We start from the raw sequence: 72,089 nt of genomic DNA, 5'->3' as shown, positions 1-72,089 counted from the left end.
CTAGAGACAAAGCAGCTACTCGCCTTATATCATACAGACAACGTATGAGGTAGAATTATGACAGAAGGGTCATCCCTCGATTCTTCAAAGTAGGGAATTTAGTATGGAAACGCATCAAACCTGTGGGAGATGTCAGTAAATTGACTCCTCAGTGGGGAGGACCATACAAGGTTATACAGAAGCTTGCCTCAGGTTTTTATTATCTCCAAGATGCAGAGGGGAGAAATCTAGATAGACCTTGGAGCGCTAATCACTTGCAACCATACAAAACCTAACATGTATGCCTGTAATTTATACATGCGTTTCATCTGATTTAAAAGCAATGAAAAAAGTGAAGACATTAATTCTGTAAGCGAGCTATACCCACACTAATGGGGATAAATTGGTCTCAGTATTGAGCGTGCTTCCTCCGCTCTGTCATAGTCAATCGGGGACCTTGAGGAGTGACCGGTCAGACTTCCTTAGGGGGAATTGGAGACTTTAAACCTTTAAACAGTTCGAGCGTGCTTCCTCCGCTCTATCATAGTCGATCGGGGACCTTGAGGAGTGACCGATCGGACTTTCTTAGGGGGAACCGGAGACTTTAAACCTTTAAACAGTTCGAGCGTGCTTCCTCCGCTCTGTCATAGTCGATCGGGGACCTTGAGGAGTGACCGGTCGAGCTTCCTTAGGGGGAACCGGAGATTTTAAATCTTTAAACAGTTCGAGCGTGCTTCCTTCGCTCTGTTATAGTCGATCGAGGACCTTGAGGAGTGACTGGTCGGGCTTCCTTAGGGGGAACCGGAGACTTTAAACCTTTAAACAGTTTGAGCGTGCTTCTTCCGCTTTGTCATAGTCGATCGGGGACCTTGAGGAGTGATCGGTTAGGCTTCCTTAGGCAGAACCGGAGATTTTAAACCTTTAAACAGTTCGAGCGTGCTTCCTCCGCTCTGTCATAGTCGATCGGGAACCTTGAGAAGTGACCGGTCGGGCTTCCTTAGGGGGAACTGGAGACTTTAAACCTTTAAACAGTTCGAGTGTGCTTCCTCCGCTCTGTCATAGTCGATCGGGGACCTTGAGGAGTGACCGGTCAGGCTTCCTTAGGGGGAACCGGAGACTTTAAACCTTTAAACAGTTCGAGCGTGCTTTCTCCTCTCTGTCATAGTCGATCGGGGACCTTCAGAAGTGACCGGTTAGGCTTCCTTAGGGGAAATCGGAGACTTTAAACCTTTAAACAGTTCGAGCGTGTTTCCTCCTCTTTGTCATAGTCGATCGGAGACCTTGAAGAGTGACCGGTCGGGCTTCCTTAGGGGAAACCGGAGACTTTAAACCTTTAAACAGTTCGAGCGTGCTTCCTCTACTCTGTCATAGTCGATCGGGGACATTGAGGAGTGATCGGTTGGGCTTCCTTAGGGGGAACCGGAGACTATAAACCTTTAAACAGTTCGAGCGTTCTTCCTCTGCTCTGTCATAGTCGATCGGGGACCTTGAGGAGTGACCGGTCGGGCTTCCTTAGGGGGAACCAGAGACTTTAAACCTTTAAACAGTTCGAGCGTGCTTCCTCCACTCTATCATAGTCGATCGGGGACCTTGAGGAGTGACCGGTCGGGCTTCCTTAGGGGGAACCGGAGACTTTAAACCTTTAAACAGTTCGAGCGTGCTTCCTCCGCTCTGTCATAGTTGATCGAGGACCTTGAGGAGTGACCGGTCGGGCTTCCTTAGGGGGAATCAGAGACTTTAAACCTTTAAACAGTTCGAGCGTGCTTCCTCCACTCTGTTATAGTCGATCGGGGACCTTGAGGAGTGGCCGATCGGGCTTCCTTAGGGGGAACCAGAGACTTTAAACCTTTAAACAGTTCAAGCGTGCTTCCTCCGCTCTTTCACAGTCGATCGGGGACCCTGAGGAGTGACCGGTCAGGTTTCCTTAGGGGAAACCGGAGACTTTAAACCTTTAAACAGTTAAGTTAGTAAAAAAATATGCAAAAATAACTAGACAGATGATATGGTTTTAGACTATTTTTGATGTTTTGTCTAGATTATTGCTAACTTAATCCACCTAACCCTCCCCCTTTGACATTCATCAAAAAATAATCATAGACAAGTTAGGGAAAATTGACTAAGTAAAAGAAAGAAAATTTGACAAAAAAATATTCCAGGTTTACTTGGGAAAGTTTAAGTTAGTAAAAAGTTGGGAAAAAACTTTTCAAAAATGAATGTTGGAAAACTTTAAGTCAAGATTTTCAAAAATAAAGTTGATTTTTTTTTTATCAATTCTTTATAAATATACAGAATTTTAAAATGCTAGGGTTTTCAATAATAACATTTAAAGTTAAAAAAAACAAGGAATATTTTGGAAAAAAAAATAATTTTTCAAACACATTTGAAAACTTTTTTTAAATAGGAAATTTTGAAAAAGATATAAGGGAACATGGTATTATTTTTCAAAAACATTTGGAAAACTTTTTTGAAATAGGGAAAGACATAAGGGATATTTTCAAAAAATAAAATGGTAAAACTTAAGTAAGATTTAAATATTAAATTTTTAAGATACCTTTTCATAAACTTAAACTTGTTAAACTACCATTTATAGCTATCTTTAAAAAAAACTTAAAAGTTTTGAGGATGCTAGTAGTTTTAAAGATGGAAGCAGTTTTCAAATATAAGAAAATATTAATACTCCCCCTGAATCTGACATTATTTTAAAAATAAAACAACTAGAAAGTGTCCTTAACTGTCTAACCATTAGTTACTTACAGACTATCAGAAGTGTTGGATCGAAAGCGCTAGAGGGGGGTGAATAGCGCTCGTGGCTATTTCGTTCAATTCGTAAAACACTCGAGTAATAAACACAGCGGAATTAGAAACAAACACACAGAAAGAACACGAGGATTTACTTGGTTCGGAGCCTTGAGCGACTCCTACTCCAAGGCCCGCGATCGTTGATCGCTTTCGGTGGGCAACAACTATAATATCGTCAATAGTACAAGTATGAAATGAGTACAAAAAATCTAAGCAATACGAACAACAAAATTTACAGAAATCGGAGCGTCGGGTTATCGGAAACTTGTCGCAGCTTAGCTGGAGCCTCTCGTTAGCAGCACGTTGCAGATGGATTGCTTGGTACTTGATCATTCAAGCTGTTGCTTGAACACCTCTTTTATACACTGCTGGAGGCGTCTCCAAGCCTGTCCAAGGCGCCTCCAGGCCTCCCGAGTCAACCGCGTGGATCAGCACAGAACTGGTCGCAACTTATCTGTTGAAGGCGCCTCCAATCCACTTCAAGGCACCTCCAACCTCTAGTCCGAGGCGCCTCCAACTCCATCTGAGGTGCCTCCAAGTCTGTTGTGCAGCCAGCTTCTGCCTTGCACCCGAGGCGCCTCCAAGCTCCATGGAGGCGCCTCGGACACTGTTCAACCGAGGCCCAACCTTGTTCTTTTGTCCCTACAAGATATGTTAGACCCAAAACACAAGCATGTCCTGCAATACAAAAGTTAGCACATATAATATCATAAATATAAAGTTTGACAGTCATCGGACTGTCCGGGTCTGACTTTTGGATTTCCAACCAGAAACCCTAGGTCGACCCGACGCCTACTGTTCCCTCCACGGGGAACGCGTCCTCACCTACTCCACTCAGGAGATTTACCTATTGCCAGTACGATCCTCCAGATCGATTGGACTTTTGCTCGGCGATCGATGCTTCCGGACTTTCTGCTGGGCGTCCGCTTCCCGACCCGTCCAGTCTTCCATCTGGTTCGCGACACCAGGACTTTCCACCTAGGGTTACCACCCCCTAGGACTTTTTCCTGAAGCACTCGACCCGTCAAGACTTTCTGCATAGGGTTACCACCCCCTATGACCTAGGGTTACCGCTCCCTAGGGTTTTCCACCTGCCTAACCGCATCTAGGACTTTTGCCTAAGTATACTTAGGACTTTTCTGCAAACTTGTTCAACATATTAGAAACCAAAACACCTTAACTTTGAACCCTTTGACATAATCAAAACATAGGTTCGATCGTCGGATGCTTCCCGCACCAATAAGAATATGATAGTTTTCACTTGGCTAGTCAGATTAAATTAATTTATCTAGATAGTGTTTGACTAAGCTGAAAAACTTAACCTGATTACTGTTAGTTTGGTCTTTAACGCCCAGACTTGTATTGATACACTGATATAAGTATCTTAAGTCCAGGTAATCTACCTATGCATCTCACCCCTTTCTAAGTTTAGCAATACACAAACAACGTAGTCCTAGTGTGTTGGTGAGATTGTCAAGTTCTAGACCTATAGGAGCATGCTTTTTAAGGGTTTGATCTAGACTAAGGCTAAAAGTAATTTTGAAAATTCTAAAAATAAGGAAAGTTTTGAGAATAAAAAAAATAAAGAATTTTACCCTAGAATTTTAAATAATTGTTTGAAATCAATTTTGAAAGTAGGAGTCCTGGTCTATTAAGCACAATATGACAAGCCAATATCTGAAGTGAAGAATAAGTTAATATACAAGGATAACGGTCAAGGCAAAATACACGGAGATAATAGCAACCTAGTTTATTGTGATGATGAGGAGGATGGTCTGGAACCCAAAGAGCGTAACATCTCTATCAACTCAGCGTGATGAGTCTGGTCATCCTCTCGAGAGCTGGATATGTCCCGTCGAAGATCAGAGACATCCTTCCATATGTCTCGTCCAAGATCAGAAATCTCCTGCTGCATGCCCCACCGAAAATCAGAGACCTCCTGCCGAAGACTAGTCATAGCTGTCTCAAGGCCGGTAACTCGGTCGGCTAGAGTGAGAGGGGCGGGACTTGGTGCTCGAGCTGGAGGCGGTGTTGGAGCAGGAGGATCGCCAAAAAGCGTATCCATGAACTCATCCATTCGTACCTCCTCCCCCTCGGCATCTAGTTGTGGCTCAACGTCCGGGTCAAGCTGATGCTGGGCCCCCCTCCATCAGAAAAAGACACCCTTATCATCTATATGTACTACCTAAAGAAAAGTTCCTAGATCCTACCATGTCAAACTCAATCAGGGCTCTGACATCACCTCTGGTGACATCAATATCTAAGGAGGCAATGTATGCGGTCAAGATGTGGCAGTAGGGCATGTGAACCCGTCTGCTGGTGATGAGTCCAATTGACTAAATAATGACATGAAAAGTATGTAAACTAATATCTATATCTAATCTATGACATAAGACATATAGTAAGAATGAGTGAAAAGGATGCATCATCGCGACATCGCGAGTGGTCAACGGCAAAATGCAAGAGACTAAGACTCTGTAAAGGACATAGCCTTGAACTCTAAGGCAGACTGACCTAAATAGGGTAATTATGGGTACACGCTCTTCCTAAAAAAATATATGAGTAAATCGTATCAAGTGTGATGTGTGAGTAAGGATCACCAAATGGTGGATCCCTAGGGGGATAGCACTGAAAAGTGCATGCAAATGGACGTAAACCTAGAAAGGTACGGATGACAGCAGGGGATAGCATGATATCAATATCAGCTACCCTAGTGGTGTATATAAGACCATCTACTCTAACTAGGTTATTGTACAGTTCAGCACATAAGTTAACTGAACTGGTACAATAAACCAACGATGCAAGCTGTAGTAGTCAATGACTTCTACAGCAGGAATGCATGAATGCATAAAAAACTGTCTATCTAAACATCTAGTCCTTATAGACATATAGATAGTACTAGCAAACCTAATCATAAGTTTCTCAGTAGGAAACCTAGGGTCAGTACTAGCAGTAGAGGGCCTAGCACCAAGTTTAGAATGTTTCCTAATTTATCAAAGAAAACTAAACTAAGCATAAAATATTAAAACAATAAGTAAACAAAATTTAAGAAAGAAAAGAAAATTTATCGAGGCATTGTTGACGACCTCGGTTGTTCTGCTGCGGCGTAATAATCAGAGGAAGAAAAGAAAATTTAAAATTTGATTTCTTTTGCGTTAAAGCCTGGTGAAGGCCTTTGCAAAAGAGAAAGGGGAGGTGCAGCTATTGGGGGCGCCCCTACCGCCCCCTTATATAGGGCGATCCGGACGCTCGGACAGGGTCCGGGCGCTTAGAGCAGGGTGGCAAAGCGAGGTGCCTGGAACATGCTTTGAGCGCCCGAAATCGAATATCAGGGGTGCCCGCCCCTGGTTTCTGACCTTTTTTTTAAAATTATAATTATAATTTAAGTTAATTTAAAAAATAAATTTAATTTAAGTTAATTTAAAAAAAAAATTTAATTTAAGTTAATTTTAAAAATAAATTTAATTTAAGTTAATTTTAAGTTAAGTTTATTAATTTAAGTCTTAATTTAATTTTTAATTTTAAATTAATTTAATTTAGTTTTAATTTGATTTAGTTTTTAATTTAATTTTTAAGTTTAATTTTTAATTTAATTTATTTTTTAAGTTTAATTTTTAATTTAATTTTTATGTTTAATTTTTATTTTATTTTTTAATTTAATTTTTAAGTTTAATTTTTAAGTTTATTTTTTAAGTAATTTTAATTTAATTTTTATTTTAATTTAATTTAATTTTAATTTAAGTCCTTAGTAATCCCACATGATCTATGTTTTCAATTAGGGAATCCTATAATTTTTGTGAAATGAGTTAGGTTCAAGGTTTGGTTTAACTTTGTGTTAGATTCAAGTTTAGCTTTAGGCTCAACAAACAAACATTTTTTGAATAAATTTCTAGACTGTGGTGAGTCACCTAGACATCATTAGAGTAACTATACTTTTGAGGTTTTCCAATTAGTCCTATCACTGAACTTAGTACAAAATCTTGGTCTAACTGATTAGGATTTATAAGGGGTAGATTCAGTTAGTTCCACTAAGTGAAATACACCAGGTCAAAACCTTATCTTCCTAGACATGCATAAACAGAGATTCCCTAACCTACTATCATCCAAAATTTTACCAGTACTGTAGGTCAAATTAAACTTTGTCCCCTTTTAATCTAATCCTAATTACCCTATCAGGTAGGTTATTTTCGAAGATGCCAACTAGTTTGGAGCCTCCCCTGAATTATTGGTCTGGATTTCTTAAGTTTTGATTTTGAATTTATGTCGGTTACTTTTGTAATTATAGTAGACTTGATGATAATTTGGGTTTGAGTTGGTATTATAATTATTTCTATGGTTTGACTTTAGTTTAATTGATTTAATTTTATGTTTTGAATTTTGATTTGGGTTTATTTGATTTTACATAATATATTTTATCTTTGGGTATATAGTATTGGTTAATTCCTACTTGCATGGTTAGACACGCTTTTGAAACTCAAGCTTTAGTTTGTGTTTTGTTTTGAGTTATAAGTGGCATAAATGATTTATTTGTTGAGATGGACTTGTATCCAAGTCCAGATTTGTTGTATACACCTTTTTGATTTTTTAGAATTAAATCCATGTTTTTAGATCTAGTTGTAAAGTTTTCTAACAGCCCTTTAAGTTTATTAATTTTGATTTTTAATATTGAATTTTCCTCCTCAAGCTTTACAACTTGATTTGGATTTTCAATCTATTCCTTGAGTTGTTGGTTTTCCTAAAGGAGCATTTTATTTTGATTTTCATTTTCAGTGAATTTTCTATTTAAGCATACAATGACTTTAAAAAACTTTTTGCTTAAATTAAAGTATACCTCATCGGAACCTTCAGAAACGAGTACGAACTTGTGACTTGATTCGGGTTCGGACCCATCTTCTGATTTATCTTCCGATTCTGATTCGTGGGCCATTAACGCGAGGTAGCTTCGGTGCTTCTGATCTTCAGCGTCCGATTCATCTAATGATTCATCCCAAGTCGCCTTGAGTGCTTTCTTCTTGGTTGTTTTGTTCTTGTCATTCTTTAGCTTTGGGCACTCGTTCTTATAGTGACCCTTCTTGTTGCATTTGAAGCAGATCACATTCTTTGGTTCGGTAGTGGAGTTGATCTTCTGCAGGTCATGTCTGCTGAAGTTCTTCTTTCTCCTGGTGAACATTTTTCTTACCAAGTTCACCAGGTGTTCTTCGTCTTCTGAGTCTTGGTCAGACTCACCTTCAGGTTCAGGTTCAAGTTCAGGTTTGGTTCAGTTTGATTCCTTACTCAGTCACTGTATAGCCCAGGAAACACCCACTTTTAGCTTTGAACAAACACTTGCTGAGATTGAGATTGAGCTTGAGTCCATACTGCCTTAATATTTAACATTTTTCATTAATGTCGCCACATAGTTCAACCGCTCGGAGGGATTTAATAAGAATATCATCTACATAAATCTCCATGTTCCACCTGATCTACTTCCAGAATACTTTGTTCATAAGTTGTTGATAGGTAGCTCTTGCATTCTTTACTCTGAATGGCATAATATTATAATAGTAAGTTCCTTCAGCAGTAATGAAACTAGCCTTTTCTTAGTTTTCTTTGGCCAACGGGACCTGATGGTAGCCCTGATATGCATCCAAGATGTATATCAGTTTATAGCCGAAGCTTGAGTCCACCACTTAATTAATATGAGGTAGGGGATAATAATCTTTGGGGCATGCTTTGTTCAGATCCCTGAAATTCACGTAGAATCGCCATTTATTCTCGGGCATGGATACTAAAACCACATTGGCAAACCAATTTGAGAACTGTACTTCTAGAATACAGCCTACCTCTAGCAATTTATCCACCTTGTTGGTCCCTTGGAGGTCGGCAAGAGGGGGGATGAATTGCCCTGACATTGAAAATCAAACCTTTCTCGATCTTTGTACTAAGTTAGGCAAACACTTGTTTAACAACAGAAAGTAAATGCATAAAAGATAGAGACAAGAATATTACTAGGTTTGCAATCAAAGGATTACTAATTCTAGACAAATGAAGCTCAATAAAATCTTCTTTTGAGCGGAGTAGCCTCTTATAACGTTGATAGTGTTGGGATATACCTGATGCGGTATGTGCTAAAATATGTTTCGTAAACATGTGCAGTGGAAATAAAATAATAATAATTCCTAAATTATTACATCGCATGCACCACACGCATACAAAGATATAACATGCCAAATATGATCGCATAATTAATTTTTTTTTACGAAAAGTAAATTTACGCTAGGTGTACTTTACGGATGATCTGTAACGAGAAGGGTATCAATTGTAGCGACGTTGTCAAACCTCACCTCTATTCGTATCCACACCGAGCTCCTCAAGAGAACTCCTTGAGTACAAGCCTCTCCTTAAGTTACTAGCCACGAGCGAATAAGAGGGATTAAGAGGAAAAGGAAGAGGAAGAGAAGTACACAAGCAAGAGTTTTCTCCCTTGTGGTAGTCACAGCAACAAGGGGAAGGACTTCCCCTTGTTGGCGGTGGCAAAGAGAGAGGGGAGAGGAAAAGAGAAATTGGGTTAAGGTTTTCTAAAAATCTTACAAGCCAATTAATGATCTCATGTGTATAATTTTCTCTCAGTCATATCAATATATAACCCTCATTAATGAGTTGGATTAGAAAGCCCAAATCCAATCCATTAACCCTTAACAAAAAATTAGTCCATTAACCCCTTGGTTTGATTCACAACTAAACCAAGTTGGTTCATGACTAATTCATGATTAAACTAAATATGGTCCAACTCTTTCATAAGAGATGTGGCCCATTTGCGCTTCTATTGCGACAAATATTTCCATATTTATCTTATGTATGATCCAACCAAACATTTATCTCTTAATATAAGAATCCTATTCTTTAAGTTGTTTATGTCTTTTAGAGACTCATTAGTGTGTGTGACCCAATAGGTTCCTAGTTTATCTTGGTCATCCATAATTAACTACTTAATTATAGAACGATCATGAGTGGTACATACTAGTACATCATGATCCTCAATTAGTTGGAAAATCATAGTCGATCTTAAAATTAATTCTAAACCCTTCAGCAGCTACAATGAGTCGTGTCTCGTTCCTTTCACTCGTTTTATATCCACTTGGTTCAGGATATGGTTTATGTATCTTGTCCCCACTAGGCTCACTACGTCACACATAGTCTAAGTAATAGTTCCTCATTCTGCAGATTCAAATTACTCGTACATGTGTATAAGAGTCTCACACTCTTAACATGTGATACTTTGGTCAAAGACTTTGAGTAATAATCCTAATGAGTGGTCATAGGGTATACGTCTCCTCGCAAGGAGCAGTGAATCCTCGGTGGGCTATCCAAAAACCTTCGGGAACTTCAACTTATATCTAATCATCCCGGGTTCACACCTCAATGAGATGCTTGCTTAAGATGTCAAAGTATAAGTCTCCATTGCCAAGATGACTTGTATACCTCAAGTCGAAGGAAACTTTCACTCATGCTACAGTAAGAACTTTACAGTTATATCTATATATGTAGAGAACCATATGAAGTATTATAGTGAGTCACTCCAATGAACTAGTTACCATAACCAATATCCACGTTTAACTCTCGACATCCCAATATCTTTAGCCAGTGAGAAAATAGCTGCTTGGCCGAACTAAGGAGTATAACCCGTGCTAGTCTTATAAAATTGATGATGTCTGAATACATCAATTCAACGACTAGGGAAATTTCAATATATTCATAATTGCACATGTAGAGATAATCATTAGTTGTGATCCAATCATAAATTCTCTCATGCTATGAATTATATTATGGGCATTCAGTAAATGAGTTTAAGACAATCAAATATATAATATACACTCAAATAGTGAATCTATACTTATCAAATAAATAAAAAAAACCGTAAGGCTATGACCTTAAGACATCTCTCAAATTCTAACAGATAGCTCACAAAAGTAGTAGAACAGAAAGAGAATTCGTTTACAAGTGTTATTCTAACTACTGAGATCAGGGCTGTATTTATAGCCAGGTTTCGGGCGCTTGAGTGTGGATAAAATTTATCCACGACACAATGAATCACAACAACAAGATTTGGATAAAATTTCTCTAGCCAGGGTACCTGGAATAGCTCCGGGCGGTTGGATCCTTGTTGACTTTTATCCGCAGTGTTGTCGAGTCGAGGAGGCCTCGGGCTACCTTGGGGGGTCCTGGAGCCTGGATCATGTACAGACGCTCAGACCTTAGTCAAATTCGAGTTGACTTTTGTTTTTGGACTTCTGTTTCGGCTCCGCTCACTTGGGCGATTTTTGTCATCTAAAATTGGACTCATCCAAACCCATTTTCCGGCCTTCTTCTCGAGCAATCTTCCACTCCGGCTTCTCGTCCCTCAGAAATACTGCGCACTCCCTTCTCGTTCGCCAGCGTACTCTTTTGCAACACCTCATCCCTCTGACGCACCAAGCCCATCGACTCTCTCTTGTGTCTTCCTTCTCGCTAGCAGCGTCTTTCGCTCGACTTCCTGTGCTCCTAAGTTCCTGCACACTTAGATATAAGGTATCAAAAGATAACAGGATCTAACTTGACTTGGTTGATCACATCAAAACATCCATGGGGTACTTGCAATCTCCCCCATTTTGATGTGGATCAACCCAAGTTAAGTTAGGGTAAAACAAGATATTAAATTAAATGAATATGCAAGTTTAAAACATTAGATATGCAATATTTGAAAAAAAAAAAATTGTACCTCCCCCTTAAACTTAACTTCTAACTCTTCCCTTTGATCACATTAAAAAAAAAGAGTTTTTCTAAATTAAATTAAAATGAAAGTCTACGGAATACACGAATAGTGACTCACACAGAAAAAATATTTTGGAATTTATTCTAAAAAATTTGATTTTTGTGATTAAAAAGAAATTTAAACAACAATTTTTAAAAATTATTTTATTTGTTAAAAATTTTTAATTTTTTTTATAACTGTTAAACATACATATCCAAGCCAGTGATAAAATTTTCACGAGAAAATAAAATCAATTTAAGTAGTAATAAATTATTTGCTGCAAAAGATGAATTTTTCTTAAAAATATAAAAAAAATAGTTTTGAGGTTTAAAAAATCTTAAGAAATTTTCTGAGAATGTAATAGAGTAAGTGTTTTGGCAACAAAAATTAAATTTTTGAAAATTGAAAGTTAAAAAATTTTTAATATTAAAAATTAGTATTTGGATAAATAATTCATAAAAATTGAATATTGGTCAAAAAATTTTGAAAATATTTTGTTGGACAGAAAATATGATAAATTTTTACTGAAAAATAAATTTTATAAAAATAACTCTACAAAATATTTTTAAATTGAAAAATATAATATTTGTTAAAAAAATTTATAAAAAATAATACAATAGTAAAAAAAATCTAAAACTTTTTCTACATATAGGAAATGAAATATTCTTTTTTAGAAAAATTAATATCTAATTAGTTTTGAATAGAAAGTGCATAAAGACATTTATTTTAACATATTAGGCAATTAAAAGGCAAATATTAAATCTAATTAGAAATATGCACAATTTAAATTAAGCATGATTTTGAAACCCAATATAGGTTTCTTTCTACTAGATTGATCAAGTACTTTCTAGGAATATACCTTTTTATTATTTTTCTGATTTAACTCTTGTGGAATCTATAATATCAATTTAGTCTTTGATAATATCTAAAATTTGAGCATGCATAATTTTTTAAATTTTCTATTTGTTATTTTAAATTAGTATTTTCAATTTATCAAGATCCTCTATTAAATAAGATTTTGATAAAATTCTTTTTATTTGTAAATTCTCCTTTTTAAAATTTTAATTTATAGTTTTTAATTTACACATTAATTTAGACATTGATTTAATACCAAAATACAATTGATAAAGAGGTAAAAGACATACCTCACTTACCATGTCAGATCTGAAGTTTGATTCTCCCCTTGCTTCGTTGCATTCATCTGATATTGCTCCCCCTTTATTGATGTTGGCTTCTAAGGTGCTTTGTTCTTCGTGACTAGTCATTAGTGCTAGTCCGACTTATGCTTCTATTTTTGACTTGGATGATGAGCTTTCGTCCCAAGTGGAATTAAGATTCTTGTGCTTTTTTGCTTGTTCCTTGCCCTTTTCCTTTTTGAGCTCTAAGCAGTCCTCCTTTATATGCCATTCTTTTTAACACTGGTAGTATCGAACCTTTCTTTTATTTTTTGGATTTTTTCTGTTATGCATTTCTTTAAATTTATTAGATTTTAAAAACTTTTTAAACTTCTTTACCATATAAGCTTCCTGGTATGCTTCGAGATCTGAGTCTAACTCGGGTTTGTCCTTCTTGGTGGCTCTTAGTGTCAGGTTCTGACTTAACTCTTTTGTTGTACATACACATCTAATTTCATGTAATTCTAAAGTCAAAAAAAGTTCCTCTAGGGTACTTACTTCTAGATCCTTCGAGATGTAGTAGGCGTCTATTATCGAAGCCCATTTTGGAGTCTTAGAAAAAGCATTGAGTGCGTAGCATACCGAGTCCTGGTTGGTTACCATTTTACCGACGTTGACCAGTCCGGTGATCAACTGCTTGATCTTCACATGTAGTTGGGTTACCTTCTCACCTTTTTCCATACGAATGTTTGTTAGCTTGTTTCGAAGAATGTCTAGTCATGCGAGCTTAGCTTCAGATGTGCCTTCATGGAGTTCCAGGAATTTCTCCCAGAGATCTTTGGCCAAAGTGTAGCTTCCAATGTGATTGACTTCTTGAGATGGTAAGACATTTAGTAGGTAATATTCCGCTCTGCTGTTGGTAACGAAGTCACTTTGCTCCTTCTTTGTCCAAAGATGCTCCTCTTTCTCCTCGCCATGTTGATCCTTAGGAACTACACAGCCTTACTTGATTATTAAAAGTATTTCAAAATTAGTTTTTAGGAATACCTTCATTCAGTGTTTCCAACATGCGAACTCCCCTTGAAACTTTAGAGGGATGAGGATTGGTTCGGCCATTGATTTCTTTGCTTCGGTCGGCGGTTAGTCCTTTTGAAGTGACCTTGCTCTGATAGTAATTGTTGGTCCCTTGGAGGTAGGTAAAAGGGGGTGAATTACCCTAAAATTGAAAATCAAACCTTTCTCGATCTTCAGACTAAGTTAGGCAAACACTTATTTAATAACACAAAGTAAACACATAAAAGACAAAGGCAAGAATATTGACTAGGTTTACAATAAGAGGATTGTTAATCCTAGACAAATGAAGCTCACTAAAATCCCCTTCTGGGTGGAGTAGCCTTTTACAACATTGATAGCTCACAAAAGTAGTAGAACAGAAAGAGAATTTGTTTATAAGTGTTGTTGTGATTACTGAGATCAGAGCTATATTTATAACCAAATTTTAAGCACCTAGAAGGGCTCCGGGTGCCTGGGCATGGATAAAATTTTATCCATAACGCAATGGATCGCAACACCTCAATCTGGATAAAATTTCTCTGGTCCGAGCGCCTAGACCCTTGTTGACTTTTATCTACAGCGTCGTCGAGTCGAGGCGCCCTCGGGCTGCCCTGGGGGTCCGGGCTGCCCCGGGGGCCCGGGCGCCTGGACCATGTTCGAGCCCCCGGAGCCTAGTCAACTTTGAGTTAACTTTTGTGTTTGGGTTTCTACTTTAGCTCTGCTTGTTTAGGTGATTTCTGTCATCTAGAATTGGGTTCACTTGAACCCATCTTTCGGCCTTCTCCTCAAGTAATATTCTGCTCCCGCTTCTCGTCCCTCAGAAACGCCACGCTCTCTCTTCTCGTTCACCAACCTACTCTTTCGCAGCACCTCGTCTCTCGGACACACCGAACTCGTCGACTCTTTCCCGTACCATCCTTCTCTCTAGCTGCATCTTTCGCTTGACTTCCTGTGCTCATAAGTTCTTGCACACTTAGACACAAGGTATCAAATGACAACATGACCTAACTTGAATTTGTTGATCACATCAAAACCTCTGCGTGGTACTTACACACCTCTGCCCGAATGATTTTATTTTGTTCAGCTCTAAAATCTCGCTTTCTCTGCTTGACTGGTCGGGCGTCCGGGCAGACGTGAAGCACATATTCCATAACTACTGGTCATATGCCTATGATTTCCTTGGGCGTTTAAGTAAAGACATCATTATTACGCGTTAAGCACGTGACAATCTCTTCTTTAAGTTCTGGGGCTAGGTCAGATGTTATTTGAGTGGTGGCCTCTGGCCGACCCGATTGAATTTGCATTTCTTTCTTTTCTTCATAAATGAGTGTAGGGGGCGCTTCACGAATGACGTTAACCTGGATTTGTTGGCTCTTCTGAGTTATACTGGTCTCAGTCTTGATGATATCAATGTAGCACTTATATGCTACCAATTAATTTCCTTTGATTTCCCTAACCTGATCGTCTATGGAAAATTTAATTTTCTAACAAAAAATTGAAACAACCGCTCGAAACTCATTTAAGGTCGGTTAGCCTAAGATCACATTGTATGCTGAGGGCTCGTACACTAGAATGATAATCGACCAATGCGTCCTCATCAAGGGCTCCTCCTCTAAAGATATGGCTAGCTTTATTTGTTCGAGCAGATGAACCTCATTGCCTGTAAATCCGTATAGTGGCGTCATCATAGGTTAGAACTCACTCTTTTCTATTTGCATCTACTCGAATGTCTTCTTAAAGATAATGTTGACCGAGTTGCTTGTGTCAACAAAAGAATAGTGTATGCTATAAGTGATTATAACAACCTTAATTATTAAAGCATTGTCATAACTACTTCCACCCCTTTTATATCCTTAGGACCGAAACTGATTTCAGACCCTTTGTATGGATTTTTAATAGGTGAGCGTGCGACTTGCGGGCTCGGTTGGAGTCTCCGTTGGTAGGGCCTCTTGCTATCATACCAATATCACCCAAGCGACATTATTGCAATTTTCTTCTTGTAGTGTAGGGGAATGCTCCTACTCAACCCGGGCAGGGACTTGGGCCTGATACCTGATATGCATAGATCTTATGATTATTTATACATGTTTTGACGTACATTCACTTACTTTATTCACGTATATTCTATACATGTTCACCTCTCTTAGCATATATTCAGCATAAATACTCTTTTGTTCGGAGATCCGCTATTTGTTTGGTTTTGTGTTGACAGGGGCAACTTTTGGAGAAAAAAATAGTGATTGTCGATGCACCAGAACAAGGCAGAGAACATGGTCGTGCAACCTCGGACAGCCGTGTGGCCAAACAGAGGAAGAACAGTGCACGACCGTGCAACTCTTGCACGGTCGTGCGGCCAAACAGAGGCGGATCCGTGCATGGCCATGCAAACCTGCACGACCGTGCCCCCCACGACCGCATCCAAGTCATACACAGTCATGCGATCCTACACGACCGTATCCCAGGAGCAGTGCCCCAGATCCACACGGCCGTGCCAATTGGCACTGCCGTGCAGTGCGGCTAGAGACAAAAGAAGGCACAACCGTGCCATCGCGACATGGCCGTGCCACTCAACCTGCAGGGAGGATGCAGTTGGCCGTGCGGATCTCGCACGACCATGGCACGGGCCGTGTGGTGCCCATGCCCTAACTTATATAAGGGTCAAGAACCCTATTCTTGGGGGCATCTTTGGTTTTGGACTTCGTCCCTCTCCTTGGGAAAGGGCTCTCCCTTTCGGGGGAAACCCTAGAGTTTCATCCACCGCCATCCCTTGACGTTCTATCCATCTCCAGAGTAAGGAGGCATCCCCAAGATATTGGAAACCTCGACAAGCATCTCTTCTTCCCCTTCTTCTCACATCAAGGGTTATAAGTATGCTTTATTTTATGTTTTGGGGTTGTTCTTCCCTCACAATGGAGTAGACATCCTCTTCTAGGATTAGGAAGTATTTATAATATGATGGAGATGTAGAACTATGTAGATTCGCCATATTTCTATTCAATGACTTGCTAATGCCTTGTTCATGCTTGATGAATTATGTGTGTGACATATTTATATTTCTTTGCATGATTTGTTGATTGATGTGGAGGATTGTTAATCACACAAAGGGGATGTCCTAGAGTGTATTGACCAAGGTGCCCTAGTGACAGGGGTAACCCTTTCCGGGCGTCTAGGGTGTTCTCTTAAAAGGAGAAACAATCCCTTAGGAATTGCTGCTCTCGTAGAAAGAGTACTCTAGATCATATACCCGAGGGGCCCTAGTGACAAGGGTAACCCGTTCATGGACGTCTATGACATTCTCTTGAAAGGAGAGGCAATTCCTCCATAAGGAAGTAGGAAACCGTACCAAATCTCTATCCTTATTCTTATTGTTATTTACTAGACATGTATTCCTGTGATTTACCGAGGCGCCCTCGTGATAGGGGTTAACCGTTACAGGATTTCACAGGAATCGTCTCTATTCGATACTTAGGGATATTTACCAATTTAACTTCCTTCAAGAGCATGGACATAGAGGGTAGGAACTAAGCAATCAATGTAATATCTTCTAGTATTATAATAAAACCGAAATCCTAGAATCCATCTCCCAAAGCTCATTCCCTCCAAGATCAATTCTCTCTCTCCTCTCTCTCTTCGTCTCAACCTTCTTTCCCTCTCTTTAATCATACTCATTAGTTCACAAGCGTCAAAGCCAACTTTCGGCCATCTAGATAACTTACTTGGTGGCATCTCTAGTGCCTAATCAACAGTCCCTGTGGTTCGACAATCTTATATATTACCGACGATGAAACCGTATACTTGCGGTTCGTAACAATACCCTTATTATTGAGGAGTTCTCTCGCACCGCTCAGCTCGACGGTCCCTTTGAGGCGGTCCGTTCGGTAGGTGATAACGCCAACGGTTGGGAGACGACAAGCGTTGGGTGAGCATTGGCGAAATCCTTCGTTAGCCACCTGACGTTTCTCTTCATTATAGTGATAGCAGTTTTGAGCATTATACGTCTCTAGCTGATGGTAGGTCCAGAACTTTGGAGTCGGGGGGCTTGATGATGAGGCTGAGGTCCCACTCAGGGTCCTATGTGTGGAAGAGGTGAGGGTAGGACTTGGCGCTTGGGAGCCGAGACTGAAACGGGTGTGGTGACCTCATTCTTTAGAGTGGATTGGGTTTCCTCTACATTAATATACTTGGTTGCCCTCCTGAGCAGATGGTTGAAGTCCCTTGGGGGATTCTTAATCAAGGAGAGGAAGAAATCGCTATCTGTGAGTCCTTGAGATAAGACACTCACTAAATCTCTGGAGTGGTCGAAGGAACATCCTTGGGCCCCTGTTTGAACTTTTTGATATAGGCTCTTAGTGTCTTTTTAGACCCATGTTTGAGGGAGAATAGGTTCAGCATGATTTTGTGGTACTGACGACTACTGGAGAAGTGGAGAATGAAAGTCTTGTAGAAGTCCTTGAAGCAGCAAATGGACTCAGCAGGAAGTCGATTAAACCATCTCTATACCGAGCCAGAGAGTGTGGTAAGGAACACTTAGCACTTAACGCCATCCATATACTGGTGAAGGATAGATGCATTTTTAAATTTGAGGAGGTGGTCCTCAGAGTCGGTTACCCCTCCATATTCTCCAATCGTCAAGGGTTGGAAATGGTTCAACAACTTGTCCTCCAAGATTGTTTCTGAGAACAACATACTTATCTGTTCGAGAGAAACATTAGGAACCTGCGCCTGTCCCTTTTGTGGATCCCAGGTAGGTGCATCTCCAGAAGATGACACCTGAGGCCTCTTTGCTCGACCCACCTCATCGAACGACTTATGGAATAGTGCTCAGTGGTATGCAATCGGGGAAGGCGACACGGAAAAAGGCTGACTGGATGAGTAGGTGGTCGCACGAAGCCAGCCATTGGAGGAATTAGCTGGAACCCCGTTAGGCCTTCCACTCAGGTCCCTCGCTTAGTGTGAGGGCCCATCATTGACACAGTTGATCATGCGGTAAAGGACTCGTGACTGTTGCTTGTTGTTGCTATACTAACTTTTGCGCTAGGACAACTATCAACAACTCTAAATCCTCTTGCGACAAGATGACTGTAATAAGTCATTCAGTTTCTTCCATCTCCACGCCATAGATTCAGGTGAAGTTTTTACAGACGACGTCAAATTTGATCTTGTCTGAAATTGAGGGAGATGATACGTTGGGTAAGTGGCTTTGACATTGATTGGAAGAAAACTTAGAATTGGAGAAAAGATGACCCCTACCACTTCTTCCTCTGCACATCGCAAAGAGAACAAAGGGAAATGTTAGAGTGAGAACCAGGGAGGGGGTCCTTGGTGCAGACACTCCGACGTTTAAGTTAATATTGTATTCAAGCGAAAAGTGGAGAAGATGAATAGTAGATGCGTGTAAAGCGTATGTAATGCGTATGCAAAGTGTACCTAGCCAACAAAGAAAACCTCCCTTTTTATTTCTCCTCTCATAACTTTCGTAATCATGAGGCGACAAAGAATATCTGATGTTAGAATATGTCAGATAATGGAAGGTATACAATCATCCTCCGAGAAAGCTTTCGTTACATGTATATGAATAGTTTTTTTTATAACCTCTGCAATAAATGGGCGGTTGAAAATGTTTGATGTCAGGTATTGGAAGATATATAGAGACCCTTATAGGAAGGTTCCCTTCTAGGTATATGCTATGATTGTGGAATATTCCCTGACGAATAGTTGTTATTCTTTGATAAGTTGTAGCGATTCGCTGACAATGTTATTCCCTAGAAGTAGTCTGACCAACCTTGTACTCAATCGGCTGTATGAATATCCGACCGACTGTACAAAGGGAGATTGACACATGAGAAGCGGAGAACTAAGCCCTGAAGGTCTAATTGGTACCATGGTCGACCAACCATATGATGCGTGCATTGGTATTGATAAATAGGAAACCACGCCCCTTAAGTCTGACCGACTTTAGGGGTGATCAGCTGTATGTTAAGAGTTGTATTGCAAGGCTGGCCAATTGTAGGCTGAGAACTATATTATAGAAGTAGAGAACTGGATCCCATATGCCCGGCCTGCACTAGGATTGACCGGGCTTATTCTGTGTGTATCTTGGCACTAGGAATGGAGCATCAAGTCCCCTAAGTCCTATCGACCCTATGGTCGACCGACCGTATGCTGAGAGAATTATGCTTGAAGAATGGGAAACTACGTCCCTTAAGTCCGGGTGCCTCGACACTGAGAAGTGTATTGCTAATTCTCTTAAGTCCGACCGGATTTATTCTCTGTATCTTGGCACTGGAAATGGAATGTCATGTCCCTTAAGTCCGATTGGACCTATGGGCGATCGACCATATGCTGAGAGAATTATACTTGAAGAATGGGAAACTATGCCCCTTAAGTTTGATTGGCTTTGGATATGACCGGATATATGAAAGGTGCCTCAACACTGAGAAGTGGAACACTAATTCTCTTAAGTCCGACCGGCTATATGACTGACCGTTTTCATACTGAATGCCTTAGCGCTTAGGAGTGAGGAACTCAGCTGCACATACTCCGACTTTAACCGTCACCTCGCCTTGACTTTGACCGTCACCTCTCCCTGACTTTGACTGTCACCCTATTCTAACTTTATTTGCTACCTTACATTGACTTTGACTATCATATCATCTGAACCTTAAATTCCACATTATCTCTGGGTCTACTCATAATATATCGTATCACACACTGTCTATCGTTATAAGTTTTTCAAACTCCCTAAATATAATGTGTGCTAAGTAAAATTTAAATCCTTACTATCCAAGCAAGCCCCTCTTATCTTTTACCATCATACCATACTCTCAAGCGTGTCAACATTTTAATCTAACTTCAATGGAGAATGAAGCACCCAACCACATATTTTTTTTCTACTAAAAACTACAGGGTTTTATCATTCGATTTAACATCTCTTATAATTTTTTTCTTCATATTATCTTATTTACATTTTTTTCAAAAATATATATTTTTATAAAATTATAAATTTGATACCACTTTAATATTTATTATTTTCTTTACAAAAATATGTTTTTTTAGAAATTATATAACTTCTTGTAATTTTATATTCTTTAACATTTTTTTATAATAGAGTTTGTATTATTTTTTAAACATAACTCTTAATATTTTTATAATTTATGTAGGAGTAATGATATAAATTTATTTAAACACGTATATAACTTTAGAGTTTTTTTTTTCATGGATGGATTATAGATTACGATGACTATCTTTTAATGTTTAGAACGATGTTTTTTTTTAGCATTAGGTACTTAGTTTATGTTCGTTCGATTTCATATAAATTTTTTACTTTCTGATAAAATGAATCAGAAAGCGTTATAATAGATGATTTATTGGCTTAGTATTGTTAAATATTATTAAAAAAAAATTCTGTTAATTTATTAGTCACTTTATCGTCTGAATTTGTATCATTATCCAGGACAATAAAATTCTTTTAATGTTTCAAGAAAAAGTAATATAATTTGACGACATAAAATATCCTTTAATATTTAATTTAAGTATTTTTTAATCAAAGTTTTACTTTAGTTAACGAAGATTACCTGATCGACGGCTCTGAGACGACGTAGGAGGTGGGCAAAGATGGCAATAAAACACGTGGCGGTAAATTGAATCTTATTTCCCGCCATTTCCTGGGCCACCCCGCGGTTCTTTTCCCCCTTATGCCACCCACGTTACTGGCGCCAACCCTTCCCGCCAACTCCATTGCCGCGCCTATTAATTAAATTACAGATCCAAGTTCTTCCCCTCCCCTCCCCTCCCGATCTTGCTCTATTTCTTTTTCCTTCTTCTCGTAGAGATGGTGGTGGCTTTGGGTCCGGGGAGATTCTACGGCAGCAGCCTCCCGCGGCCCCGCTTCTTTGCGGATGACGAGAGGGTCGATCCGCCGGTGCCCGTCTTGGATCCCCTCCTCTCGTGGGCCAACGAGGCGCACTGGTCCATGGGCGGCCTGAGCTTCAGTCGCCACCGCCTCCAGGGCCGCATCGAGGGTTCCATCAAGAAACTCCGCGCTCAGCAAGAGAAGATCCAGCGGCGGGCTGCCTCTCCTCCTCTCGCCGCGCCGACAAAGCTGGCGATCTCGAAGCCCAGAGCCGCCGCGGGCAAGATCACGCTAAGTCTTTCACGCCTCGACTCGAACCCATCGGAGAGAAACGAGGGAGAAGTGGCGGTCGAGAAGCCTCAGAATAGCAAAGCCGGGAGCGGTGTTCAATCCTCTACCGGACCTGCCGAGAAGAAGAGAAAGAGGGTGAGGAGGCTCGGGGAGGAGTTCGATAGGATCGCGGCGGAGTTGCTGAAGGAACCGAAGATCCAATTAGGAGGCGCGGCAGCAAGGACGCGTAGCCGGAGGTCAATTGGAGAGGAAATCGAACAGGATGAATCGGAGCCAAGTGCCCCTGCTCTCCATGAGAAAGAGAGTACCGAGAAAAAGAAGCTGAAGCTGGCGGATGGCGGACCGCCGAGGAGGACTTCACCGAGGAACAAGCAATAGGCTTCGGTGAATTTTCTCACCCTCCGATCATCCTTGCATCGCTATGTTTGTCCGAATCTAGCTAATAGGAGCATTGTATATCTTTCTAGTTCTTGATTGAATGATCAATGGAAGCGTCTAGCCTTGAATCTAACGTTTGAAAGCTCATTCCTTGCCATTTGAACATACTAGAAAATGCTGTTTCGGAATTGTTGTGAGAGTTTCTCAGAAAGAATGATCTGAATGATGTTTGGAACGAACTGGAAGTATTCTGCCTCCGACAAGGAAAGATTGCTTCACTACTGGTTTAGTCGACGAGAAATCGTGGGAGGCTACAGAAAAAATTCCAGGTCTGGCCGCCAATGGTGATGAATCTTACTATTACTCGCCAGGACAAGGACGGATTCTGTTACGATCAAGGGCTAGTTTATGTGGTTTCAAGTCTAAGCGAGTCGGACCGTGACAGATTCAGATAGGTCTGTGGGTTGAAAAGATTTTTTTTTCTTTCAAAATTAAAATAGAAATTTAATGGGTTATTAGTTAATTTGTTTAATTCATAATTAAATTTAAAAATTTTAATTATATATATATATATATATATATATATATATATATATATTAAAATTTTGATGAGCTATTGACTCATCTAATTTGTTTAGATTGGACATTGACCTCTACAAACATTTATATACATAAATCTTAATTCTAATAAGAATGTTTTGATATATATATTAAAAGGACATCCTTTTATATAAAATAAAGGGCATTTTTTGCCATATTTATTATATAATTTAGTAGCATTCTTTAATTTAATATTATTTATAATATAATTTAATAACATATAATATGATTTAATAATATTTATTAGATAGAATAAAAAATTCAAATTAAATAAAACGATCATTTTTTTACCATCAGGCGGCCCAATACGGGGAAGATAAATAGCCCATTTCACACTGTCTATTTTGTTGTCCATGACTCCATGTGACATGGCGTTCTGCTTTCAGACACGATACATGATGAGTCGGCGCCGTTATATTCGGGCCGTGACATAACTCGGACCTTTAATATCCGGCCCGTTACATTCTCTCGCCGTTGATCGACGCCGCCTTCGCCTCTTCCCTGCCCAAAGACCCATTTCTTCCTTCTCGTCGACCGCCTGCGAATTCTACTCTCTGCCAGATCAAGCCCGTGACTGCTGGGCGGGGTCGAGAAGCGATGGAGCAGGAGATGGCAGAGGAGAGAAACCGGACGGTTGCGACCGGAAGTGTGCTCTATGAAATCCGTCATCACGCATCGGCGGATCTCCCATCAGATACGTCTCCGCCGTCGGTAATCAGATCGAACCCCCCCGCTTTACATTCACTACTTGTTTTCGCCTACTGATTTCTTATTGTTGTTGCCTTTCTTCTGTGTTGGAATCAGGTCGCCAGTAGTTCCAGCGGGGGCTTTCTCTCCTATCTCTCGCTCAGAGGTATTACTATTTACTACACCGATTAGTCATCTGCGAAGTTATTTTTTATTTTGAAGCTACATTTGATTTTGAATTTGTGATCCTTTTTCATCTGTTTGGTTGGTTTTTGACGGTATATATTTGAGATAGTTTATAAGATCTGGTTTCTTCTTTGTATGGGGCTCGGGAGATGATCATGACTCATGGTGTCTCTTTGTTTTCGTGAAGGCGTTGTCCGTTTCAAGGAAAGGTGGTACGAGTATAGGAGGTCCAGGGCAGTGAACAGGAAGGTGTCACTCATTGTGTCTTCTGGCGGCGAGCATGTGGCTGTTGCAGTTGGAAATCAAATTAACATTTTTCACAAGGATGATGACTATATGAACCCATGCGGTGTATATACATGTAGGTGCCCTTTTTTTTGTTTAGTAAAGAAAGTTTATTTTGCACAGACACTGATGCCTCCATTTATTTCTGTATATTATTTCAACATTTTTCTTGCTTATTTACTTAATATAAAAAGATTCATCTTTGCATCTGTGACTGTAGTGTTGTTCTTATCCTGGTCAACTTTGTGTTGACATGATTAGAACTAGATTTTGTGTTTCAACATTCATTGCAATTCCTTAGTTGACTAATGCTTCATGGTTGCTCATACTGTAGTTACTACCCTTTGTGTGTTTATGCCATAGAGATTCATGGATGCCACCATTTCATGAACATGGAGAGAGAGATTGCATGCATAAGTAAACTGCAAGTGCTTTCTGATATATTGGTGTATATAATGACAAATGCCACACCTATTGTACAAACATGTCATCTTAAACAGACTAGTTTTTTGATGTTTGTAACTTAATACCTAAAGATATAAGTAGAACTGAGGTCCTATTGTCAAATTCAGACATGGTTTGCATTCACGCAAGAAAATTTAGCTGCATTCTTAAGTTAACTCTTTTATGATTATTTATTTTTCATGATGCATCTTTCTGCTGTCCTACTTAGTAATTTTTTGACCGCTAAGTAGGAGTACTTGGCAGTTTTTTGGGGCATAGGTGAATATAGTGGATTATTAAGTGGTGCCTTGCAAGTATGACTTTTATATTGCTTTTAGGAGATCAAACTTATTCCACACTTTCTTCAAACTTGAGGTCTTGATGTACCCTTACTAGACTCATTTTATTAGTTTAAAGCTCAGTTGTTTTCAGTTGATGCATTTTGCAGCATCTATAAGTTACTGCACTAAAACACTAACCTTCAATAGTCATAAACTATTAAGCTCTCATGGATGGATTTAGAGAGTTACTTAGCTTCTAATATCCAGGAGTTAGGCATCTTGATTCATTTAGACTCCCACATTAGCTACATGATTTTTTGTTTATGCATATCTAATCAAAGATCTTTCTTAGGTTGATCTTTGCCTTGTTCTTATTGCAGATTTTTCTATGTTTTTTCATAGTTTCTTGTCCCCTCTATAAATTGTGTAGCAAATGATAAATGAAATAATGCGACTTTACTTTGAAATATTTTTCTTATCACTGTAATCAGGTGATAAACATGTGGTGTTTCACAGTGGAGTTTGGTTGGAGACATGGGATATTCTTGGCATGATTGATGATCTTAGTACCCTCTATGTTATCAGAACTAATGGGGAAGAAATATTAAGGAGGACTAGGAGCCAGCTAAAGTTATCTGCACCTATCATTGCTCTTATTTGCTTGTAAGTTTGCGAATGTATGCTAAATATTGGACAACATGCTCGTTATGGAGTGGATATATATATATATATATATATATATATGTTATAATGATTTTCCATAGAGTTGATGAAGTGAAATTCTTGACAGGTATGGCATCCACATCATAACAGAAGATGGTTTGGTGCATCATATTGAGATTGCTAAAGAACCCAATGTATCAGTATCTCAACCACTTGCTCCAAGTGGTCATCTACATCTGCCCTATAAGGTGACTTGCTTGGATTTTCATCAAGATCTATCTTTGATAACTGTAGTCTGTGGCAGCATGTCAGTGAGCTCTGAGGACAATTCTGGTATGTTTTACCAAATCTTTCATACGGAATTTGTTGGAGAGTTTTCGGTCATAAATATTGAAACTTTTACAATGTCTTTATACAATGTAGGAAAGTTCTGGCCATGTCACATGTTATTGTTTTCAGTTTTTTATTTTATTTTTAAGAATAGGAAAATCATGTAAATACAAACAACAACAACTAAGCCTTATCCCATTAGGTGGGGTCAGCAATATAGATCCTTCTACGCCATTGGACTCTATCTCCTAGTATGTTATCATCTATAATTAAACAAATTTTATCTTATTTTATTGCTGCTAATCAAGTTTTTTTTGGTCTCTCTTCCTTGTTTGATGTGCGTATTTGTCATAGTTTCACATTTCTTAACTAGAGTATTTATTAGTCGTCTAAGTACATGTCTATATCATCTTAAACGTGTCTTTCGGAGCTTTCCTCAATAGATGTAACTATGACTATCTCTCTAATACTTTTATTTTTTATTCAATCCATCCTCGTATGTCCACACATCCACCTTAACATCCTCATGTAACTTTTATTTTATGCTCGTGCTCGAGTCATAGCCTAACATTTTAGGCCATATAACATAGCAGGTCTAACCGACATTTTGTATAACTTTCTTTTAAATTTTAAAGGTACTTTACGATCACATAAAACACCTAACGCTCTCCTCCATTTCAACCATCATGATTGTATTCTACGTAAGACATCTCTCTCAATCTCTCTATCGTTTTACAAACATGATCCTAAATACTTAAACCTCTCAGTTCCACACAACTCGTCATCTCCTATCTTAACAATTGTCTTATTATGTCTAATATTGCTAAACGTAAATTTCATTTATTAAGTCTAAAACTTTTCACTTCTAGTGTTTCCCATCAAGATTTTACTTTAACATTTACTCCTTCATGTGTCTTATTTATCAAAATAATATCATTTTCAAATAACATGCATCTTGGTACTGTATCTTGAATGTGTCCAATGAGTTCATCCATGATTTGCCTAAAAAGATAGGGATTTAGAGATGATTCATGATATAATCCTATCTTTATTGGAAATGATTCATTTACTCTTGTGTAAATACAAGCACCTACTTTTAATCTCATGAACTTATTTTTATGTAGGTAGTTACTCTCTGCACATAATAAGAATTACTGCAAATTCAGAAACAGAGTTAGTAGTTTCTAGTGAAAATTGTGAAGGAAAGTTTGACTCTACTAAAGGATGCCCAAATGGCTACAGTCATCCAAAGGTGGCAATCTCACCACAGGGAAACTATGTTGCCACTCTGGATTTTATGGGATGTGTAGATGTTTTCAAACTTGATGTTCAACAACGGTCTCTTTCTCTTCATTCTTTTGCGGCAAAGCAACAAGAGAAATTAGATATAGCAGCACATAAAAAGAAGAAATTCTTCTATGACATTGGTGATATCACTTGGTGGACAGATGATATTCTTGTTGTTGCAGGCACTACTGGCGATATTTTCATGTATGATATACTTAACTGTACAAAACTTTCAGAAAATGAACCGATGTTTTGCATGCCACTCATTGAAAGACCCAAAGATTGCCAAGGATTTATTTTCCTGTTGGAAAATTCATTGTCTGTAGATAATACACTAATTACTGAGGAAGTGAAACATAAACAGGAAAATCTTAAACCATCCTGGAGTTTGTTTTCATTCTCTAGGAGATCTGCTTCAGAAATGTATACTCTCCTGATAAAAATTCAACAATACCAGGCTGCTTTAGAGTTTGCTTCAAATCATTGTCTTGATACAGATGAAGTTTTCAAAGCCCAGTGGTTGAGTTCTTCTAATGGCATCCCTGAAATAAATCTATACCTATCAGAGATCAAGGATTTGGACTTTGTACTGTCAGAATGCATAAATAGAGTTGGGAATACTGAAGAGAATGCACGGGCTCTACTTTCTCATGGCCTTTGGGTAAGTGACCAATATAAATTTTCTGATTTCAGCATTAATGACTGCAGCTCAATCTGGAACATCCGGATGTTTAGACTGCAGTTGTTGCAGTTCAGAGATCGGTTGGAGACGTTCATGGGTATAAGTATGGGAAGGTAATTGATGTGATTGTTCTGCTCATAAGAATCATATTTCTTTTTTGTTATTAGTTGCCTGATAATTTTTGCTTGCATCATTAACTCAAACTCCTGCACCTTATATATATATATAAGAGAGAGATGATATGCTTCCTGACTCTCGCTGTGTGACTATGCACGATTTTCACTATAGCAATGCTCGCCAGAATTTTAAAACCCTAAATTAGCCACGTTATAGCAGCTACGAAATTGTAGTAGCCACGTTATAGCGGCTGCGAAATCGTAGCAGCCACGTTATAGCGGCTACGAAATCGTAGTAGCAACGTTATAGCGGCTACGAAATCGTAGCAACCATGTTGTAGCAGTTACGAAATCATAGCTGCTATAACGTGGTACAACCAGCACATTGTAGCAGTTATGAAATCGTAGCTGTTACAACATGGTTAGACCACTAACCAAAACGTTGTAGTAGTTATGAAATCATAGTTGCTACAACGTTTCTAGACCATAATGTTGTAGCAGCTACGATTTCGGAGCTGCTACAACATGGTCAAACCAGAATGCTGTAGTAGCTACGATTTCGTATCTGCTACTACGTGTCTAGACTAGAACGTTCATAGCAGCTATGCTTAAACTAGCCATGTTATAGCAGCTACGAACGTAGCAGCCACGTTATAGCAGCTACGAATCGTAGGAGCCACGTTGTAGCGGCTACGAAATCGTAGCATCCATGTTGTAGCAGCTACGATATCTTAGCAGCCACGTTGTAGTAGCTACGAAATCGTAGCTGCTACAACGTGGCACAACCAACACGTTGTAGCAGTTATGAAATCGTAGCTGCTACAACATGGTTAGGCCACAAACTAAAACGTTGTAACAGTTATGAAATCATAGTTGCTACAACGTTTCTAGACCATAACGTTATAGCAGCTACGATTTCATAGCTACTACAACATGGTTAAACTAGAATGTTGTAGCAGCTACGATTTTGTATATGCTACAACGTGTCTAGACCAGAACGTTCATAGCAGCTATGAAATCGTAGCTGCTACAACATGGTAGGACTATAAACAAGAACATTGTAACAATTATGGTTCTGTAGCTGCTATAATGCTATATTTGCTCTGCTACAATAGAAAATAGTGACGGAGCACTGCTACAGTGAAAATGGACACCGTCGTGGATTTAGAGTTGGAAGCATATTCTCTCTCTCTCTCTCTCTCTCTCTCTCTCCACACACACACGCACACACGCGCGCGCACACACACACACACACAAGTTTAGACAAAGTGCAATTGACATTAATTGTTAACTAGTCAAGCTAAGAAGACATAACATCAATGATTTACCTAGTCAACTTCAGAAGCGACTAACATATGTTGGTACCTAGTGAGTTTAGAAAATAATCTGTGATACATATTAAAGTATTTTCATGTATTCTGTAGTTCCAACATGAGTTCTAAATAAGACAGAGTCCATTAGTAACAATGAAAATTGATCTTTTCCCATGTGGATCAGATCATTGGAAAGTTAGACAGTTTTACATTGTGCATGCTAGGTGGCGTATATATTAAGTATTTGCTGAATTTTTGGCCAGCATATCATAAGTGAAATTACATGCCATGTTTTTTTTCCTAGAAATTAACACTAAATGCATGCCAATATATAATTGGATAGAATATGAGGAAAGCCGATCATAAATAGTTGGGATATACATGACTTGGCAATGATGATTGTTAGGATACACACAATGCTATTGATGAAGCATAATCTTTATTATCTTATTTTATTATCATTTATAAGATGTTATGATCATATATAAGATGACATAAGTTATAGCTAATCAGCTCCAAGTTTTAAATATTTCAGATAATAGAGTTTATCTCATACCCGATTAATTAGAGTCCAAACTGATGACCAAGTGAAGCATTATATTAAATACATTTGATTGTCTGAAGAGTACTTTAATGGGCTCTCTATGTATTAAAGTAATAAGTTATGTATAGCTTGCCTTGTTTAAAAAACAATATAGTAATGAGTTATGTACAGCCTTGCATCAGCAGCGTGAGCGCTTCCTAAGTCTTCTTTGTCCTGCAAAAATTATGCCCTTATAAAAGGAAAAGTATAAAGCTTACTACCAGCATGGTGGTAGAGGCTGTGGTTTTGTTCCAAAATGACGTTCATTAACCCGACAACCCATCATTTCATGCTGGAATTACCAGGCTATTGGTGTGCCTTTTTTTTTATAAAGTACAAAAGAATAATAAATTAGTTTTAACTTCAGTGCAATTAGTACGGTGAGGAGGCTAGTTCTTTGTGGAGTGTAGGACCTTGAAAGCATTAAGCCTATTGAAGCTTAGTGGATAATGCTACATATCATCTTTGGATTTTTTTGAGTATATTGGTGTTCTTTTTCTTTGTTGTACTTACCTATTAATGCTATTGTTTTTAGGTTTATGGCACATGATTATAGCAAGTTTCGCTCTAAGCCACTTGATGAAGCTGCTGTAGCACTTGCTGAAAGCAGCAAAATTGGAGCTCTGAACCTACTCTTTAAGCGTCATCCATATTCAATCACCCCAAATATTTTGATTATACTATCCTCTATTCCTGAAACTGTTCCAGTTGAATCATACAGTCAGCTGCTGCCTGTGCCATCTCCTAGAACAAATGCTTTAAGAAATGCAGATTGGGTTGAATGTGAAGAGATGCTATCCTTCTTAAAAAGCCTGCCAAGCAGATCAGAAAAGAGCAACGAAATTTTTACAGAAAATTTATTGAGACTTTCTACAGGCTATATTTGGCCATCACTATCTGATATTTCTTCTTGGTACAGGAAAAGAGCTGAGGATATTGATAACTTGAGCGGCCAGCTGAATAATTGCCTTTCGCTCATCCAGTTTGGATGTCAAAATGGTATTTCAGGGTTACAGCAACTTCTGGAGGATATTTCATATTTACTTCAAAACATCTACTCTGATGATTATGATGAAGAATTTACCATGAATCTTGTAACTTGGGAACAACTTCCAGATTATGAGAAGTTTAAAATGATGCTCAAGGGAGTCAAAAAGGAGGCAATAGTTAAAAGACTGCAGGAAAATGCCATTCCCTTTATGCAAAACCGATTCAACTCCAAGGCATCTGATTCTGCAGATGAGAAAAAGGAAGACAACAAAGATTCCTTCCTAGTTAGATGGTTGAAGGAGGTTGCTGCAGAGAATCACTTAGACCTATGTCTGTTAGTCATTGAAAATGGTCATGGGGATTCATCTGTTGGTGAACTATTTAAGGATGACATCGTACTAATAGAAACAGCATTGCATTGCATTTATTCATGCACCCTTACCAACCAATGGAGCTTGATGGCGTCCATTTTGTCAAAGCTTCCACGAAACATTCAAAGAGATAGCCTATTTGCTTCTGATAAAAATGTCAATCCAAGTTATCCTAAATATGATTTTGAAAACTCAAAAATTTCTTTTGTAAACTATGATCTTGAAGGATCAATTTCTGACAGTTTTAAATATGTCAGCAAGTTGTCAACTTTTGATAGCTGGGAAAAGAGGATAAAACTTGCAGAGGGTCACATAGAAGTTGGAAGATTGATGGCATATTATCAGGTTTGAGACTTTTTAGTCATATATTAAAAACTCCAAATTTGTTTTTCTTAACTGAATTTTTATTTAAAGTCACTTTCTTAATTGCATGCAGTGCATACAAAGGGCTGCACATACTAATTATTTCTATTTAACACAGTGAAAAAATTATTATCATGTTTGCTTTTCTTTCATTTGTGCAGGTTCCAAAACCAATATCCTTCTTCCTAAGTGCTCAATCTGATGAAAAAAATGTTAAACAACTTCTTCGTCTGATTCTATCAAAATTCAGTCGTCGCCAGCCAGTTAGATCAGATAATGATTGGGCTACCATGTGGCGTGATTTGTTATCTTTTCAGGAAAAAGCATTTCCTTTTCTTGACCTAGAGTACATTCTAACAGAATTCATCAGAGGGCTTCTGAAAGCTGGAAAATTCTCCCTTGCAAGAAACTACCTTAAAGGCACTGCTTCAGTTTCTTTAACTAGTGGAAGGTCTGAAAATCTTGTCATTCAAGCTGCAAGAGAGTATTTTTTTTCAGCTTCAAGTCTTTCCTGCAGTGAAGTGAGTACTTGCACCAGTATCCCATTTTGTGCAGATGCTAATAGTCTTGTAATTTGGCCTTTTATCATTATATGAATTTTTTATGTGTTTCTACTTTTCTATGTTAAGCATTTTGGTTGAATCAAAACATAAACTCATTTACTTATCTTAAATTTACTCCATAGTGACATTGGAAATTTCTTGATTTCTTTCTTTATCAAAATCCAATGGATGTTCAAACATATAAAATGAAAAGGTTAGCCATCTGGTTCGGTAGATTGTGACATTTTTTGCACATTGTTAAAGATAGATAATTTGTTGTTTTGAAATTTTAATCGTAATTGGGTAAAAACATTTGCTATGTTAAAAAATATGGAACCGTCATATTAACGACCCTCCTACAATGGCCCCTCGTCATATGGAGGGAGGTTCAACAAGAGCATAGGTGGCAAGCGCATGGTGGAGTGTTTGCTGGTGATGAAATCCTTGGGATTCGACCCCTGTTTAATCTGGATAGAATATCATGCGCTTACCATCTGTGCCAAGCCTTGGGGGCCAACATTTGCTATATCAAGTTATAGCAAACCTTTGTCTTCTGGTAACAATTATTTGGAATTATACTATTTGAAATGCATCAGCGTGATAGCTTTCTTAAACTGTGATTGCAAATTAGTTAACCATATTCCATGGTGCTAGATTTTGTGCATTGATGGGTGAGTAGAGCATTTTATCTTAGGCTCTTTGGTATCAGATATTAGGAAGCTCCACTCTAATTTTTGTCATCATTGTCCTAATATCATCTGTGCTTTATTTAATGAGAAGATAATTACATTAACTAAAATAGTACTTTTTTGTTCACTTTTCATTCACATATAGCTAGGTTTTGCTCAAGGTTGAGAATTGATTGTATTGCTTTGTGCTATACTTGCTTATCATAATCTCTGTACTACGGATGGCACCACACTAAGGAGTTTTCATATTACAGATCTGGAAGGCTAAAGAATGTTTGAGCCTTTTATCAAGTAGTAAAGCTGTTAAAGCGGAAGCTGACATGATTGATGCTCTCACTATTAGACTTCCAAACCTCGGGGTTTCTCTTCTACCCATGCAGTTTAAACAAATTAAAAACCCGATGGAAATTATTAACATGGCAATTACAAGCCAAGCTGGTGCTTATCTAAATGTAGAAGAGCTAATTGAAATTGCTAAACTCCTTGGGTTGAACTCCCCAGTTGACATTGCTACTGTAGAAGAAGCCATAGCCAGAGAAGCTGCTATTGCTGGGGATCTTCCATTGGCTTCTGATCTCTGTCTAGTCCTAGCAAAGAAAGGCCATGGATCAATTTGGGACTTATGCGCTGCAATTGCACAGGGTCCCCATCTTGATAATATGGATTCATCTTCCAGGAAGCAGCTCTTGGGTTTTGCTCTAAGCCACTGTGATGAGGAATCCATTGGAGAGCTTCTGAATGCATGGAAAGAGGTAGATACAAATGTTCAATCTGAGCATTTAATAACTTCGTCTGGAGCTAGTTCACAAAAATTATTTAGCTCATCACTTTTGTCAGATGGCACCAAAGAAATATTTGACCGATGGGATGGCTCAAACCCTGGAAAACATGGCTTATATCTTAATGGTGATGAAATACAATATGACCAGATCAAAGATTTACTTTCTAAAGTTGGTACGGAATTAGAGAGTGAAATTGGAGTGTGTTGGGATACTGTTTTAAGAGAAAATAAAAAAGTACTCTCGTTTGCCGCTTCCAAACTTCCTTGGCTTCTTGAGTTGTCTGAAAAAGAAGAATATGGTAAACTCTCCGCTCCATGGTCCAAATTTTCTTTTAGAAATCATGTTAACACACGTATGCAGGCATTGCTAAGTATACTCTGTTGGATGGGTAATGATAATATTGCTCCAGCTGATGACATGATCAAGTCTCTTGCCAAATCTCTATTGGAACCTCCTTTTACTGAAGAGGATGACATACTAGGATGCTGTGTTTTATTAAATCTTGTAGATGCTTTTCATGGAGTAGAAATTATTGAGGAACAACTAAAGAGAAGGTCGGAATATGAAAAAGTATATAGCATCATGAATGTTGGGATGGCGTATTCTTCGCTTAACAATGCTCAGAAAAAGTGCTCAAATCCTGAGCAAAGAAGGAAGTTGTTACTTCAAATGTTTCACGAGAAGCAAGTATCATTTAGTTCAGGTATGTAGCTATACTCATCAAATGTTCCCTATTTAGTTTGTTTATTCTAGTCTTGAAACATGCTACCTCATTTAGGAGGCTATGCTTCACAATTTTCGGTCTGCTTCTATTGAATATTTTTTTGATGAATAAAATAAAATCATTTTGTACTGTTGGAGTTAAGAGTTCTATGGATGAGATTAACTGGAAATATTTATTGTCGACTATTCTTCTTTGCACTTCATCTTTAGATGAAAGGGAACAGATTGACAAAATGCAATCAACATTTTGGAGAGAGTGGAAGAGCAAACTAGAAGATCAGAAAAGATTTGCAGATCAAGCAAGAGAGTTGGAGCAAATAATTCCTGGAATAGAAACTGCTCGCTTTCTATCCAGGGATATGGTGTACATAAAGAGTGTTATGTTCTCATTCATTGATACTGTAAAACAGGAGAAGAAACACATTCTTAAGGATGCAGTGATGTTGGCAGATGCATATGGTTTGCACCGCATTGAGGTATCTCCTTACCTACTCTCTCCATCAGTGCCTTTGCATATGCTAGCCCTTACTGCTGCCTTTCCCTTGTTTCTAGGTAATACTACATTTCTTTGCTTGCACCCTTGTGTCTGAACACTGGGAAAATAATGATATCTTGGCAGAAATTTCAGAATATAGAAATGACATTGTCAAATGTGCCAAGGAAGTCATTGACATTATTCACAAAGTTGTCTATCCAGAAATCTATGGACATAACAAGGAAAGACTTTGCTACATGTATAGCGTGCTCTCAGCTTGCTACTTGCGCTTGAAAAGGGATGGAGACTCATTGATACCAACATATGGGGATCAGGGGCATATTCATACAATGGAGCCATTTGAATTTTACAAGGTTCTTGAACAAGAATGCCAAAGAGTCTCATTCATCAAGGATTTGAACTTCAAAAATATTGCTGGATTGGATGATTTGAACTTTGAGCATTTCAATGATGAAATCTGTACTAACATTTGTGAAGCTACTGTGGAAGCACTGGCAGATTTGGTGCAGGCTCTTGTTGCAATCTATGATGTCTCACATGCCAAGGAACTCATATCAAGAGAGGGTGTTTATAAGCATTATGTCTTGGCTATTTTGTCATCTTTAGAAGCTCAGAATGAAGCTATGACTGATAGCATTGAGGCTTCTGAGCTGTACAAGTTTTTGATGCAAATTGAGCTGAGTTATGGTAAGTGCAAGAAGTATGCTAGAGCTCTTCCTGAGGCAGATATGTCATATGTTTTCAGGAGATTTTGCACACTATGTTTTCCTCATAGTTTAAGAAGCCTACCAGAGGATCCTTCATGGAAGGATTGCCTTCTCATTCTTTTGACCTTTTGGATCAACTTGGTGGATGACATTCCTGAGAACTCAAACAATGTCTTTGAAGAAAAATTATTCCACACTGACACCAAGATTTTCGTAAGGTGTCTGATAGTGTTCAAAAACATGTTGGTGGATGATGAGATTTCAGTAAATCAAGGCTGGAGTACCATCTCCAACTATGTCCAAGATGGTCTTCTGGACCTTTTGGTACCAGATGTTTCAGCATTTGTGAAAGCTATGGTAGTCTCAGGTAGTGCTTTTAAATCAATTGCTGAAGCATGCTACAAAGTAGGATTATTTTTAGAAATACCCAATCAGGATACTGCTGTTGAGTATATTCTCAATCTTTATATGAATTTGGCTGAGGAAGTTCTAGCTCATTTAGACTTGGAATTAGGTAAACCCAAAAAGTTGCATTATCTGCTGTCCTCTCTGAGTAGATTGGCGGTTAACCATACTGAAGATCTTAAGATGGTCAGGTTGGAGGTTTGGGAGAGGCTGAGAGAATTTTCAGATAACATGCATTTAGCAAGCCACACCAGAGTATATGCACTGCAGTTGATGCAATGTATTACAGGAATAAACCTGAAAAGTCTTCCAGCTGAACTTGTTTCAGAGGTAGAACCTTGGGAAGGCTGGGATGAGTCTATCAGTACAAAGGCCTCCAATACTTCTGGAGGAGTAGATATATCTACTAGTGTTACGAGTACTTTGGTTGCACTTAAATCTACTCAGCTTATCTCAGAAATTTCCCCAGATATTGAGATCACTTCAGAAAGCTTAACGAGCCTTGATTCAGCAGTCTCTTGCTTCTTACATTTATCTGAAAATGCTACTCGTGTCGAACATCTTAGTGTTCTTCAGGTTATTTTGGAAGAATGGGAAGATTTCTTCTCTATGCAAACTGATAGGGAAAACAAAATTGAATCACCAAAAGAATCAAACAACTGGAGCAATGACAAATGGGATGGAGGATGGGAGGAACTAGATACTACGGACACAAAAATCAAGGGTTCTGCAACCGTTAGGCCCCTTCACGCTTGTTGGATGGAAATTATTAAAGGACTTATTGGGTTTTCTGAACTACATCTTGTCATGAATTTGCTTGACATATCATCTGTAAAATCTGATACTGTGCTTCTGGATGAAGATGAAGCCCATTCCCTGTTGCAACTTGTGATTGTGATGGACTGCATCATGGCTTTGAAATTAGTCTTGCTTCTCCCATATGAAAACCCCCGTTCTCAGTGCCTATACATGCTCGAGAGTAAATTAAAATCTGGAAGTATTCCAAATGGATCTTCCGCCAATAACCATGAGCTTCTTGCGATTGTACTATCATCCGGGGTAGTACGAGACATCGCCACTAATCCATCTTTCTACAAAGTATTCTCATATATCTGCTATACAGTTGGTCTTCTTGCTCAGGATTCCCAAGAAGACCTGCTTAATTCTTGTGGGAATAATGAAAGTAGACCAAAACGAAATGAATCATTATTATTTGTCAGAGTTCTCTTGCCATTTCTCATATCAGAACTTGTGCCTGGAGGTCAACCTTTGATAGCTGGGTTTATTGTGTCGAAATGGATGCATACTCATACATGCCTAAGCATGATTGATGTTGTGGAAACTAGTCTAAGACGATATTTGGAACAGCAAATCCTACAATTAAAGAGTTTAGCCGACCATGAATTTGGTATCGTGGAGGACTCATCTCAATCATTACTCAACACATATTTGAATTTAAGGACCAAATTGCATACCCAGCTACAATCTGCATTATTGCTCCTTCCTGAGAGTGACACCAGATAGGTATTTGTTTTGAGTGCTGGAGCTGTGGGAGGTATAGAAATCTGGCAATTAATTGCAATGATGAACTTTGGGGGTAAAAAAAAGATTCAACTATGACGCAAAGTTCTTTCCGACGGTTCGTTAATCAACTTTTGTAAAGAAGTCTGTATTTTATCTTAACAGTTTATTTTTTTCATATGAAAAATTTTTAGTTAGTGTTATACCAACCAGAACTGCATTTTTCTTTGGGTGATTGATATGTACTCGTAAATGCCTAGCCATGAGAGTGTCGTCTCGAAGGTAATTGTTTGTTTCCAATATGCTCATTTCCAACTTTTTGATCCATGTTTATCGCTTCACAATAATTCCTCTGTGCGCAGGTTTGGTTTCAGCAATTGGCTCTGCACCAGTTCCTAATCATCTCTTAATGCAACAAGAGTATTATTCCTTGAGGTTCTAAGGTGCTGGTATGTTAGATACTCAATCTTGTTGTTTTCATTCATACATGATTAAATTGATCTAATCAACTCAAGCCTTCCGTTTTATTCTTAAAATGCCTTATATCTAAGACAAAAAAAAAAAAAAATCTATTTCAGTATTTTAAATTACTACCTAGGGTATTCATTTGTTAATAGAGAGGGGTATTTTGATGACAAAATGAAAAGTTTAGGGGCAATTTGAAAATTACCCTATTTCTATAGACATTATGTCGTCTTGTAGTAAATTTAAGTCTGAAGATTGAAAATGAAAAGTTTTAGGGCTTGATTCCTAAGGGTGTAAACAGAGCTAAACCGAGTCAAGGTTAGCTGTGTTTGAGTTTGTTTATTTACTTATCGAGTTTATTTAAACTTATTTATTAAAAAATTTATCAAGTTTGTGTCAAGTTCAAGTTTTTTTTGTTGAGCTCAACTAAGTGTATTGTCTTTGTAAATAAGGGTAAATGTTTATTTAATATATTAAATTTATATTATTTTTTAATGATATTATGAATAATTTAAGATTATAAAAATTCATATTTAAATAAAAATTTATAATTAAATTTTATATAATGTTAACGAATGAAATATGTTAGTGTTTAAGTTTATTTATATTATATATTTTTTTAATATTGAATGAACATAAATAAGTCTGTTTTATAGTCTTAGATAGTGGGTGGAAGGAAATATGCTTGAGGGAAAGCTTTGTTAAAGTTATTTTAAATGCCTTTCCTATACTGGTTGAAAGCAATTGCGCATAACCTTGAGTTGAAAATCTCAATACAAATCAGTGTTTCAATGTTTCGTAAAAAGTTAATATTTGGAATCAAGTATTTAAGATAGATAAAAAAAAGTTTAGAATCATGGTAAATTAATTTTTTTAAGAACCAAAGCTATCCATCATTTTAATTTCATTAATATCAATGAATGCATTATGAAACATTTTATCAGAAGTCTAAGTTCCGTATGCAAATGAGCATCTATAGAGATAGCAACCAAGATTCCACTTTAAAGGAATTAAAAGAAAGTGCCTATGGATAAGAGTAATATAAGATCATCTATGAAATGAACCCTCCCAAGTTTATATCTAATCTGTCCTCTATTTTATTGTGTCGAGCAATACTGTATTGGATGGCGGATGAAACAACAAAGTTCACCCATGTCGACTAGGGTACTCCATACCATGATTTGCCCCCTTAGTTCAATGACTTATCTATTTTGTTATGTCGAGTGCAGTTTTATGCTACTTCATATAATGATTTACCTACGGTGCATGAAGATCAAGCAAGTAATACTCCTTGATACTAATGGTGCGCTTGATTCATATTATTATATATATTTTTAATTAGATGATTATCAGATAATCATATAACTAAGGTTATGGGGAATAAAATATAATCTAATTATTATTATTATTATTTTAAAATTTATGTTTGTTTTAACTTTACATTTTTTAGCATTTTTAAAATAAAATATCATATATTTTTATTTAGTTTTTATAATTTAAAATAAAATTTTTATTATAAAACTCTTAAGGGTATTTTTTCATAAAGTATAAATATTGGAGGATATTTTTGATTTAAAAATTTTGTTAACCCCAAAATCAAGATAAATCTCTTAGTTGGTTGAGATCCAATGACTTGCAAAGCAAAGCATGTCAGGCTGAGGCCGGTGTGGCCACTTCGATGATCAAATTAGCAACGGGATGAAAAATGAGACTCCGGATATGTTTGTGAGTGAATATGCGATGGAGAGAGTTAGATGTGTGTGAGATGAAAATCATCTATATGAAAATCTTCCTTGCGCTCAACAACTAGCCTTGGAATCTCTAGGAATAGCGTACTATGACTTTTTTGGGCAGAGGTTTATTGATCTGTCGAGGAAAGCTTGATCCGAAGCAGAGTTCTTAAACTCGGGCGATGGATTCGCACCGAAGCAAACAGACGGGAGTTGTCGTCCCTTTGTTGGAGGGCACAAGCACATACTTGGTCAAACTGAAAGGAGAATGGACATACCTGAATCGAAATCATCCACGAAGTTGGAATTATTTGATTTTTCTTGCTCCAGCCACAAACCAAAAGTGGAAGTCATCAAGAAACTAGTAAACTCCTCCCAGATCATGGGTCGCGGTGGAAGTGGCGAGGACGTCCTCCAGGCTGATCGCTCATACAGTTGTGATGTTGATGTCTAAATAGGAGCCACTTCCGGATCCAACATTTGCCCTCTCCACGAGTGGTCAGGGAGGCAACATCGTTTTGCCTGCCCTCGAGCAGCAGTGGCAGCTACCATCACGACAACACTCACAATCGCAGAAAAGTGGACCACTGCAGAGGGAGGGGCCAAGATCTGGATCATGCCGTGGATCTCTTGGAAAAAATCAGCTGTAGGAGTCAATAGACCGCTACAATAGATTAGGAATTTTAGAACCTGTGATGATGGAAAAAAAAACAAACAAATCAACAGATAATGCTTCGGCTGGTTGGTTGGGGAAGACCATCCGAGCGATCGCTGCTTTTTCCTTCACATCTTTCGTCCGTGTTTCCAAAAATGGCGCCAATATGATGGTTTTCTTTTTACACGTAGTGACAACAATTCTCCACTACTTATTCACTCTCTTTCTCTCACACATCTTTGTGAGTCCCATTTCTTAGCCCGGTGTTAGACTTGATTATAAGAGGGGTCACGCCAATACCGTCGGCCCCTGCGTGCTTTGCTTTGTAGGCCATCGGATCTCGGCCAGCTAAGAGATTGTCATTGCTTCAACTCATAAAGCGTCAGGAGAGGAAGAGCCCAAGCAGGTGAGGAAGGATATGCCATCAATATCTTCTTATATATATATATATATATATATATATATATAATGCAAAGAGCTTTTCCTTTCCCATTTTGTTGATTCTCTATATTTAATCTAAATAAACATCATTTATCATTCTTCTCTATTCCAGTATATTCGGAAAGATATGTTTTATGCAAATGAATCACTTTGGTTTGGATGAGTCGATCGAAGCTTAAAACAATGACTGCATTGCATATGTTGGCATTACATATGTGTATACAAGTGGTAAAATGGACCACTGTTAATTATTCTTCAAGTAGAGTTCAATAGCTCAACAAGTTTTTAACTTTTACTTCTGTATCAAAATTTAGGTGGCTTGAAATCTACCTTAACATTTGTACTAATGTGTTGAGAAGGGCCTCGCGATCCCTCGTTCATCATTACGATTCTTTGTCCATCGGCGTTCGCCAAGATTTTGATTCTACAATTGTTTGTTGTAACCGCAAGAAGTGTGCCCTCCCTATTGAATTTCACCTTTGGACTTGCCTGCAACTGAATTAAGAAGGGAAGGGGTAAGCAAATACATCCAACCGTAACGAATTCAATGGCAATCAGAGTGATAAAAGCAACTAACAGGAAGTCCTCCGTCTGCGACAATAGAATGCAAGATATTAGCATTATCCAAGTCCCAAAACTTAATCGCGAAATCATCTCCAGCAACCAAGAAGTGATTCTTAGTTGTGTCGAACTGGACAACTTCTGATGGATTTTTTCTCAAGCCAGAGTAGATCCTTTTAATAGATCCCTCACCCTCATTCCACTCCATTAGAAGTGTTTCTCCATCTTTACTCGTTCCACACGAAAAAAGCCTGCATGAGGAGATGATATACAGATTTAGGGTAATCGAAGAGATTGCCAATGCTGGAGATGTATTAGTTTGATATATCTCTACCTTGTTCCATCAGTGCTATATTGCATTCTGGTGCACCAATGTCCAGGAGGATCAAAGTCAATTTTCGATTCCAAACAATCATAAATCCATACTTTGATTTTCCCATCAATTGCAGTAGAGAAGATGAACTAGAAGAACAAGAGGGAATTTCCAAAGTGAGTGTAAATAAATAGCTCAGTTTAACTTTACAAAGTTTTCTGGTACATTCAAACCTGGATAGACTCTTTATAATGAGGACAGACAGAGTAAACTGGGGCTTGATGCCCCTCAAATATGTACTGCTTTTGCCCTGTTTTAGTGTCCCAAACCTGTCCATTATAAAGATTCTAAGAACATACTTTTCTATCTTTGCAATGTATTTAAACCACACCATTCGTTACTCACTTTAATTGTCTTGTCATCACCACAAGTGACAATTGACAAACTGTTATTGGGACGGGAAAATGCAATGTCATTGACACTGCCAACATGAGCATCAATCTGTGCAACAAGAAGTTGTCAGAAACCATTGGCTTTTAAAAATTTAGTATTCATAGCTTACCTCCAGCATTTGATGCAATTCCCTATTTAAATCAAAAGTATATGTCTGGACTAGATGCTTTGAGAATGCAACACCTACGAGCATCCCAATAAGATACAAGAATCTTAGAACAATCAGATAAGAAGAAAATGAAACACATTCATTATAGGTATGCTTATGTACCAAGAATGGAGCCATCAGGACACCACATGCATCGTTTGACAGTAACTGAAGCATCTTTTGCAAGCACTGTCTGCAAAATATTGTAAATCATTTGAGTAGGAAATCATGTTATTACAGTATGGTAAAGCAGCATGTAATGTTTCCAGTTGGTATACCTTGAAGGCCAAAGAACAAGAATCAATATCCCTAACTCGAAAAGTCTTGTGTGCGATCCTTTCTCTCGATCCGACTTCCCATATGGTAATGTCACCGACGTTTGTTCCAACTGAAAGGTAAAGTTGAGATGCTATTGGTGAATACGAAATGATATGGTTCTACATATACGCGATTCGTGAAGCTACCTAGAAGAATTCGAGTATGTATAGGATGAAAGTCCAAGCTCATCGCGTCAGAGCCCTGATTAAAAGTCCATATGACAATTTGGGGAATGCCATCCTTGGGAAAAATGGTGTGCTGATGAGTTGCATCTGAGAGTGATACCTAGATAACAAAGATAATATTCAGTTTGATACGACAAATGGCATCTTAATACAAAAACAAAAACAAGAAGAGCAATATTCTTGTGCCTCATCTGGTTGGCCTATGTGAATTCTCTTCATCAAGTGTACAGCATCTGGAATATGAAGCCTCGGGTTACTTAGAAACGATGCTGCAAGTCGATAATCATCACTTGTCTTTGGCAAAATGTTACAACTTGTAATAATCACATAGGAGATGAAAATTTTGAAGGTGACATACTGAAACTGGAAGGTTGTCCAAAATGTGGTAGGTGTACTACAGGAGCATCCTGAGTTAATGGTGGGTTAGCATTGGCCATCCACCCGGCCATGGCACTTGCAGGTTGAGAAACAACTGGTTGAAACGGCTGAATCAAATTGTAGGACATAAGGCAGTGATACGGAGGAAAAAAGAAGAATGCTCAATCAGAAACAAAAACAACATCAACAACAAAATTCTGTTTACACTATGAGTGGCTGACGGTCGGAATGCTGCAGAGTTGGAAGGAGGCGCAAAGAATGGTTCATTGCTTGCAGGAGGTGGTCGTGCACCATTGGCAGAAGAAGCACAAGAGTGATCAGTGAAGAGTGTTTCAATATCAGGGTCAGGTTGGGGATCCTTGCAAAGATAATGCTGCCAATTAAGACTAGACAAGGAGTAGCATTTAGATTGATACTGAACTTCAAATTTAAGCACAGATAACACAAGCACAACAAAGAAGAACCAAAGGTGGAAGATGTCCAAGGGCTAAAAACCTTTTCGTAAATAAAAACATACACTGAGAAATTGAATCTGTACCTTTGGTTGACTAGGGCCTCTAAGCGATTAGAACTAAATGATGGAAAGTTTAACTTGTCATTAAGTAAAGGATTAGCTTCGATAAGCTTCTTAAGCTCCATAAACATTATGTTGCGTGCCAATTTTGTATGTCTGCACTTGGATAGCTGCTTGTTCTTACTGGAAGCAAAATGAAAATAAAGAATGGTAACTCAGTACACCAACTAACCCAAGCATCATGAGAATCTCGATCGATCTAAAGGGACTACCTATATTTCTCCGGATCAAGCAACATAGTCACCTCCTTGAAGATCTCCTCGCTGTAGGTATAAAAAACCTTGAGATCTTTTACAAATATCTCGGCGGCCTTAGTCCTATCATTACTGAAAAGTACAACACTTTAAAATTGGATCATATGAATCCAAAACATTAGTCAAAGGCGACAAAGAATAGCAATGTGATCCTACCTTTCAAGTGCTTCAAGGTACTTCTGTTTTCTGACCTCCAAGAAGATTTTCATCGAATATTGATTGTCGTCGACTTTGGTAAAACCACTGAGATATCGTTCTACTTCATCCCACTGGCCTGCCTGAACTAGATCTTCAAAATGTTCCATGTTGAAGTAAAACCCGCATTCCTGTTCCAACCTGCGATTCAACTGATACTTTCAGCAAACATGGATGATGTTCAGGAAGACTAAACTACAATTCCAATGATAGGAAGTCTGCTTACATATGAACTGTTTCCTTTAACTTCCCTTCACCTAGAAACTTTAGTATCATGAAAACTATATCCTTTTTTAAAGGAGACATTGCCACCCAGCAGCCAATTGAATGATTGTTTTCTCTTGTATAATTGGAAGGAAGCCCTAAATATAAACAAGGAACAAACAACATAAATGGAATCGATCGAAAATAAGATTTACTAACTTTTCTGTTTTGTTTTTCCTCGCTCTCTGAGCGAACACAAACACAAAGGGCACGAGAAGTGGTCAAAAGCATCGAAGTTTTCATCTTTCCAAATTAAAACCTCAGATTTGAAAGAACCACCAACAACTTATTCACGAAGATCATCAAACAGAAAAAGAGCCCTAAAATTCGCCGTTTTTAGCTTGCGAGCAAAAAAAAAGGGGAAACATCAACCCGCAAAAGCCAACGGACCGCCATCGAAACAGAGGAAAGAGATACCTGAGAACTGGACTCGATCTGATCATTGATCGACCAAAAAAAATTAAAAAAAAATCCACTCGCTCAAGAACACCAAGGAAAGTAGCGAAGTTACCTGGAAGAAGAAGAAGAAGGGAATCGAGTCGAGGAACTGTTTCCTTTAACTTCCCTTCACCTAGAAACTTCGTATCATGAAAACTATATCCTTTTTTAAAGGAGACATTGTCACCCAGCAGCCAATTGAATGATTGTTTTCTCTTGTATAATTGGAAGGAAGCCCTAAATATAAACAAGAAACAAACAATATAAACGGAATCGATAGAAAATAAGATTTATTTCCTTTTCTATTTTGTTTTTCCTCACTCGCTGAGCAAACACAGGCACAAAGGGCACGAGAAGTGGTCAAAAGCATCGAAGATTTAATATTTCCAAATTAAAACCTCAGATTTGAAAGATCCGCCAACAACATATTCACGAAGATCATCAAACAGAAAAAGAACCCTAAAATTCGCCGTTTTTAGCTTGTGAACAAAAAAAAAGGGGGGAAACATTAACCCGCAAAAGCCAACGGATCTCCATCGAAACAGAGGAAAGAGATCACCTGAGAACTGGACTCGATCATTTGATCGAGCAAAAAAAAAAAATCCACTCTCCAGAACACCAAGGAAAGAAGCGAAGTTACCTGGAAGAAGAAGAAGAAGAAGGGAATCGAGTAGAGGAAGGAATCCCTTTTCCGGCAGATCCGTTTCCCCTGCTCCTCCTCCCCGTCGTCACCACCAATTCACCAGTCGCCCCGGCCTCTGCTCATTTTATACTCCCACGGCGGAAATGGCCATGGCAGCCGCCTCGGGGAGAAGCATATGGCGCCGGAGGGCAAAACAGTCAAATAAATTCGAAAAAGAGCGATGCACATTCGCTACTCGCCTCCTTCCTTGCCGTCGTCCGAGGGCAAAAAGGTCAATTCGCACGAAAAGGAAGACATTCATACAATATGAGCCTTCCATGTCAAGCTCGCTATTACTTAAATTATGTTTTTTTTTAATATTTAAATTTTTATTTCATCGAATAAATCTAAAATTTTTAATTACACATTATTTACCCCAAACAACTGAAGATTATTAAATTCTGTAGTATTTAAATTAGTAACCATATTTATTTATCCAAGTAGATGCATGCATTAATTTGCTATATACATAAACATAAATATATTATTTTAATTAGTCTTTTCCTCTTTTATCTATTTATTTATTTTTTTTTTGCCTTTATTTAGCCCATTTTAACTCATTTTTAGCCTTCTATTTTTATTTCCTCCCCTTAATTAATGCCAACTTAAATTAACTAAATTTATTTTTATTATCGAATTTCTCGTTTGAATTTTACTTAATTTAGTAATTCCCACTTTTTTTTTCCCGATAAAACGGCAATTTTGAATGATCACATTGAAGAAACTGTTCGAGATGGATCGCCGGAAGTTGGTCCTCTTTCTTTCGCTTTGCCTTCTCGTCTCCGTTGCCGTCGCGTTTAACGTGAGCACCCTCACGTTCGACGAGGGCTTCACGCCGCTGTTCGGCGATGAGCGGCTCGTCCGCTCCGCCGACGGCCGGAGAGTGCGCCTCCACCTGGATCAATATTCCGGTAGTCGATCGATGGGCTCTTGAGCTTGCGTTGATGGTGCATGTCATTGATCAGTTTGATTTGTTCGATTTGATAGGATCGGGATTTATATCGTCGTCGATGTACCAGTATGGACTGTTCAGCGCGCTGATGAAGTTGCCGGCGGATTACACCGCCGGCGTGGTCATTGCTTTCTATGTGAGTGTTTTTTTTTTCCTTTCCTTTTATGGTATTTTTCAAAGGGCCACTTGAGTTTTAGAATTTTCCAAACGCATACCAAAATTTTATATTTTCTTTGCCAAAATACTCTTATTAAAATTCCTGTGATCTGTTGGCCACAGTGGCTGGCTACTTGGCTAGGCAGCCACGGTTGCTTGGCCAAGCTAAATATTTTTTTATAAAAAAATCCTTTGGATAAATATAAAATGGGGAAAAAAAATTATAAAACAGACATGCAGATTTTCTAAATTATTAAAAGGATGTTATTTTTTATATAAAAAAAAGGGAGCTCCTCTTATTATTTTACCCTAAAATTATCCTTGATCCAATGTTATTATAAAAATTATCGGGTAGTTTCTACAATGTGTAGTAGTTACCGTTAGTTTATACAACATGTAAAGACTACCGAATAGCTATTAAAATATATAAAAATTATCCACTACAACGTATTTCAAGTGAGTTTAAAATTTATACAATATAAAAATTATCTAGTAGTTGGTACAATATGTACAAGCTATCAAGTAGTTATTATAACATGTAGAAATTATACAATATATTTAGTGTGATTTTAAGATTTAAAATTTAAAATTTAAGATATCTAAATCTTAAATTGGAAATAGTAGGTTGATATAATAATATTTAGATATTCTAAATCTTAAATCAAACTTACAATAGACATCTTATACATGGTAAAAATTATAAATCATAGATTTATTTTAAATATAATGTAATTATTATGGAATAGTTTGTATATGGTATAGTAGCTATTTGGTATCTTGTATAATAATGGTCGGTTAAATAATTTTAGAATAAAATTACTGAGGGTGATGATTCTCTAGTCTTTTGATTTTTCCCATATAAGATTGTAGTGTGCGTTTTGGAAAATTATAAAATACAAATGGACCTTTTGGGAAAATGCCCCCCCGTTTGTTTTTTTGTTTTGGTATATGGTTCAGTTCCTCGCCGGAATTGAGGTCGTCGGAAATTGCTAAAGAAAGGTGGATTCAATTTGATCTGAAGACGTCGAACGGCGACGTGTTCGAGCGGACGCACGACGAGCTGGACTTCGAGTTTCTTGGGAACGTCCAGGGCAAGGAGTGGCGCGTCCAGACCAACGTCTACGGCAACGGCAGCACCAGCCGCGGCCGCGAGGAGCGCTACTTCCTCCCCTTCGACCCCACCGCCGGCTTCCACCGCTACTCCATCGTCTGGATCGATCGGAACATCATGTAAGCCGAGAGGGGATGTGTTCGGCGAGCCAATTCAATTCGATCGACTAATTGGGAATTGATCGAATCTCCGTACGTGTCGTCGTTGATGGTCAGATTTTACGTCGACGACGTCCCGATCAGGGAGGTCCGGCGGTCGGAGGCCATGGGCGGGGACTACCCGTCGAAGCCCATGTCGCTGTATGCCACCATCTGGGACGCCTCCAGCTGGGCCACCGCCGGCGGCACGTACAAGGTCGACTACGCCTACGCGCCCTTCGTCGCAGAGTACGACGGCCTCGCCCTCCTCGGCTGCCGCGCCGACCCGCTCCGTGAGGCGCCCTTCGACGACGACTCCTGCGACGACGACGACCACGCGACGCTCGCCGCCACCGGGCTCGGCGACATGACCGCCGACCGCCTCCGCTCCATGCTCGCCTTCCGCGAGCGCTACATGACGTACTCCTTCTGCTACGACGCGCTGCGCTACCCGACGCCCTTCCCGGACTGCCGCGTGGTGGAATCGGAGCGGGCGCGGTTCCGCGAGACCGGGCACGCTCGACCGCGGCCGGCTCCGGTCCAGGCGCAGCGACGCCGGGTCCGGCGCCGCAGAGGAGGAGCCAGGGCAGCAGCTCAGTACTGATCCATGACCCATGTCAAAATTCGAATTCGAGGGATAAATGTGTATGAATTCTACTTCGAATTTACCCGAATCAATAAGATCTGAATTATATATATATACAAACATAATTAACGTGATCAAATTGTAATAATAAAATAAACTAAGTGAATAAATGCTTTGAACAAGTTTCTAAGATCATCTCAACGGGTATACCTACTCTAGCTCAAAGGATTCAACTACTTCCACGCACACTTGAATTAAAGATATCTTCACCACTTTACACTTGAATTAAATAGAAAGTAACTCAACCATCCAGCAACGTAAGTTCATCTGAATTTTTTAGGTTAACCATTATGAGTACAATAAGACGGCATATACATGGTGAAGATCGTGTGAGGAAGAGTCATCAACACATAGGGGTGTAAATGAACCAAGTCACTCATGAGCTATTCGAAACTTGATTCGATAAAAGTTCGTTTAATGAGGCTCGTTAAGATAAACAACCAAGCTCAAACTTCACAATATTCAACTCGTTAGCTCATGAACATGTTCGTTAAACTCATGAATCAACTTTTAAATAAAAAAATAATAGTTTTAATATTGAATTTATAGATTTTACACTCTACTTATGAAACATATAGACAAATATACTAAATTTATTTGTTATAATAAAGTTATAAATTTTAACAAGAATATTTTAATTTTCTCTAAATATATAATTTAGTTTTTAATGAATATTTAAATTTATAATTTATATTTATTAAGCTCGTTTAGACTCGATAAAAGTTCTAATAAGCTCATGAACCATGAATATATTCGTTAAATAAAGTTCGAGCTCGACTCGATTATAAACGAGTCAAACTCAAACATTCAAAAATTCAGCTCGGTTCAGCTCGATTACACCCCTAACAACACACGAGCACTGACTACTAATATATCGAAGAGTTTTGATCCACTATTTATGGATGTCAAGGAATCGCTCTATGTCCCGTGTGTGAGTTTTGATTTAGATAGGTTCTTGGATATCTATTTAGATATGATACTTTATTAGACATGAATAACTATCGTTGGCCGACGTTGTACATTTTTATCATTATATATATTTACATTTCATTAAAAAAAAGAGAAAAAAAGTAGTAAACAAGATATGTTTAAAAAGGAGAAAACAAAGGATTGAGAAGAATAAAAACAATCGAATATGCTAACATGATCACCTATTAGGAATATAGAAAAGGAAGGCTAGTAAGAGAAAGAGAACTTGAAACTAAAGAAAGAAACTAAAGGCAGAAGACAAGAAAAAGGTTTTCACTATCATATGGGACGACACGAACTCTAACTCTTCAAAAAAAAAAAAAAAAGAGGCAACCCTAAAGTTCTTTGAACACCGAGGCAATAAGGAGACTCCAAATAAGGAGACAAGGAGGCTCTAAATAAGATGGAGAGACAACTAACTCTTCTCATAACTAACTAAATAATGTTATCTTATGTAATATACTAGTGTTCTTCACCTTAGAAAAATATTATTTATTCTTTTTATTAGAGAGAATAAAAAGATAAATATTGAATTTTCTTTTAAAAACCTATATGAGAGAGTTAAAGAAGATAGGATTAATTAGGTACAATTATAAAAGAAAACAAAATTTATTTCTTCTCGGAAGAAATTTGAGCATTTTAATCTTTTAAACTGCCTCTTCTGTCTTTTTTGCTTCAAATAAAATGAATGTGTAGATTTACCTTCCTTAACATCTTTCCATTTTTAATCGTTTTTTATTTTCTCTAGAACCCATGAATTAAAATAAATAAATTAAATTTTAAATTTTTTATTCAATATGGTGAAAATTAAATTCATCCTAAATTCAATAAGGAAAAAATAACTTAATTAACCATTATTATACTAGTTCATATTATCAAAGTGGGGACTGCATACTGGGACAAGGTGTCATGATTAAGTCCTCCATTGATAGATCAAACATATGGAGTTTGAAATTCAGCTACAGTATATTGTAGAAGATTTTTTTTTCTTAATTAATAGTAGACCTAAGAACGTTGACTGTCAGGATGAGTCTTCATATATATATTTCTTCGATTTATTCAAATAGTCAGTGGAAAATTTCCATTAAAAAAATTGAATACCTGGTACTAACTACAAAAGTATGGACTTAATACAAATAATTACCCTTTAAATATTTGATTATTTGTACCATTTATTACAAGAAATGCTTGCGACAATAAGAAAATATATTTAATAAATAATATATAGGATAATCATTTCTTTAATTAATAATAAAAAATGACAATTTAGGAAGTTCATATGATCCTCATGGTTGTTTTTAATTAAATATTATTAAAAGTTATAAAAATTTAAACATCATTAATTTAATAATATAATAATAGCATTTTTTTTTAAAAAAATCAACAATTAATTATATTGTGGAAGAAATCATTATATATATTACACTTAGTAAGAACCCTTCAATAAAAATGAATGAGTGAATAGTGGAGTTTAGAAGTGATATAATCACTTAGTATAACTACCATGGTGATTTTTAATGAAATATAATATATTAAAAGTTATAAAAATTTGGACATCATTAATTTAAGAATATAATAATAATATAGTTTAAAAATATTAATAATTAATTATATTGTGGAAAGAAATCATTATATACATTACACTTAGTAAGAATTCTTTAATAAAAATGAATGAGTGAATAGTCAAGTTTAGAAGTCATATAATCACTTAGTATAGCTACCATGGTGATTTTTAATGAAATATTATTAAAATTTATAAAAATTTAGACATCATTAATTTAAGAATATAATAATAAGTTAATTTTAAAAAATATTAATAATTAATCATATTGTGGAAATAAATCATTACATAGATTACACATAGTAAGAACTCTTTAATAAAAATGAATGAGTGAATAGTGGAGTTTAGAAGTGATATTAATCACTTAGTATAACTATCACAACCTTTACAACTACTATCAATGCTTAACCACCTAACCATTCAATTGTAAGCTGGCATGGTGATGTAGACTAAGAAACAAATAATGTAGATTAAAAAATAATTTTAAAATAATAAATTAAAGATAAATTCTAAATTAATGCATCCACCACGATAAAAGAAAAGAAAATTGAAAAATATTCAAAAATGAAAAACATTCAAGATTGTTGTATCCAAAATAAATAGAAATAAAATGGAAAATATTCAAGATTAATATATCAAGAAACAGAGAATAATTATCATATGGTAGTTAAGAAGTAAAATAGAAATAATTTGTAAAAAAAAATCCAAGAAATAATTAGAGATTTAATTTTTATTATATGGTAATTAATATTTTCTATTTTGATAATAAATAGAGAATAATTAAAATCTTTATTAAGCGTAGCAATTTTTTATTTCAAATATTTATTTTTATATTTGTTGTATATAAAAAAAGTGTCGAGTCTTGTATTTTAATGAGTTTGGAATTAATATAATTTTCAATTTAACTTTATGAGATAATATTTTAGTTATTCACTTTATTAATTCTGTTCTAAGTTCCTTGGTAGCTTGATAGTTTTTGAGATTTTTCTAACTATTTTATGTGAATCAACAGATTAATTCTTTATTGCTTTATACTTTTGCAACATCAATATTTTTATAATTATTCTGTGTGAATCAATAGGTTAGTCATTTGTTATTATACATTTATATGAGATTTAATTTTTATCATATGACAATTAACATTTTTATTATATGGCAAGGAATAATTATAATTTGATAGATATATATAGATATATAGATGATTTTGTCCAGAATATGAGTTAGACGGACCACCGGGTGAGGTTGATGGAATGTTGACCGAATTACGACATCCCGGAGGTGGGTATGCTGAGATGACTTCTATGTTGATCAAGTCGTTAGAAGTCCTCTGGTTAACGCTACCTGCAGCCAGTGATTGGGTTGCCCCGGTCCTTGGTACCCCGATGCTCGAGACAGATCCAACGAATATATAAGTAATAAATTAAGACATAAAATAATGAAATGCGTATAGAATATGAACAAAGAATGTACCCTGGCCCAAGGGACGTCCTCGGGTAGATCGGTGAGCTAATCAGGACGCTGCTCAAGTTGTCATGACCCGGAAGAACAGATGACCGGGAGCTAGATGTGGAGTTGGGCCTAGCGGCGTGGAGCCGAATGTGACCTGGATTCGGAAGATGACACGTAGGCCGAGACCTAGCAACAACACATGGACCGGGATATGACATCGACATGCAGGCCAGGATATGATATCGGCATGCAGGCTGGGAGATGATAGCGACACGTAGGTCGAGATAAGATATCGGCACACATACCGAGATACAATGGTGGCACGAAGGATGGAACATAAAAACATCAAACAAGTCAGGTCAAAACATAATGACAGTGAGGGCTCGGGGCCCGATAGACATCGGAGGTGTAAGACAATGCAGATCGAGAGCCGGAGAACTGGACTGACGGATCTGAGGTGCCGACAACGGTGCCTACGGCTGAGGAGTGCTCGTCGGGGGTTATGGAATGGTGCTCTCATGGGCGTTGTGGTCGGCAAAGGCTGAGAGGGAGAAAAGGAGGTGACAGCTGGCTATGGCTTGAAGACGAGGGCCGTGGAATGCGACGATAACGCCCTCGGTACTGGAGTGAGTTGTGGGTGGCTAGCGACTGGTTGGCGATGGCAATGACGTTGCGAGGCGGCGATGTCTCATGGGTAAGAGAAGAGGAGGCAGGCAAGAGGTAATTGTCGATGATGTCGGAGGTTGGGGATGACGATTGTAAGGGGGAAGAGAGCTACTGCCCGCGTGAGAGAAGACGACGATGAGGTGCATCCTGGTGGCCAGACGCGATGGTAGCCGCTGGATGCGGCAGTGACCGCTGGGAGGAAGAAAGGAGAGGGGCGGTCTTGTCCTAGCGACGGTAGGCCTCAACGGCGAGCGACATCGGAGGTGGCATGGGCAACGACGAGCGGTGGTCCGTGTGAGGAGGGCGGCGACGTGCGTGAGGGAGAGAGGTGTCAAGGGAGACGGCGTAGTGGCATCGGCATGGAGAAGGGAGGAGGTGGCCCAGAGGCGATCGTCGCCAACATATCTTCTCGGTGGTGGCGACGAGAGACGAAGAAGAAGCTCTCCTTCCGTCCCGATTCGTGGTGGCATGGAGAAAGGAGAAGATGGTGGCTGGAAGCATTTGCCAGCGAGAGGAGAGGGAGAGAGGAGGAGGAGGTTGACGAAGGCGGCAACCCAGTGCCTCCTCCCCCTGGCGACGACACTATGCGAAGCCAAGGACCCCCCCTGTTCATGGCTACGGTGCAGAAGGAAACCCACTAAGCCCCCCTATTTATGGCTGCGACACAAAAGGAAATCCACCAAGCCCCCTCTGTTCATGACCGCGGCGCAGAAGGAAACCCACCAAGCCCCCCATTTCCTTCGCATGAACAATAACCTTAAAAAGGGGTGCTACAATCAAATGACCAAAGTGCTCCTCCCTTTCTCCCTAATTCCTCCTAGGTCTTTAACATATATCCACATCAATAGAAATGATATGCTAGGCGATACTTCGTGTGCGACCGTGAGTGGCACACATACGTGGTGTTGTCAGCTTGATTTCTTTATAAAATATATTTCTTTTATTCTCTCTCCTTTGTGCCTTCTATTCAAATCAGCGGCGAGAGAAATTTTCCAAATTCTAAATTTCCCTTGCCGCTCTCGCCTCTTCCTTCGTTGCAGTCTTCCATTGTGGCGTGCTCCTGCCGGGCAAGCAAAAGCAAAGGCGTTGCAAGCTACTTGGACAACTTATAGTCATATGCTTGTTCTTGAGCTGGCTGGAAGCTCGAGAAACTGTCACCGAACACATAGCCGATGCTGGTTTGCTTACCACCCCTCTCCATTCTCGATCGTAAACCTTTCCACTCCACTGTTTGTTTTTCAGCTCTGTATAATATTTTTTTAGCTCTGATATATCCTACAACGCACAAGCCCTAGCTGCTTTCTTACTAGTTTTTGCTTATATAATTTGTAGGAAACTTTCCAATCATTAATTCACACACATTTCATTTTAAGTTGTAATTCCCTACCGTGATCCTAATATATATTAGAAGAAAGGATTTATGCTACAACGTATAAGGCTAACACCTACAACCACTCCCCACATATGTTGTCTTTATTGGACGTATAGTTGCTACGATATTGTAGTAACTACTTGGAATGTTAGCTGTTATAGCGTTGTAGCATCTACTTGGAATGTTAGCTTCTATAGTATTGTAGCAGCTTCTCCGACGGCTAGATGCGATAGCGTTGTAACATCTACTTGAAATGTTAACTGCTACAACACTATAGCAATTACTTCGACGGCTAGGTGCTACAATGTTGTAGCAGCTACTTGGAATGTTAACTGCTACAACAGTATAGTAACTACTTCGACGGCTGGATGCTACAACGTTGTAGCAGCTACTTAGAATGTTAACTGCTACAACGGTATAGAAACTACTTTGACGGTTAGCTACTACAACGTTGTAGCAACTACTTGGAATGTTAACTGCTACAATGGTGTAGCAGCTACTACGACGGCTAGCCACCACAACGTTGCAGCAACTACTTGGAATGTTTACTACTACAACGATGTAGCAGCTACTTTGATGGCTGGCTGCCATAACGTTGTAGTAGTTATTTGGAATGTTACTTGGAATGTTAACCCTAAACCCTAAAATCTAACGTTGTAGCAACTATTTATAATGTTAACTGCTATAACAGTGTAATAGCTATTTCGATGGCTAGCTACTACAATGTTGTAGAAGTTACTTGGAATGTTAACTGCTACAATGGTGTAGCAACTACTTGGAAAGTTAATTGTTATAATGGTATAGTAGCTACTTCGACACCTAGTTGCTATAACGTTGAAGTAGCTACTTCGACAGGTAGCTGCTATAATGTTGTAGCAGCTACTTGGAATGTTAACTGCTATAATGTTATAGCAGCTACTTCGATGGCTAGCTTCTACAATATTGTAGTAGCTACTTGGAATGTTAACTCTTACAACGGTATAACAACTATTTTGACACCTAACTGCTATAATGTTATAGTAGCTACTTGAAATATTACTGCTACAACGGTGTAGTAGCTACTTAGACACATAGCTGCTACAACATTGTAGCAGCTACTTTGATAGGTAACTGCTGCAACGGTGTAACAACTAATTTCACAATGTGGACTGTTATAATAATGTAGCAGCTACTTCAATGGTTAGTTGCTACAATGTTGTAGCAGCTATATCGACAGATAACTGCTACAATGCTGTAGCAGCTATTTCGACGGTTAGCTGCTACATCATTGTAGTAGCTACTTCGATGGATAGTGTTATGATTCTGTAAGTGCACAGATTCGTCGTCAGTAATAAAAATATCGATCCCACAGGGACTGATTATAAGCACTAGCAATTGTTCACTAAGGGTTAGCTTGACTACCAATGGTTGTGAGTAATCTAGGATAGAAAGGTTGGGGAGAAGAGTCGAGAGCAGGTGAGTCGAAGTGTTCTCTTGGTTATGAGGAGCTCTAGGAGGTCGGTTTCGTTGTGGTGGTATTAATGTGTCACGCCTTATCCTACACTCGTTGTCCTTTAACATGCAATTGCCGGAAGCTAAAGCGGCTATTCTTAAGTACCAGAGTAAAGAAGGACCCTAAGAAGTCCTGTCACGGTTTACCCCTGTCACTATGACACCTCGGTAAATCTTGAGGACACGACTCTAACTGGTAAGTTAAGAATAGTGGTTAAGACTTAGGTTTGGTCTCTCGCTTCCTTGAGGAGAATTTGCCTCTCCTTTCAAGGAAGTGTCCTAGACGTCCGTGAATGGGTTACCCCTGTCACTAGGGCCCCTCGGGTGTACGATCTAGGAACAATCCCTTTACGAGGTTAGCAAGTTCCATGCAATCAAGTAACATGCAATTGAGACAAAGCATAAAAGATCATCCAACGAGTGTAAGTATAATGCGAGTTTTACATCAAACCGGATCACAACTACTCCCTAATCCTAGAACAAAGGATATACTCCATAAGTGTCGGAGAAATACCCAAAGACATAACGTATATAAACATACAATCTTCAGACATGGAGAAAGAAGGAGAGAATATGCTTATCCTATGTCGACGAGTGACCTTCGGGTCCAATCCTCTACTTCTGGAGTTGATGCGGTGGTGGAAGATCGCTGGACGGAGGTCCAAGACGGCGTGAGATGGCTCCAAGATGTTTCTCCAACTGTCGGCCCGCTTCCCGGCGCTCTCTCCTCGAGAAAAAGGGTTAAAACCCTTATATAGACTAGGGTTTGGCTGCGACGACACCCGTGCCCAGATGGCACGGCCATGTTCATCTCCTTCTCTGATGGCGCTGCACGACCGTGTCAATTGGCACGGTTGTGTGGTGTCTGGCCTCGGTCCCTGCCTCACGGCCATGCAAGGATGCACGACTAGGCACTTCCTGGTCTCGGTCTCGGGGTGGCACGGCCGTGCAGGGTTGCACGACTGTGTGTTGAACTGCCTCGGTCTCAGCCGCACGGCCGTGCAGGGATTGCACAGCCGTGCACTGCTCCCCTTCTGTCTGGTCACACGGCCGTGCCAAGAGTGCACGATCGTGTTCTTCGGCTTGTTCCGGTGCGTTGATAATCATCGTTTTGGCTCCGAAAGTTGTCCCTGTCAACACAAAACAAAACAAAGAGCAGATATCCGAACAAAAGAGTATATATAATGAATACAAGATGAACGAGGCAATCATGCAACGAACATATATGCATAAAATACGTGAATGTGCGCTAAAACATGCGTAAATGATCATAATATTTGCGCACATCAGATAGCTGATACGACGATGTAGCAACTACTTGGAATGTTAACTGCTATAACAGTGTAGCAGCTAATTCCACAATGTAGATTGCTACCCTCCTACAATAGCTGCTCCACGTTATAGCAACTATCCTACATTAGCTGTTATATGTTGTAGTAGCTAGTTGACACCAATTAATATATGATGACTTATCAATTAATAATAATGCAGACATACCTACTCCGGATCCTTGATCTATTACTTTGATAGAATGATCACTCATACCTGTTATAAACCATGACCCGTGAACACAGGCAGTATCCAAATTTGGTAGAAGGGCAACTGTGGGCGTGTGATACTTCTAATCCTGGATTTTACAGTGCCCTAGTTTTCCTATAAAATGATGGTGTCGCCGAGAGACTCTTCTCATTATCACTTCCACATCATCACTCTTTTGCGACCATTCTCACTTTCTCCCTCATTCTTCCTTTCATGACACTTTTACGAGTAGCATAACTATGCCACCATCTTCCCTACACCACCTTCGTCATTGCTTTCATACCATCTGCTATCTTTGTCTGAAATCTGGTATTGTATCTTCCTCTTAAAATAGAAATGACAAGGCAGTCATGTTGTCTTTCACGGTGTATTGTAAGCTTTCATATGGATGTACACAACTAGATTGGGGTTTAGAAAGGAATATCTTTATCTGAAATCTGGTTATGTGTCTTCCATGTTCTATTCTTACATCTCCCAAACTATGTGCTTGCATTTTAAGAAGTCTCTTCTGTTGATCTGATCACCCAAACTTCTCCCACCACTATGTAAGGGAAATGGAAAAGATAAGGAGGGTGAGTAGCTAGTCGACTAGCATTCTTGGAATGTCATGGTGACATTTGTAAGACTCAATTAGATGCCAATGTTCACACATCTACACCTGCAATAATATAAGTCAAGCAGTTCTCCAGCTCACCATTAAATTTTGTCAAAGGAATACATAAGATAATAGTGATAATCTTGATGATACATTAAAATGTTAGTTTTCAACTGGTAGAAGATAATTGTCTCACTATTTGCTACACGTTGTATCCGCTACGACTTGTATCTCATGTCATTGTAGCATAAATCCTATTAAAAAATATTTGGAAAAATTTCCATATTATTATTAATATTTTTTAATAGATTTAAATGATTTTTTAGTTATATAATGTAAAATGTAGCAACTATATTTTTTAGCAGATAGTACACCTAAAAATATTTTTTTTTTTATGTATATAAACTTGGTAAAAATTTATTTAAAATTATTAATCTTTAATTATCTCTAATCCTAAGATATTATTAAGATTTATACTACAACGTATAAGAACTGACTACTACACATTGTAGTAGATACTTCGACAGTTAGTTGCTACAACGTGTAGTAGCTACTTAGAAAGTTAACTGCTACACACTGTAGCAGCTACTTGGAAAGTTAACTGCTACACGCTGTAGTAGTTACTTTGAAAGGTAGCTTCTCAAACGTATAATAACTACTTGCTAAGTCATTTCATTTTAAGTTATAATTCCTTTTATTCGTAATATGTATTGTTCATACGTGATTCTAAATGATCTATTTAATTAATATAGGGCAAAACATATGTTGTCTTTATTGGACGTCAGCCGAGTGTTTATGACACATGGATAGAATCATCTACACAAGTTAATCATTTTAAGGGCGCTATACACCAGGCCTTCGAGAGTAAGTAGGATGCAATAAGAGCTTTTGAAGCCTATAATATACTATCTTACAATGTTATTAGTCTTTTTATTTTAAGTAATGCCTTATATTTCATTTAGTTATATAATTTGCAGCAAACTTGTTGATATGTGAAGCTTTAATTTCCCACATTTCATTCGATGGTAAAGTGTTTAAATTTAATTCTTTATTCCCTTAAATCCTAATAATGTATTAGGATTTATGTTAAAACATAAAATCCCTGCACTATTTGCTACATCGTATAGCAACTACTTCGGTAACTAGATTTTACACATGGTAGCAGCTACTTCGACAGCTAGTTGCTACAACATTGTATCAGCTACTTGTAATGTTAGCTGCTACAACATTGTAGCAGCTACTTGGAATGTTAGCTACTACAATGTTGTAGCAGCTACTTCGATGGTTAGTTGCTACATCGTTGTAGCAACTACTTAGATGGATAGTTACTACAATGGTGTAGCAGCCACTTCGACACTCCAAACAATCTTTTCTTACCATTTTTTTATTCTATAATTTGCAGAAAACTTGCCAAACATTATTTCCCATAAACCATTCGATGGTAAGTTTTTTGAAGTTAGCTACTTTGTTGCTACTAAATAGTTAATAGACATTTATATTTGCATGAGTTGTCATTTTTTATATCCAATATTATAGTTTTCATGATTGTTACATTTTAGTGTTTTATGATTTAATTTGTAACTGTTACAATGTGTATCAGCTATCAATCGGGTAGCTACAAAAACTTGTAGCAACTATCCGATAGTAGCTGCTACATAATGTAACAACTACCCTATAGTAGCTGCTAGACAATGTAGCAGCTATCCTACAATAGCTGCTCTACATTATAGTAGCTACCCTATAATAGCGGATCCACGCTGTAGCAGCTGGCTGACACCAGAATATATGACGAGTCATCAATTAATATTAATGGAGACACCTACCTACTCCAGATCATTGATTCATCACTTCTATAGAATGACCACTCATACTTATTATAAACCATGGTCCGTGAACACAAGCAGAATTTGACTTTGGTAGAAGGCCAACTGTGGGTGCATGATACTCCTATTCCTGGATTTTATAGCGGCCTTGTTTTCCCATAAAATGATGGTGTCATTGAGGGATGCTTGCCATTATCACTTCCACATCAACACTCTGTTATGAGCCTTCTCACTCTCACCGTCATTCTTCCTTTCATGAAACTCTTATGAGTAGCATAACTATGCCACCATCTTTCCTACACTACCTTCGTCATTCCTTTCATGTTATCCACTGTCTTTGTCCAAAATCTAGTATTATGTCTCCCTCCCAAAATAGAAATGACAAGGCGGTCATGTTATCTTCTGCAGTGTATTCTAAGCTTTCATTTGGCTGTACGCAGCTAGTTTGGGGTTCAGAAAGGAATATCTTTGTCCAAAATTTACTTGTGTCTTCCATGTTCTAGAAGCACTACGTCTTCAAGACGGTGTGCTTCTATGAATTTCTAGAAGACTCTTTTGTTGATCTAATCAGCCAAACTTCTCCGACCACTATGCGAGGTAAATGGAAAAGACAAGGGCGATCAACTAGTGGATTAACATATTCTTGGAATGTCATGATTGCATTTGTAAGGCTCAATTAGATGCCAATGTTTACACTTCTACACTTGCAATGCAATAAGTCAAGAAGTTCTCCAGATCATAGTGAAAATCTTGACGTTACATTAAAATGTTAGTTTTTAACCAATAGTAGATAGCTGTCCAACTATCTGCTGCACGTTGTATCCACTATGGCTTGTACGTCACGTCATTATAGCATAAACCATATTAAAAAAATATTTGGTAAATTTCTCATATTATTGTGAATAATTTTTTTAATAAATTTAAATGATTTTTTGATTATAAAATGTAAAATGTAGCAGCTACATTCTCTAGCAAATAGTACACATAAAAATATTATTGTTATGTATATAAAGTTGGTAAAAACTTATTTAAAATAATTTTAATCTTTAATTATCTCTAATCCTAAGATATTATTAAGATTTATACTATAATATACAAAAACTAACTACTACACATTGTCGCAGCCACTTCAAGAGTTATCTGCTACAACATGTTGCAACTACTAGGAAAGTTAATTGCTACACGCTGTAGCAGTTACTTTGAATGATAACTTTTTACAATGTATAATAACTACTTGTTAAGTCATTTCATTTTAAGTTATAAATCCCTCTATTAATAATATGTATTATTTATACGTGATTATAAATGATCTACTTTATTAATATAGGGTAAAACATATGTTGTCTCTATTGGATGTTAGCCGAGTGTTTATGACACCTGATAGAAGTATTTACACAAGTTAATTATTTTAAGGGCGCTATACACCAGACCTTCAAGAGTAAATAGGATGTAATAGGGGCTTTCGAAGCCTACAACGATAACAATCGAGAGAATACCTCCATTACATCATAGGAAAAGAAAGTTTGCATGCATCCTTAAATAAAGTATCAAGTTCAAAATTAGAGATAAAACTATTGAAGACTGACAAATTTAAAAAAATAAAAGATGCATTGGAAGAGATAGATCAACAATTAGATTCTCTATAAATTTGTGATGAAGATTAGATATGGTATTTGAAGTTATAGTATTTATAGGTCTTTTGCCTTTTAATCTTCCTGTAAAATACCGAAAATAGGCGAATATTAATAAGGGAATTTTTCAGAATTTTTAGAAATTTTTCGGAAATTTTCCGGAGCTCGAATGAACGAGTTTACGGGGATAAAAACAGGGCCCTGGGAAAGCCTGTTTGGGCTACCCTATTTTAAAGAGGAAATGTTTATTTTTATTAATTTTCTTATTTTTCCTCTTCTCACGCCGTTTTCTTCTTTCTCCCCCGCGCGCCCGACGGCTTGCCCTAACCGGCGCCACACGCGGCGGTTACCTCCTCGTCCGAACAAAAGCAGTGCCCCACCTCTTCTCTGATCCTTCTTCTTGCTGACTCCTCTTCACTGTGCCCTAAAACTCTTCACATCGGTCTCCTCGCGTGATCCTCCTTCCTCGCGTTTTCCTCGTCGACCGCAGACCGTGCCCTAATCGGTCGAGCCGATTTCCCTCTTTTTCCTCTCCACTCCTGACGCCGTCGCCTAGCACCGACCGTGATTTCCTCTCCTCCGACACCCTCTGCCCTCGCCTCCAGCCGCGTGCCCTAGTTGGAAGTCGACGGCCACGGTTACATCTCTCTCCGACGACCATTTTGTTGCTGTCCTTGCTATGCCCTAGCGCCGGCAGCCGACCACAGTACCCTAGTCTTCCTTCTCGCCGCGAGCCATAGTGCAGAGTGCCTCCCCCCTGCTCACTTTCGTGCCTTAACTCCACTGTGGGTCTTCTTTCTTCGCCACCAGTCGCCGGCAGAGAGAAAACAAGAAGGTATCGAGTAGGTAAGGTTTATTGGGTATTTGGATTTTCATTTTTGTGCTGGAATGATGGGTTAATCGCTGTGGTACAGTGATTGTGTGTTCTCCGCAGCAACTATTCACAGTTTCCGGCAACGAATCTCCGACAACGGGTATATCCAGCAGTAGGAACGACTATAGATTTTAAGGTATGACATAGGAATTTGATTTGTGCTGTTGATCATGTATAGGTTAAATTAGGTATGAGTTGGAATTAAGGAATAGATTGTTATGTGTTGATTAGGGTTCATTAATTGTGTTGGATGGATTAGTTGGATCCAATTTAGAATTTCTTAAATTGGATTAGAATTTAGTTTGGCTAATTGTGGTATGATAGAATTAGCTAAACTAGACATTATGTTTGATATCACAGGATTTTGATGCGAGACGAGTATCTCGATTACTAGATTTGGACTTTTCGCTTGGAGGTGGGTACTTTGACTTTATGTCATTTTGATATGCATACTAATGTCTTTAACAAATAGCAATGATTATGTTTCTCATTTGCTTCGGTTGATCACTACCTGACCTGTTACATGCTTGCTTGTTTATTTATTTTGCATATCATGCTAGTGTATACCTGATTATGCCTATTTATAGAGGTAGTGACACAACCATGTTTCTATTATGTTCAGGACCTAGGGTTTTTGATTCCTTATCTGACCTGTGTACCTAGACCATTGATTATGTCAATTTATTCTAGGGTACACATTTTATATATATGGATTGGTTCAGGATATTGCCATGCTTAGTGTCATGCACCATTCGCATGATTGCATGCTGTGCGATTGTCGACTCCATTATTGTTGAGCACATCGCCAATTACATGTATCTGCACACACGACCACTCATGGGTTAGTGGTATATTCAGGCAGGGTGTGTTGCAGCAAGTGCTCTGTCAAGGGCTCCGTTGGTCCACTCATGGGTTAGTGTGACGCAGCGTTGTAGCAGGACAGAGATCCCTCCTTGTCATCGTGTACTGGGAGATGAGAGCATTGAGCTCCCCCATTTATGACTTGGGGTAAGGAGGATAGGTGTACTCCGACAGCATCCCGTCCACTCAGTCACTCATCAGGGGTAGTGATGGCAGAGTGCACGGTTGTCACAGCCCTACCCACTCGGTCTCACCATCTGGTGTGAGACGGCTGACTGGAGAGTAGGGGTGACCAGGACATGCCATTGGCATCATATGCATGATGCATTTATTGGTTGTGTTTGTGTTTGCTGTATTTATTTGCTGCATTTGGATGGATGCATATGTTTGACATGCATACATGATTTATGACACTTCTGGTCTGATGACCTTGAAATCCTTATACCATGGTCCTGGTTAGTACAGTTTTCTCCTGCTTATTTAAGTTACATTTATCCTTCTAGTATCAGGAGACTGTACGCATGATTAGTACTAGATGTTATTTTCTTTATTATGCATATCAGTTGTTATCCGCTGAGGAGTTGACTCACCCCGTGGATATTTACTATTTTCAGGTTGATGCTGTCAGGAGAGTTCCAGTCGCTAGTCTCCTACAGTCCACGAGGACGTCGTGTTGAACTTTTAGTCTTTCTTGTTTTAGACTATGTTTGGATTTGTTTGTGTTGATACAATTGGATCTTGTATGGATTCTTATTGCCTATGAGTTTTATTGGATTTGTTTTACTACATGTCTACCTAGACGGCAGAAGAGGTAAGTGGATTTTATCGTCGGATTTGAGCTTTATGAGTGTAGTTGAGTAGGGTTGTTTTTGAGTCATATTATCACTGTTATAGTTTGTTAAATTATTAACTGCATGGGTGATTGTTTATATTATTGTTATTGTTCTGGCCGTGTTGGCCGAGGTATATGTGGCCCAGAGGGCGATGTAGAAAGTTTCAGATTGTCCGCCGTACAGGGGAGATGCTGCCGAAATTTCTTCGGACAGAGACTCCTCCGGGGCATGACAATTTATTTGGTATCAGAGCCAGGTTGGCGATACTTGTTTGATTTTCGTGTTACGGATTTTCAAGATTTAACTGATACCAATTTATTTGGTATCAGAGCGGGTTATGGTACCTGCTTTTGGTGTTCTGGATATTTGGATATCTATTTCGGTTTGTACGGATTTTCGTTATGGTTATGTTTTGGACTTCCATTTCGGATTTATATGGATTTTCAGCGATTTTCTTGTTCGGAATTTTGAGGTCAAATTGGGGACTGGACAGCGACGGAAGATCTCCAGACGGCAAATAGGTATGATGTTATTTTATGATTGTTATACTGGTAGTGATATCTGTGATATAACTTAACAGATATGAGGAGGTCTACACGTATTGCTGCGAGACATGGTGTTGGATGGCCACGTACGAGGACCATGGGATCTCTGGATTTGCCAGAGATGTCTACTGGGGCCGAGCCTGTCAGTCAGGGACAGACTCAGCATACTGCGGGCGCGTCGGGCTCTCAGATCTCGATGGCTCCTTTAGAGGTACCTACCTCGGCTGCACCGACTGTATCCACCCCTACCGTATTTACGGTACCACCAGGGGTACTACCGGCATACCCTGCACCTGCTCCGGCCCAGCCTACGGCGTACTCGGCACCACCGCCACCTGGACCTACAGTGTACCCGACACCAGTGGCACCTGTGCCCCCAGTACCTACAGTATACCCAGCAGCACCTGCACCAGCGATGCCGGCTGCTCCACATCCGGTATCATTACCTACCGTACCTTCAGCCGCGGCCACCTATGTTCACCCTACAGTGCCACCAACGGCTTATGCTCCAGTTTATACAACAGCACCGGGAGTACCTCCTCCGGTCTATTCAGCGGTACCACCTTAGCACCAGCTCCAGTGATTCTGCCAGTTCCTGCAGCCGTTCCGACACACCTCACTGACATTGTCGCGGCACGAGCTAGGATTCCAGTATTAGCAGAGTCGATGAAGAGTTGATTCACACTCTTCCGAGGAGACCTTGATCCGAGTATGGCCATATCATGGATAGAGACTATGGAGCAGACCTTCTTCTATATGGCTTGCTCCGAGTGGGAGAAAGCAGAGTTGGCTGCTTTTTATTTACGGGATAAGGCTAACACCTAGTGGGTTACTCAACGTTCCATCATCGGCGAGCAGAACATTACTTGGGTCAGGTTCAGAGAGGCTTTTGAGAGCCGCTTCTTTCCACGAGCATATCAGATGACCCACCGATAGGATTTCATGAGCCTACGTCAGAACAACCGGTCGGTGACAGAGTATAATGCAGAGTTTAACCGATTGGCCAGATTTTGTCCAGAGCTAGTTGTTGAGGACCGTACACGTATGCAGCAGTTTGTTCAGGGGCTGGATGGACATTTGCAAGTAAAGCTTGCCGGTTTGGGTAGTGCATCTTATTTAGAGACGTTGGACAGAGCCCTCATGGTTGAGTCAACTCTGCAGAGAGCGTATTCGAACAGAAAAAGGAAGCAAACGGGTCAGACATCAGGACAGATCCAACAGGCACAGACGACCGGACAGCAGCAGAGTAGTCGCAGTCGGCCTGGTCAGGGTACTTCTGGGGCATCTGGTCAGTCTCAGAGGTTCAGGAGGGTTCCATCAGGACGTTTCCGGCCTCCTTAGCAGACTCGGAAACAAACCGTCGGTGACATTCACTGCGCCCGGTGTGGATCCAGAGAGCACACCACATCAGCCTGCACCCTGGGATAGTCGGTTTGCTATTATTGTAAACTGCTGGGGCACGTGAGCCAAGATTGTTCGCTGAAGGCTCAGCATATTGCTTCCAGAGTTTCTGGTCATGGAGTTCAGCTCAGTCAGATAGGGACTCAGCGAGGAGGGCACAGAGCCCAACCTTCGCATCGTTAGCAGAGGACAGCTCCACCTGCAGCAGCTACATTTGGCATGCTTGGACAGGAGTACTCCGGTGCTTCCATATTACCCCAGAGTTCTGTTTCGGGATCTCATTATCTGACTCATGGGCGGTACCAGTCGCAGCCCTAGCCACTGGCTCAGTACCAGACGCAGTCCCAGCCATCGGTACAGTATCAGTCGCCGCCCTCTCAGACTTCTCTGTCACAGTATCCAGCACCGCCTCAGTGGCAGGCTTCTGCCCAGCCGCAGCAGCCACTGGCAGCGTTACCCCCTCCTCCGCCGCCAGAGACTGGACGTATTCATGCGATCACCAGAGAGGACGTGCAGCGAGCCGACGGATCCATTTTCCGTGGTACGATTTCCATTTATGCACTATCTGCTGATATATTGATTGATACTGGTAGCTCGCATTCTTTTATATCTCGTACTTTTATGCGGGAGATTGGTAGATTACCCACTTGTAGACCCCAGCGATTGACTGTCTCTCTACCGTCCGGTGATACTTTGGGCGTCACCCAAGAGGTCAGAGGTTGCCCGTTAGATTTTGGCAAGCTAATACTTACGGTGGATATTTTAGTATTGGAAATGGTTGATTTTGATATTATACTTGGCATGGACTGTTTGTCAGCATATCATGCCACTGTTGATTGCTAGACGAGGGTGGTCACATTCCGGCCTCCGAATCAACCCTCATGGGATTTCACTGGCATCAGAGATGATGGCATATCGATCATTTCGGCGATTCAGGCTCAGAAGCTGCTGTCACATGGCTGCTAGGGTTTTCTGTTATCTTTGATTAGTACTGACGACAGCAGTAGTTCACATCTTTCTGACGTTCCGGTGGTCCGAGAGTACCCAGATGTATTCCCAGAGGAGCTACCAGGTCTGCCTCCCAGAAGGCAAGTGGAGTTCGCTATTGAGCTGATTCCGGGGACCGCACCAGCATCGAAAGCTCCTTATCGTATGACACCAAAAGAGTTGAACGAGCTGAAGGTTCAACTCCAAGAGCTTTTAGACAGGGGATTTATTCACCCTAGTGTTTCTCCATGGGGTTCTCTGGTATTATTTGTCAAGAAAAAGGACAACACTATGAGGTTATGTATTGACTACAGACAGCTGAATGCAGTGACCGTCAAAAATAAATATCCTTTACCACGGATCGAGGATTTGTTTGATCAGCTCAGAGGTACATCAGTGTATTCTAAGATTGATCTGCGATCTGGATATCATTAGTTGAGAGTCAGAGACTCAGATATTCAAAAGACAGCTTTCCGTACGAGATACGGTCATTATGAGTTTTTGGTAATGCCATTTGGGCTTACCAATGCTCTAGCGGTGTTTATGGACTTGATGAACCGCATCTTTCTGAAGTATCTGGATCAGTTTGTTATCGTTTTCATTGATGACATATTGGTCTACTCACATTCCGAGGAGGAGAATGCACAACATCTTCGTATAGTCTTGGAGACTCTTAGACGACATCAGTTGTACGCGAAGTTCAGCAAGTGTGCATTCTGGCTATCTTCAGTCGGTTTTCTGGGACACGTGGTCTCGAGCAGAGGTATTTCAGTAGACCCCCAGAAGATCGAGGCTGTCACCAGTTGGGAGTAGCCGAAGTCAGTGCAGGAGATCCGTAGTTTTCTGGGATTGGCCAGATATTACCGACGTTTTATCGAGGATTTCTCACGTATTGCTATGCCGCTGACACGCCTTACCAGGAAAGGCGTGAAGTTCACGTGGTCCTAGGATTGCGATACCAGTTTTCAAGAGCTGAAGCGGAGATTAGTGTCGGCTCTAGTTTTGGTTTTACCTTCTGGAGAGGATGGATTTGTTCTCTATACCGATGCGTCTCTTCAGGGTTTGGGCGTTGTTCTGATGCAGCACGGCAGGGTAGTCTCCTATGCTTCTCGACAGTTGAAGGAGCATGAGAAGAACTACCCAGTTCATGATCTGGAGTTAGCTGCCATCATCTTTGCTCTGAAGCTTTGGCGGCATCATTTATACGACATTACATTTGAGATTCTCACTGATCATAAGAGCCTCAAATATATTTTTACTCAGAAGGAGATTAATCTCCGATAGAGGAGATGGATGGAGTTCCTGAAGGATTACTATTGTACCAATGGCTACCACCCGGGGAAAGCTAATGTGGTTGCAGATGCACTCAGCAGGAAGTCCAGAGGGACTTTGGCTTGCCATCGAGTTTCAGTTACAGACTTGGTTCAGGGTTTCTCCGAGTTAGACCTTGAGGAGCAGGGACATACAGAGCAGGGTATTCTTGTTACCATGGTTGCTCAGTCGTCGATCAGGACGAGGATCCGAGAGGCCCAGGCTGGTGATAAGCATTTGCAGTTTATTGGCAGCCAGATAGCTTCCGGGCAGCAGACCGAGTTCACACGAGACAATGAGGGTGTTATATACTTCCGAGGCAGATTATGTGTACCTCAGTCTCATCCGGTCTTACAGGCGCTACTTCAGGAGGCTCATCACTCTCGATTTGCGATCCACCCAGGCGGGACCCGCATGTATCGAGATTTGAGACGTTCCTACTGGTGGAACGGTATGAAGAAAGACATCACGGAATTCGTAGCTAGATGTCTTGTTTGTCAGCAGGTGAAGGCTGAGCATCAGAGACCTGCCGGATTACTTCAGCGGATTCCTATTCCTGAGTGGAAATGGGAACATATTACCATGGACTTTGTGGTGGGTTTGCCGAGGACACGATGAGGCCATGACGCGATTTGGGTAGTTGTTGATCGATTAACCAAATCCACGCACTTTTTAGCGATTCGGAGGACAGATTCCCTGGATCGATTGGCAGATTTGTATTGCTGGGAGATCATCAGATTACATGGTGTCCCTTTGACTATCATTTCGGATAGAGACCCCCGGTTCACGTCTCGTTTCTGGCAGAGTCTGCAGCAGGCCTTGGGCACGCAACTCCGATTTAGTACAGCTTTCCATCCACAGACAGATGGATAGTCAGAGCAGACTATTCAGACTCTAGAGGACTTGCTGAGATCTTGTGTATTGGATTTTGGAGGCAGTTGGGAGGACCATTTTCCATTGGTAGAGTTCGCCTACAACAACAGCTTTCATTTGGCTATCCAGATGGCACCGTTTGAAGCGTTGTATGGTAGGTCTTGTCGGACACCCACCCTCTGGGATGAGGTTGGGGAGGCCCAGTTGTTGGGACCTCATAGAGCTCAGCAGGAGGTAGAGTTGGTCCATATTATCAGACGGAGGATGTCAGAGGCGCAGGACCGCCAGAAGAGTTATGCTGATCGGAGACGCAGACCTTTGGAGTTCTCTATTGGTGATCATGTTTTTCTGAGAGTTTCACCCACGAAAGGGGTGAAGAGATTTGGCCTCAGAGGTAAGCTAGCTCCGCGATACATTGACCCTTTCCAGATCCTGGAGAGGATTGGAGGAGTAGCTTACCGGCTGGCACTACCACCGTCCCTAGCAGGCGTCCACGATGTATTCCATGTATCTATGCTGAGGAGATATGTACCCGACCCGACGCATGTGCTGACAGATGTCTCAGTTCCAGTTCAGCCTGACGTCACTTATGAGGAGGTTCCGGTACGGATTCTGGACTGGAAGGAGCGTCAGTTGCAGAACAAGACTATCCGGCTGGTAAAAGTCGGATGGCAGCATCATTCGGACGAGGAGGCTACTTGGGAGCTCGAGGATACGATCCGAGCTCGATATCTCCATCTTTTCACTTGAGGTATGTGATTTAATTTACCGTTCAGCATTTATACTCTTTATCTGTTGTTAGCATTTATACTCTTCATTCGGCCGATTTCCCTCTTTTTCCTCTCCACTCCCGACGCAGCCACCTAGCACCGGCCACGATTTCCTCTCCTCTGACACCCTCTGCCCTCGCCTCCAGCCGCGTGCCCTAGCCGGAAGCCGACGGCCACGGTTACATCTCTCTCCGGCGGCCATTTTGTTGCTGTCCTTGCTATGCCCTAGCGCCGGCAGTCGACCACAGTGCCCTAGTCTTACTTCTCGCCGCGAGCCATAGTGCAGAGTGCCTCCCCCCTGCTCACTTTCGTGCCTTAACTCCACTGTGGGTCTTCTTTCTTCGCCACCAGTCGCCGGCAGAGAGAAAACAAGAAGGTATCGAGTAGGTAAGGTTTATTGGGTATTTGGATTTTCATTTTTGTGCTGGAATGATGGGTTAATCGCTGTGGTACAGTGATTGTGTGTTCTCCGCAGCAACTATTCACAGTTTTCGGCAACGAATCTCCGACAACGGGTATATCCAGCAGTAGGAACGGCTATAGATTTTAAGGTATGACATAGGGATTTGATTTGTGTTGTTGATCATGTATAGGTTGAATTAGGTATGAGTTGGAATTAAGAAATAGATTGTTATGTGTTGATTAGGGTTCATTAATTGTGTTGGATGGATTAGTTGGATCCAATTTAGAATTTCTTAAATTAGATTAGAATTTAGTTTGGCTAATTGTGGTATGATAGAATTAGCTAAACTAGACATTATGTTTGATATCATAGGATTTTGACGCGAGACGAGTATCTCGATTACCAGATTTGGACTTTTCGTTTGGAGGCGGGTACTTTGACTTTATGTCATTTTGATATGCATAATAATGTCTTTAACAAATAGCAATGATTATGTTTCTCATTTTCTTCGGTTGATCACTACCTGACCTGTTACATGCTTGCTTGTTTATTTATTTTGCACATCATGCTAGTGTATACTTGATTATGCCTATTTATAGAGGTAGTGACACAACCATGTTTCTATTATGTTCAGGACCTAGGGTTTTTGATTCCTTATCTGACCTGTGTACCTAGACCATTGATTAAGTCAATTTATTCTAGGGTACACATTTTATATATATGGATTGGTTCAGGATATTGCCATGCTTAGTGTCATGCACCATTCGCATGATTGCATACTGTGCGATTGTCGACTCCATTATTGTTGAGCACATCGCCAGTTACATGTATCTGCACACACGACCACTCATGGGTTAGTGGTATATTCAGGCAGGGTGTGTTGCAGCAGGTGCTCTGTTAAGGGCTCCGTTGGTCCGCTCATGGGTTAGTGTGACGCAGCATTGTAGCAGGACAGAGATCCCTCCTAGTCATCGTGTACCGGGAGATGAGAGCATTGAGCTCACCCATTTATGACTTGGGGTAAGGAGGATAGGTGTACTCCAACAGCATCACGTCCACTCGGTCACTCATCAGGAGTAGTGATGGCAGAGTGCACGGTTGTCACAGCCCTACCCACTCGGTCTCACCATCTGGTGTGAGACGGCTGACTGGAGAGTAGGGGTGACCAGGACATGTCATTGACATCATATGCATGATGCATTTATTGGTTGTGTTTGTGTTTACTGTATTTATTTGCTGTATTTGGATGGATGCATATGTTTGACATGCATACAGGATTTATGACACTTCCGATCTGATGACCTTGATATCCTTATACCATGGTCCTGGTTAGTACAGTTTTCTCCTGCTTATTTAAGTTACATTTATCCTTCTAGTATCAGGAGACTATACGCATGATTAGTGCTAGATGTTATTTTCTTTATTATGCATATCAGTTGTTACCTGCTGAGGAGTTGACTCACCCCGTGGATATTTACTATTTTCAGGTTGATGCTGTCAGGAGAGTTCCAGTCGCTAGTCCCCTACAGTCCACGAGGACGTCGTGTTGAACTTTTAGTCTTTCTTGTTTTAGACTATGTTTGGATTTGTTTGTGTTGATACAATTGGATCTTGTATGGATTCTTATTGTCTATGAGTTTTATTGGATTTGTTTTACTACACGCCTGCCTAGACGGCAGAAGAGGTAAGTGGATTTTATCGTCGGATTTGAGCTTTATGAGTGTAGTTGACTAGGGTTGTTTTTGAGTCATATTATCACTGTTACAGTTTGTTAAATTATTAACTATGTGGGTGTT

The 72,089-nt window shown here is 39.3% G+C and overlaps 4 protein-coding genes across 5 annotated transcripts; 3 read left to right on the top strand and 1 right to left on the bottom strand.

Moving 5' to 3' along the window:
• Positions 1-21,505: 21,505 nt before the first annotated feature.
• Positions 21,506-22,370, top strand: LOC122034799. Its single transcript, XM_042594153.1, has one exon. The coding sequence runs from the start codon at positions 21,548-21,550 to the stop codon at positions 22,235-22,237; it is 690 nt and encodes a 229-aa protein (XP_042450087.1). The 5' UTR covers positions 21,506-21,547; the 3' UTR covers positions 22,238-22,370.
• A 920-nt stretch (positions 22,371-23,290) lies between these two features.
• LOC122034556 (MAG2-interacting protein 2-like) lies at positions 23,291-37,492 on the top strand. Of its 2 annotated transcripts, XM_042593855.1 has the most exons (11): positions 23,291-23,548; positions 23,642-23,690; positions 23,898-24,071; positions 25,212-25,383; positions 25,511-25,716; positions 26,838-27,795; positions 30,230-31,400; positions 31,580-31,939; positions 32,904-34,134; positions 34,365-34,630; positions 34,707-37,492. In XM_042593855.1, exons 1-11 carry the CDS (start codon positions 23,435-23,437, stop codon positions 37,284-37,286), a joined length of 7,281 nt encoding a protein of 2,426 aa, XP_042449789.1. In that variant the 5' UTR covers positions 23,291-23,434; the 3' UTR covers positions 37,287-37,492. The 2 variants fall into 2 exon arrangements, with proteins under 2 accessions (XP_042449789.1, XP_042449790.1); XM_042593856.1 differs by lacking the exons at positions 23,291-23,548; positions 23,642-23,690 and having other exon boundaries at positions 23,920-24,071; positions 25,237-25,383.
• A 3,228-nt stretch (positions 37,493-40,720) lies between these two features.
• Positions 40,721-44,305, bottom strand: LOC122033804 (protein TOPLESS-RELATED PROTEIN 2-like). The gene is made up of 16 exons (XM_042592964.1): positions 44,180-44,305; positions 43,915-44,094; positions 43,717-43,830; positions 43,469-43,627; positions 43,136-43,316; positions 42,911-43,037; positions 42,739-42,821; positions 42,514-42,652; positions 42,328-42,437; positions 42,173-42,242; positions 42,011-42,084; positions 41,854-41,949; positions 41,682-41,777; positions 41,470-41,597; positions 41,152-41,386; positions 40,721-41,069 (listed from the first exon to the last, which is right to left on the bottom strand). The coding sequence occupies exons 1-16, from the start codon at positions 44,257-44,259 to the stop codon at positions 40,878-40,880; spliced, it is 2,064 nt and encodes a 687-aa protein (XP_042448898.1). The 5' UTR covers positions 44,260-44,305; the 3' UTR covers positions 40,721-40,877.
• A 1,765-nt stretch (positions 44,306-46,070) lies between these two features.
• LOC122033803 (probable xyloglucan endotransglucosylase/hydrolase protein 30) lies at positions 46,071-48,356 on the top strand. Its single transcript, XM_042592963.1, has 4 exons — positions 46,071-46,248; positions 46,325-46,425; positions 47,467-47,675; positions 47,772-48,356. The coding sequence occupies exons 1-4, from the start codon at positions 46,071-46,073 to the stop codon at positions 48,295-48,297; spliced, it is 1,014 nt and encodes a 337-aa protein (XP_042448897.1). The 3' UTR covers positions 48,298-48,356.
• Positions 48,357-72,089: the final 23,733 nt, after the last annotated feature.

Source organism: Zingiber officinale, chromosome 11B (genome assembly GCF_018446385.1).
Source record: "Zingiber officinale cultivar Zhangliang chromosome 11B, Zo_v1.1, whole genome shotgun sequence".
NCBI classification, from domain to species: Eukaryota; Viridiplantae; Streptophyta; class Magnoliopsida; order Zingiberales; family Zingiberaceae; genus Zingiber; species Zingiber officinale.
This window is presented reverse-complemented; position numbering and strand designations above follow the sequence as displayed.

Coding starts and splice junctions, on each gene's coding strand:
- LOC122034799 (XM_042594153.1), top strand. CDS start 21,548: ATGGTGGTGGCTTTGGGTCCGGGGAGATTCTACGGCAGCAGCCTCCCG.
- LOC122034556 (XM_042593855.1), top strand. CDS start 23,435: ATGGAGCAGGAGATGGCAGAGGAGAGAAACCGGACGGTTGCGACCGGA. Junction 27,796..30,229: donor ATGGGTATAAGTATGGGAAG/GTAATTGATGTG, acceptor TATTGTTTTTAG/GTTTATGGCACATGATTATA. Junction 34,631..34,706: donor ATGGTTTGCACCGCATTGAG/GTATCTCCTTAC, acceptor CCTTGTTTCTAG/GTAATACTACATTTCTTTGC.
- LOC122033804 (XM_042592964.1), bottom strand. CDS start 44,259: ATGTCTCCTTTAAAAAAGGATATAGTTTTCATGATACTAAAGTTTCTA. Junction 43,831..43,914: donor TACCTTGAAGCACTTGAAAG/GTAGGATCACAT, acceptor TGTACTTTTCAG/TAATGATAGGACTAAGGCCG. Junction 41,778..41,853: donor GTGATGACAAGACAATTAAA/GTGAGTAACGAA, acceptor TATAATGGACAG/GTTTGGGACACTAAAACAGG.
- LOC122033803 (XM_042592963.1), top strand. CDS start 46,071: ATGGATCGCCGGAAGTTGGTCCTCTTTCTTTCGCTTTGCCTTCTCGTC. Junction 46,249..46,324: donor CCACCTGGATCAATATTCCG/GTAGTCGATCGA, acceptor TCGATTTGATAG/GATCGGGATTTATATCGTCG. Junction 46,426..47,466: donor GCGTGGTCATTGCTTTCTAT/GTGAGTGTTTTT, acceptor TTTGATCTGAAG/ACGTCGAACGGCGACGTGTT.